A 70,947-nucleotide genomic window follows, 5' to 3' on the forward strand; every position below is an offset into this window, starting at 1 on the left:
TGTGTGGCATTCATCTCCATGCAGATTCTTATCGATTGCTTTTCGTCGGTTGATTCCCAGCCACAGGAATAAGGGGGTTTTTCACTGGGAAATTGTAACAGATGTGCTGAAGAAAATAGGTTTTCCTGTGGCAAGAGCGTATGCACTTTACTCCCAAATTGTTTATACTTTTATTGCGAATAGTCCAAGTGGGCTTTGAGATAATTGAATGGATATTTTGGGAAGCAGAACACTTAAGTAGTTTTTCCCGAGGAGTTTTTCTTTATGGGGATATCTTATTGGGCAAAAGGGGGGAGAAGCCCCAAGTTAAAAATAGCTCAGGAAAAACTTCTCCATGAAAGAGAATCTCTGGAGAGATGGCAAAAAAGAAGACTTTCTTTGCCCGAGACTGAGCGTTGGAGTTGGCATTTCAAGGAGGGGCCTCAAAGTATAAATATAAAATGATAATAACTCCGGACAAAGGCACAAGACGCCCAAACGCATCTTTCTTTATTTTTTTTTTCAAGAATCTGCATTTTAAATGTATATTTCTCCCAGCCCAAAAAGGTGTTTCCGTCTCGTGAGATTGTAATTTAGCATATATTAGAAGGGGACCCTCCCGCAGAGCACCTGGCTCTCGTCCAATTACCCCAAGAAGATAGGAGACATTCATACCTGCAAAAACTGTATCACTCAAATTGTATTTTCCGGCCGCCTTTGGGATATCCTTCAGTTTTCTTCCGCTCAATTTCAACTCTCCACTCAGGTGAGCATCCTCCAGGATGCGTTCCAGTGATCCCACAACAGCCATATTACCACATTTTATCACTTTTGCTATTGATTTTAGTTGATTTCACGGCAATTTAGTCACTTTTTCCTCATCGCACTACCACTTTCCACGACACCGCCATTCGAACTGAACAAAAATCGAGGGGAAAATGACAACAATTCACGAAAAAACTTAACGAAGCTTTGCCGAAGTTTGCCGAAGCTTGCGACTTCAGCGCCTCGCATCTGCTAGTAGCTAAAGTATAAGAGTGAAAAGCAAAAAACAGTGAGATTTGTAGAGAAAAATCCGTGAAAATACCAGGAAATGACAGCTAATGGGGCTCAATTTGATCCTGTGAGGGATAAGTCTCTCCAGGACTATCGCAAGAAGTTGCTGGAGCACAAAGAAGTGGAATCAAAGCTGAAAGAGAGTGAGTATGGGACAATTGAGGTTATGTTTTGTGCTTTTTTGACAAATCATCTCACAAAAATGGGGCGCTATTTCAGTGCGGGAACAACTGAAAGAGCGTACGAAGCAATTCGACAAGTCCGAGAATGATCTGAAAGCCTTGCAGAGTGTGGGGCAGATTGTGGGTGAAGTGCTGAAGCAGCTGACTGAGGACAAATGTAAGTTTCCGGATGGGGAGAGATTTGAGGCGACATTCTGGACAGTTTACTCTTCTTTTCAGTCATCGTCAAGGCTACCAATGGTCCTCGGTATGTTGTGGGATGCCGGAGGCAGCTGGACAAGACAAAATTGAAGTCAGGAACTCGTGTGGCACTGGACATGACCACCCTGACAATTATGCGATATCTGCCAAGGGAAGTGGATCCTCTGGTGTACAATATGTCCCATGAGGATCCAGGGGATGTCACCTATTCGGCTATTGGGGGGTTATCTGAGCAAATCCGGGAGTTGAGGGAGGTCATTGAACTGCCGCTTCTCAATCCGGAGCTGTTTCTGCGTGTGGGAATCACCCCGCCCAAAGGATGCTTGCTCTATGGACCACCAGGAACGGGAAAGACCCTTCTGGCTCGTGCTGTAGCCTCACAGTTGGATGCAAACTTCCTCAAGGTCGTCTCGAGCGCCATCGTGGACAAGTATATCGGTGAGAGTGCTCGCCTGATTCGTGAGATGTTCAACTATGCTCGAGATCATCAGCCGTGCATCATCTTCATGGATGAAATTGACGCTATTGGTGGCAGGAGATTCTCTGAGGGCACTTCGGCTGATCGTGAGATTCAGCGAACACTCATGGAACTCCTCAATCAAATGGATGGATTCGATTCCTTGGGTCAGGTAAAGATGATCATGGCCACAAATCGTCCGGACACTCTTGATCCTGCTCTGCTTCGTCCCGGACGTCTTGACCGGAAAATTGAGATTCCACTGCCCAATGAACAGGCTCGTCTGGAGATTCTCAAGATCCACGCACTGCCCATTGCCAAACACGGAGAGATTGACTATGAAGCAGTCGTGAAGCTCTCAGATAATTTCAATGGAGCCGATTTGAGGAATGTTTGCACTGAGGCTGGCCTCTTTGCCATCCGGGCTGAACGAGAGTATGTCATTCAGGAGGACTTCATGAAGGCGGTCAGGAAGGTGGCAGATAACAAGAAATTGGAGAGCAAACTGGACTATAAGCCAGTATAAAATGCTTCCAATTTGGGCATTTCTTCGAGAATCCTCGGAATTATTATTGTCTACTTTTCGAAATAAAATAATAAACAATTTTTATGCTAAAGATTTTTTTAAATTGTTCTTTAGGTTTCATTGTTACGACTTTTCCGATCATCTAAAATTCGTACGACGAGCGCTAAGGCCTGGTAAAATCGCTTTGCTGAATTTAGAAAATTGAATGTAGCATATGCTTCATGAAGCACATGAAGCAGACCAGAGGTAAACCTAGATTAGCTTATAATGGTGTGTGATTCCGTTAAGTCCCTTTTCGAGATTTTTTTTAGGAGACGAGAAAAACGACCAATCTTGAAATTTTTGATACGTGCTTATTCTTATCTAAATACAGTAGACTCTCGCTAATTCGGCTCTTTTAAGATCGGGCTACTTGGGCTACTTTTTAATTCGGGCGGCAGTTAAATTCGAAAAAAGTTTGTTTATGCTGACATTTTTCAAGTTTGATTATGATTACAGTAGACTCTTTCTCAATCGGCAAAATGTCATCCGGTTTAGCGATAGAATTAAGCGTCAAAGCATTTGTAAATTCCACAAAAAGCGCTCAATTATAAAGTATCACGATAAAATAGGAAGAACTTCAGCGAATTTGAGCGAATTAGCTTCATAATTAAACGTGAAAATTGTCAACAAAATTTGGCGCTAGATTGAAAAAGAGCCTATTGAGTGAGAGTCTCCTATATTAAATGAACCCAATATGCTCAAATTTGCCATGGTTTGTCTGAGTTTTGATGTATTTTTGCATTATTAAGTGATTTTCATGAAATTTACCATAAGTATAAGTATGTAAACTCAATCTGTTCTCTCAAATCCGGGTGACATTTCGTTCCCAAATGCCCGAATTTGAGAGAGTCTACTGTAGTTAAAATCGACCACTCAGAATATAAGTCGAACTCGATTTTTTACAAAAATCGTTTTTTATTCGCTTTTTAGATATTTTTTTATACCCTCTACCTTCCCTGCGAATATTATACTTGAAAGATAATTATTTTCAAAGTTATTATAGAGATTTTAAATCTCAAAAATCCTATACCCTGCATGTAGGTAGAATCTCAGCTTCAAATCGCTATTTTCAGTTTAAATAAAAAGCATTTAATTCTGATGAGAATAAGCCTTTATTCATTTTTTTCGGTCAATAAGTTTTTTTTTCTTAATCTTTACTGGCAATACGACAAAATAGTAAAAAATAAAGAAATCGAGAAAACACGCTTCAAAGTTTTCGATATTCGCCAGAGCGCTTTGATACAAATCTGGTTGACACATTCCTTTATGCTTGCGCGTGTCTGAATCTTATGCCCTAGAGACACTTACGACTTAAGCCGAGAGACGACTTAGTGGAAAATGATGGAAATGTAGTTTGACCATTATTTCTAATATAATCACGCTAAGCCATCTCTCGGCTTATCCTCTCTCAGGGGCATCTAAATGTCCTGGACATACTTACGACTAAAGTCCAGAGACGACTAAGCTAGTTCATAGCCAAGTCAGTTCCTGACTCACTACAAATGAGGCTTAGCACCACAAAACATAACTTTCCTGGGTTTTTATGCAGATATTTCTACTGAAATGCATTAATACTCCTCAGAAAATGAAACTATTTGTAATATCATATCTCAGTACACGTCCCATAATTATTGTTAATTACAATTATTTCTGAGGTGGAAGCAATCTCGCGACTTAAGCCAATTTTAGCTATTCTAGTGAATAATTCTTGTTGTTATACGTGAATTGTGAAGTAAATTTAAAAGTAGTTTCATTTTCAAAGGACTACTAGTGTATTTCAGTAGAAATATCTGCATAAAAACCCACGAAAGATATGTTTTGTGAGTGCCAGAAAATTTTAAGCCTCGTTTGTAGTGTGTCAGGAACTGACTTGGCTATGAACGAGCTTAGTCATAAGTGTGACCAGGACATTAGGAAATATTCGATTATGTACGGTCTAGTGGAGTGCAATATCTTTTGAAAACTAATTGAGACCTCTATTCGCTTCTTTCAATTTATATTCGCTACAACGTTTCAGAAATATGATGTCCCCTTTATGAGGTCTACAAAACGTTTTGAACAATTTGGTTACACTTAAAAAAATGGACATTTTCAAAGGAAACTTACTTAGAATAAGTAATGAAGTAACATGTAAGGTACGTTACACTAGACTTGCACTGGGATTGGTGGACAAGATTGGATCGTGGATAGAATTTATCAGTAGAGAGCACCGAGAGCACTAATGAAAATATTTAAGAATTTGTGCTTGTGGGTAAAATTTCAATTTTTTAGATTATAAGCTTTTAGGACTTATGGTGTCTACACACTAGAAACAATTTTAGTCAAAAATTTCCTTTTTAAAAAAATCTGACGTGTTTACAAGGATAGAAATTTTCTTTAAAAAGGCATTTTATAAAGAAATTGCTTTTAGTGAGATAATATTCTGAGTTGTCGACATTTGGTAATTAAGCATTTTAAGGTGTTATACTTTTCAGACATGTCATATTGATTAATCTCTTCTATCAAATGGAAACATCCCAGTCTCTATTCCACTTTTCACTTTTTGTCACCGGATGTTACTTTACTCCTCTTGCCCAAAGAATTCCCTTATCAAGTAACTTAATAAGTACTTATTAAGGACATATTTTATGCACTTGGACAAAAATATTATATAAAAGCATAGGCAATACCCTTTATAGAATTACGCTTCTTGTAACACATTACCTTGAAAAACTATAAAAGAGATAGACGTCTCAAACTTTACATGTACTTAGATTCCATTTTATGCTTCAGATGTGCAAAATTTCACTTCACAATGGATAAGAAATGCTAATAAAATACAGTCTTCAAAGATCCGCGAGAAATTTCGCGAGTTTTTCGAATTACATAAAAATCATTTTTTTATTAAATAAAAAATATAAAAACCAATGTTAAAGTTAAAATTTAGTGCCATCACGGGACCGGTTCCTCGACTCAACCGGTAGAATTATTTATTCAATTTATTTATATTTGCTATTACTTGCTATAATATTTAGCGTATGATCTAACATTATTAGGTCAATTTATTCCATATAAATAATACGAATCAGTGACCATTTCATAGAAATTGGCAATCAAAAATTCAAAAATCGACCAACCATCGGTCGAGTCGAGGACACCGGTCGAGTGAGGGCACTTTAGCTTATATCCAGAAATATTAATACCGTAATCTTGACCGTATTTTTTTTTTTAATTAGTCTACTCTAGCTCTACGACATGAACTTTAAATTTTCAAAATCACAAGCATATTTTGAAATTTTAGAAAATCCGGAAATGATTTGAAAAATCATTTTTTTCACACAAATTGTAATATCTCGAAAACTAAGGATCTGTCATTTTTTTTAAATTAATCTAATTCAAACAGCTCTACAAAAAGGGGCTAAAATGATCGTGACAAATTTAGCCAGATTATGAAATAGTCTTTAAAATTAAAAAAATATATGTATACATATTTTTCAAAATATTTCAGAAAATGGAAATTTGCGAAAATGTAACTACTCATTTTCGCATCAGGGAGGCGCAAAAAATATACCCTGTGAATATCAGGCCGGTCGGAGAAATTCGATGAACCGGGTTGATTACAATAGGTGTGATTATATAAAAGCACATCTAAAAGGAATGTCCGTTGATGCTTTTTTGGATTTAAATGCTTGGGGGTTCATACCGGTTCATACCAAAGGACTCCAAGGACTGAAATTAAAATATTTGGACTTAAGGTGTCTACACATTATAAGAAATTTCTATCAAAATGAGCTTCAAGAAGTGTTCTTCAAGAAAATTGCCTACACATTGGTGAGAATTTTTGACAAAAAGATGGATTCTTGAAGAAAATTTGTCTAATGTGTAGACAAATTTCTTCAAAAATCATATCCAATTGAAGGAAATTTCCATCAAGAATTTTTGAAAGAAATTATCGGCTACACATTGGAATAAAATTCATCAAAGTCATTCTTGACAGAATTCTTGAAGGAAACCATCACGATTCAAGATTGTTTTTCACGAAAATTTGTTATTTTCTGCTGGAAAAAGTGAGAAAAGCGTTTGGTGAAGTTCCTTGGGATAGTATTTAGTGAATTTGTGAAGAAAATCTTCTAAATATGCAAGGGAATAGTGTTTTTCTTGAGATGTCGTTCCTGGTGGAATCCAACCCAGCCTTGAAGGAACATTTCCTGTGATTTTCCTCCAGAAATTGCCGGAAGTTAATCCATCTGTGTATTCTTGAGGTGTTCCACAGTACAGTGGCCTCGTACTCCATGGATTGCAAGATGGATGGAAAGGAAAAAATTTACGGGCACTTTGGAATCTCTGCCTTGGTTACCAATCAAAACAAGAGCTAACCAGAGCCACCGAGGAGATCTCAATGCAAACGAGAGCTGTCCGGAGCTACCAGAAGCCATCACTTGAACCCCCAGAAGAACATCAGAATGATCTTTTATATCATTCACTTTCTCAACCACTAGGAACTCTGTGGGATTGCTTCCTTTCGAGAACATCAGAACTGGATAGCCACATGCCTTCAATTCCTCATGTCAATGGAACATGGAACCCAGTAAATAAATCAGTAGTGGAATTATTTTGGAACATCCATGGAATTTTCACAGGAATATTCTTCTATTATATTAATTTAAAAAAAACTACATTTTTTACATAATAGAGATCCTTTATGTAATTTTTTTTTATTTATTAAGGGGTCCATCTGGAAGATGTTTGCCCCGCCTTTATGTAATTTCTAATGATTATTTATTAAAAATTCCTACTTTTAATAACATAATGAAATGTAAAGGACTAGATTCAAAACTAGATTTTTTGGGAGTCTTAAAGTGTAATTTTTGGAAAATACTCTTAAGATCTCATAAAAAAATCCTCCTGATATTGATAAAATCCTTTCCACAAGCGTTAAAAACTTGAATGAAACTTTTTACTGATCAAAAAAGACAATAAATTTCAAAGGCTGTCTCTTATTTGAATTTTAATGCGAAATCAAAATTGAAATAAATTTTATTTAATTTTTGGGAAACTGCTCTTAACATATCGACCACCCAGAATAAGACCTGACTATTTCGTGAATGGCCAACTTTACAGGAGAGCGATTTAAAGCTGAGATTTGCATTATTTGCTAATAAATCAATTAATTTAACTTCACTTTCCTAATATTGTACATCAAACGAAAGGATTCGATAAAAGTTATCTTAATTCCATAAAATTTTCACAAAATAATGTGTATTTTAATAACTATTACAATATTTTCCGAGTTGTAACATATTTTTCCTGAGCTGTCATATCAAAAGCTCAGGATAAGACCCGAACAACTCGAGTTTCCCACGCTGCCAAGCGACCCGGCTGGTCACGCATCACTTGTCAAAATTGTTTCGATATCATTCCCCATACGCATCACTATCTATGTATATTAATTGTTCTAAGTAATTTTTTCAAGACATTTTACCACTTTAAAACCCGAGCCAAAAAATCACGTAAAACACTAAACTGGCATAAAATGCTAGAGCAGTTATTCTCCATAAAAAAGCAATTTTTCAATATTTTTCGTTTCGTAAAACTTCACAGCAGTTCTAGGACTCATAAATTATTTTTTCAATAAATATTTTCCCATTTTTCTAATCATTTTTATATAAATTTTGTGAAAATTGTCAACAAATGCCAAAGTGAATTTTTACAGATTTTCGTAGCAAAAAGGCAACTTCTGTTGAATTTCGTTATACTACAGTAGAGTCTCGCTATAGTCCATATTTGGTTTCAGATTTGACACTTGAGTCGCACTATAGTCCATGTAATTTTTTAAAATTATCAACGACTTTTAGTATTTAAATTGCTCAACGGCTTCCACTTTCTTTGCGATTGTGGTACTTGTCCTTACTTTCTTCATTGTGGATCACAATTATCACAACTACTCAATAAAGTTTGCCAAAAATATTAAAATACAGTAGAGTCTCTCAAATTGAAACGATTGGGGGATATTTTTGACATTTCTCACCTCTCAAATTCGAACGATATTTTTAAAACTAACTGAATTTATGTGAGATTAAATAGCACTTTGAATCAAATTCCCGTAATTTCTCACAAGTGTTAGTTGGTAACATACTTCCTTTTCATTTTATTCGCACATAATGTGTATAAATATTCAGAAAACAGCACAGAGATATGATTTTTAATCATCCACAATACGAATTTTTTAACATAACCCTACAATTGACATTTTAAATCCAACCGGCGCGCGGCGTTCGAATTTGAGAGATTCAGATTTGAGAGACTCTACTGTAATTATGCTTGTCGCGTACTAAAAAACATAACCTAACTTAAAATCAGTGTTTTGATATCAACGGTCGATAAATTGTGGACTATAGAGCGATGGCTTATAGCGAGACTCTACTGCATTTGTTTACATATTTAATTTCCTTTTTCCTAACAATTTGGAAAGAATCTTAGAACTTATATCTATATATTATCCTGTAAAATTTTAAAATTCTCATATATAGTTTAAAAAGAAAAGAAAAAGTAAAACAAAGCGAAAAGTGAATTTTCACCTTTTTTTACATTACCATTCTACATCAATTCTTGGTCTTATATTATTTAATTTTTAATAATTATTTTATTATTTTCACGTATTTTTTACGATTTTTTCGAATCGTGACAAAACTCAAAAATATTAACATTTTTTAGGTTATATAGTATAAGCCATTCAAATGTCCATTTCGGATGCCAACTACGTATAAAAAGGTAGCATTTTACGCCAATTTGGTATTTTACGCCCATTTTTTAGTTTTTTTTTTCAATTTTTAACATAATAAAAAAGTTATCAACTATTTTTTTCTACTAAACGAAAGGTCATTAAATTCTCTATTTTAGTAGAATTTATTTCTCAACTTTTTACAAAATGTGCTCACACTCTTGGGATACTCGATTAATTAAATTCTAGCGCCTCTCGCGTATATCTTTAAAACTACTATATTCAAAATTTAAAATTAACGGTTATAATAATTATACTACAGTTCGGCCAACACTGACCTATTAATTTAAATCTTATTTAAATTAAAATATCAAATATACTAATAAACAAATACACAAATCCAAACTGAATCAAATTCGAACTACCCCAATAGTGTTAATTCATTCTTGTTCAAAAAGCAAATCTATCCCTAATTCAGGAGATGAATGTTGCTCTGTGTCAGAACCTGGCTCACAATCATTAACACGCCACAATCGCATGTTTTTCGCTTCAATAATACCTTCATAGGGGATTTGAGTTACCTGGCATTCATCAATATCACGGATAACGTACCGATCATGAGGCAATACGCGTTCAACAACATAAGGCCCCTTGTATTTTGGCATTAATTTCTTATTAATGCCGGGCGTCGTGTCAACATTCTTAATGAGAATGAAATCGCCTACTTCATAGGTTCGTGGACTCTGGTGAAAACGAGAGAATTGCTTTTCATTGTACGCTTGAACCCTTTCAATATTCTGAGAAGCCCTGTCTCCTAGGTCTTTGAGATTTCGTTCAACCGGATCCGCCTTATCTTCTAAATATTCTGCGAGTTCATCCACGTCAGGCCCCTTCTGATCTACCCCAAACAACAATTGACTGGGAGTACAACCAATTGATCGATGAATAGTGTTATTCAGCGCAAATTCAGCACGTGAGATCTGCTTCACCCAATCAGCGTGCTGTGCAGGTTCACTTAATTTCGCTAATATTGGCAACAAGACGCGATTAACCCTTTCCACTTGACCATTGGCCTGAGGAGATGCAACTGCGACTTTTACATGCTCTACGTTTTTCTCATCCAAAAAGCTCTTGAACTCATGCGAGGTAAAGCAACTACCTCTGTCTGAAACAATCCTCACCGGTCTACTGTAATAATCAAAATACTTTGCCAGCGCACAACAGACCTCTTTAGTGCTCGTGGAAGCAACCGGGTACAAGCGAGTGTACTTTGTGAACGCATCAACGACTACTAGTACATGTTTCCTCTTTGATTGTAGTGAAGGCAAAGGACCCACATGATCAACGTGAAGCGTATGGAATGGTACAGCTTTCTTCGGAATACTATGCAAATCTTGACGATTATCTTTAGGCGGAGCAGAATAAAGCATACACTTTACGCAGTTTTGTATAAATGTTTCCACCTTCTTATTCATACTTGGGAACCAATAAAGTGTCTTCAGTTTATCATAGGTCTTATTCATACCGAGGTGCCCAACCTTCTCGTGAATCTTTTGAATTAAAGCTTGTTCCATTTCGCAAGGCACATAAAAATATGCATGGTTTCTACGATCGCGCCTGTACACCAATCCATCCCGCAAAACGTAAAGCTTATCTTCCTTAGTCTCTAACTTCTTTTTAATCTCCAAAATCAATGGGTCTCTGCTTTGTGTAGCTCGCAATTGGAAGTCCAAATCAACTTCTCCTGCATAATAGCAACGACTCAATGCATCAACATGCTGCATGAGTTCACCACGTCGGTGAACAATCGTATATGAATATCCCTGCAATTCTATAACCCAACGAGCAACCTGCCTATTCATGGGCGCTTTCTTGGTTGTTTGTTCAAAAGCAATACAATCCGTTACTATGAAAAAGTTAATCCCTTCCAAGTACACACGAAATCTTCTGAGAGCATAAATAACCGCAAGAGTTTCTAGCATGAAACTTGAATATTTAGCCTCGGATTCAGTCGTACATTTCGAGTAGTATGCAACTGGATGAAGCTTCTTGTCATCCTGCCTCTGTAAGAGCATTGCTCCAAATCCCATAGAACTGGCATCCGTATGGAGTTCTGTTTCCCGCTTAGGATCATAATATGCCAAGACTGGGGAACTAATCAATCGACTTTTCAACTTAATAAAAGCATCTTGGCATGCTTGATTGAAATCAAACGTGACGTCTTTCTTAAGCATATCAAAAAGAGGTCTCGCAATTTTTGAAAATCCCTCTACAAATCTACGCAGGTAGGCACACAGTCCCAAAAATGCCCGAACTGCTCTTACTGAGGTGGGAATTGGATAATTCTTAATCGCACGAAGATGTATATCACTTGGCTTTATTCCCTTCTCTGACACGACATAGCCCAAGTATTCCAATGAGGAGTATCCGAACTTACACTTAGACACTTGGATATCAAGTCCGTTCTTTGCCAAGCAATTCAAAACCCGTTTAAGCAAAACCTTGTGCTCTTCGAAACTTTCACTCGCAACCATTATATCGTCCATATAGACAATGATTGAGCCTTCTTCAATAAATTCTCTCAATATTTGTGAAATGAACCTTTGAAATACAGAAGGTGCATTTTTGAGACCGAAAGGCATCATTGTATACTCGTATTGTCCATCAGGCGTGACAAACGCTGTATACTTGATCGACTGCTCTGATACTTTAACCTGATGAAATCCACTCTTAAGGTCCAGTAAAGAAAATATCTTCTTATTTCGCAACTGTTCCAAGCAATCGTCAATCAGTGGCAAAGGATAATTATCGCGGACCGTCAAGTGATTTAAAGCGCGATAATCGATGCACATTCTTGTGCTACCATTTTTCTTTTGCACCAATACAATTGGTGAAGCGTATGGAGAATTACTAGGACGAATCACACCCTTACTACAAAGATCATTGACAATCTCACGTACTTGTCCCCTTTCTGCATAAGAAAGCCTCCTTGGTGGACTATAGAAAGGCGTATCATTGGTCAAACGAATCTCCATCTCACATTTAGAGCCATGTGCACCATTCGAAGAGAACTTCTCAAAATATTCCTTCTCAATTAAATAACGCAATTCAGTTGACTGTTCTTCTGACAACGAAGTACAGATATCAAGCTCATCATTGCTAACTGCCAAAATGGCATTCTCCAAAGGGCAGAAACCACTTTCCTCCAATATTTCGATATTTTCGATCATCAATTGGATGGAACGATCATTGAAAGCAACTTTATCCAAATCTTCTAAATCAGACTCAAAATCTTGATCATTTTCAACACAATCCTCGAACCCGCAACAAATAACCGGAAGTTCACTCATATCTATATCCGGCTGACTTTTTATTTCGCGCTCAATATTGACTGGACTTTTTGCCTCATCATCGTTACGATCCACTCTCAATCCCTGTACATCTACCGCGTTTGAGCCAGACTCTGTGATTGTGTAAAGGAATGCCTCGCGATTCTCTACCAAGCCCATTTCTTGATTTTCTTTTACTTTGTCGGTAAAATGCAAATGTATACCGAACTTCTTGAGAGCATCTCTTCCCAACAACAAATTCATAGGCATACAAGAATCTGGAACCACCAAAATCTTTATTTCAATCTCTTTTCCTAACAGTATTAAAGTACAGTTCAATTCATCAAGGAAAGTGATTGGTGTTCCGCCAAAACCTCTGAATCGTGAAATTATTTCATGTTGGGTATTTAAAAGATCTTTTGGAATTACTGATGCTCTTACCAAACTCACTGGGCTTCCTGTATCCAGAAGGGCAATAATTGTTTTAACCGCGACACCTTCCTTACAATGAATAGCAACACTCACCTGTACAGTAATTGGAATCTCTGACTCATCTGACTCTACAGCAGCAGCTACTGCTCCAGTAGTGCAATCCTTCACCGAATGTCCTAGTTGTCCACAAGTGAAGCAACTTCCTGGTGTTCTCTTTGGTTTAGGGCAATTTGCAGACAAATGCCCCATTTGGAAACAGTTGAAACACTTCCTCTGGCTTATCGGTCGACTGGATGATGAATTCTTAACTTCCCGTCCGTCACTCATGGGCTTCAGTGGTTGTCGTTCATATCTTGGTATTAAATCCTTCAATTCTTTCAGCGTTTTGGCTCCAGCAAGCACAGCAGCATTTGATGTTCCATCTCTCAAGCCTTTGAGAACAGCACTGATAATGTCCTCTTCAGTGATTCCTTCAGCCATGGCAGCAATCTCTTCCATTGCCACAACATAACGATGAAGAGATTCATCTTTGAGGCGCACACGTTTGTCCATCTTCTGGATAACCTCTCGAATTGACAGCTTTCTACCAAATTCTGACAAAAGCGCATCTTTCAATTGTCCCCAAGTGGTTGAATTGTGTGCCCTCAGTACCATTCTAGCTGTCCCTTTCAGCATACGTCTTGCGAACACCATCTCAGCCGGCCCTCTGATTCCAAAAGCAGCACAAACGTCTTCAAACGATTCTATCCATTTGCGCACCGGATAATCATCATCACCACTGAAGGATTCAAGAGCACCCTCGACGTCAGAAAATCTCAAGGACATGGAATTCATCGGTGGCAAGTCATCAGTTGCTCGTGCACGTGAGTCTGACAGCTCCAAAAGTCTTCGAATATCAACTGTGGCCAAAAGAGGTGGACACTGAATATCCGCATTTGTCTCATTACGTGCTGGGTCGCTTCTTTCCCCAGAAGCTGCGCCGTCTGCATTGGAATCTTTTGGAATAGCTCCACGTGTTTCAGCAATTTTCATCGTTGAAAGGCCAAGATTCACATTTTCCGCAAGTACATTGACGCCGTCTGCATCCTTTCCGCCGTATGCGTTCTCTCCACCGTCTGTGGAGTTCCATGAGTACCCCCTCGCGCCGTCTGCCTCGGGAAAACCCCGGAAACTTCTCTCACAGCTCCTAACCTCAACTGGGAGTCCGATGGCATGAGCAAATATTTCACGGATTTTCGCTTCATCTGCGTCATCCGGGAAGTTCACCCCCATCCTGGTCAACTCCTTCTTAATATCTTCCACTGTAGGAGTCATTTTTGCACCCCACACCTGAGTTTTAGTAGAATTTATTTCTCAACTTTTTACAAAATGTGCTCACACTCTTGGGATACTCGATTAATTAAATTCTAGCGCCTCTCGCGTATATCTTTAAAACTACTATATTCAAAATTTAAAATTAACGGTTATAATAATTATACTACACTATACATTAGTGTTATCACTTAAAATTAAAGTAAAATGTCAATTTGGGTTTTAAAAAGTGTGAAAAAATCAATTCATTCAATTTTCGAATCGAACAAATGTGATATGTCGATTGGCATTGACAGGTATCAAACGCAAGCGTGAAAATTCCACGGCAATTACAGTATTTACCCTGTGGGAACTGTAGTGATGGGAAAATGTCGATCAGTTGGTGTGTGTCTAGGATGGGGAACTGGAAGGGGAAGAAGAAGAAGAAGAAGAAGTGAAGTGTGGAATGACGGCTAATTATCCGAAAGAAAATGTAGAAAACTTTCATGTGAAAATTGATTAATAAAAAGATATAATTATCGAAATAAGAGGTAGTGTTTCAGTGAAGTAGGACGGGTAACCACACCCCCTATAGGTCTTATATTATTTAGTTTTTATTATTTTCACTTTTTCACATATTTCTTATTATTATTTCTAACCAATTATCAAGCAACAAAACCTCTTAAAAGTTAATAGGTTATGAGCTCTCGCGCCAAAGAGAAGTTTGATGCTGTTAAATATTCTACCTGTGAAATGTATGAAATCTTAATCTTATCCTTGGCGCCGATTGAAAGAGATATCTAGAGAATTCTTGTGTCTTTATTATTTCTGAATCACTTGACAAAAGCACACACACGAAGTTGGTCACATGTGTCTGACCGTGTGAAGTTGTATATGAAAACTTCTAAATCTTACAGTTTAAATGTAACAAATCCCCTTCCCCCTTCAATCTTGTAAGTATGATAATCCTTCAGATAACTTGGTGGTCGTCGTTCACGAACAGGTCTTTCGACACTTCTTGGTGAAACCGGATCCATCTGCATCTGACTGTTTTCTGACGTTAATGGAGCTGGTGTATCATCCGATATCAATATTTCTTGATTTTCTGTCTCGATGTCTTCCTCAGAAAAGTTTTCGGATGGAACCGGAATAACAATTTCTTCCTGTGGATTTTCTTGAATCACATTCGGCTGCGCTGAAGTACCTAATGTCCTTGAAATCAGCTGATTAATGTGCCGACGCCATAGTACTCCTGATTCCAATTGAACTTGATATGAAACTGGTCCAGTCTTTTCAACAATGGTGGCCGCAATCCATTTTGGACCAGATCCATAATTTCTGGCAAAAACGTGATCTCCAACAGCGAATTGTCTTGCTTGTCCATCTACTTTCCTTCCCTCCTCCAATTCGTCTGGAAGTACCTTGCTGAGCAATGTTTTCAAACGCCTTCCCATCAAAAGTTCTGCTGGACTTTTTCCCGTCGTTGCATGTGGGGTTGTGTGTTGATTCATCAGAAGCTCACGAACTCGACTCTCGATATCTCCATCCAATTTCTTTAACTTGTCTTTCACTGACTGAACCATTCGTTCTGCAAGTCCATTCGACGATGGATGGTAGGGCGCTACTGTGAAATGTTTAATTCCATGACTACACCAAAACTCCTTCATTTCCTCAGACACAAAAGCTCGTCCGTTGTCACTGCATACTTCAGCAGGAATTCCATGCGTTGCGAATAAATCTCGGAAAACCTTGATCACTTCAACTGATGACTGCGCCCGTACCACACGCACTTCCAACCATTTCGACATATCATCCACTACAACCAGAAAATTTTTATCCATAAACGGACCCGCGAAATCTACATGCAGCTTGTGCCAGGGTCTCTTGCTTTCCTTGTTGTCACAAAGTGGTGCCTTTGGCGGGTCATTCCTTAAAACTTGACATGTTTCGCACTGTCTAACTGTGTCCTCGATATCCTTATCCATTTTTGGCCACCAAAAATATGCTCTCGCCGACATCTTCATAGCCACAATGCCATTATGGGCTTGATGAAGTGTCTCCAATAATGATTTTCTAGCTCTCTCAGGGATAATAACACGGACTCCCCAAAGCAAAATGTCCTTTTCAATTGAAATCTCAGATCTTTTGTCAAAATAAGTTTTCAGCTCTATATCTGAGCAATGTTCAGGAAATCCATCCAGTACCCATCTTTTTACTCTGCTCAACGTTGAGTCCTTCCTTGTCCATTTCTGAATTTGTTTCGCGGTCACAGGTCCACTCTCGACTTCTAACATAGCAATGTGACCGCCATTATCAGGTTCCTCCACATCAATAATTGGCCAAGGAAGTGGCAGTCGACTCAATGCATCAGCATTTCCATGTAGTGTACCCTTCCTGTATTCAATCCGATATTTATAGGCCCCGACAATCAGTCTCCAACGAAGCATTCGGGGTGAAATTGCTTCCTGTATATTTCTAGTCGGATTGAATATTCCCAGCAATGGTTTGTGATCGGTTATAATAATGAATTCACGACCAGCCAAATATTGATGAAAATGACACACTCCAGACATCACTGCCAGTGCCTCTTTGTCAATCTGAGCATAATTTCTTTGACACTTCGACAATGTTCTTGAAAAAAATGCAATGGGTTTTTCCCCCTCCTCTGTGCGATGTGCCAAAACCGCTCCAATTCCATATGGTGAGCTGTCACACGACAACACTAAAGGTTTTTTCAGGTCGTAATGTGTCAAAACACTTGCAGATTCCAAAGCCTTCTTCAAATTTTCCATAGCATCATCGTGTTCCTTCGTCCAATTCCAAGTAGTGTTGTCATCCAGCAAACGAAAGAGACATTCTGCCATTGTAGCCCTATTGGGAATAAATCGGGCATAAAAGTTTATCATACCCAACCAAGCCTGCAATTCAGTTTTGTTTTTTGGAGTGGGTGCTCTCCTAATAGCAGTCACATGATCCTCCAGGGTATGTACACCATCCCCGGAAATGGAAAAACCCACAAATTGAACCTTGGGTGCCCCAAAAACGCATTTGTCCCTTTTTATAGTGAGGTTAGCACCCTTCAGCCTTCCAAGAACTTCAGCCAAACGATCATAATGCTCCTTGGGTGTATCACTCACAATGAGAATGTCATCCAAGTACACTTGCACACCGGGAATTCCCTGCAGTAGCGAATCCATGAATTTCTGAAACAATCCCGGAGCTGCTGAGATTCCGAATTGAAGCCTTTTGACTCTGTATAGACCTTGGTGAGTATTGATTGTGAGCAGATGAGCAGTTTCCTCGCTCACGGGCAGCTGCTGGTATGCCTGAGTTAAATCTAACTTTGAGAAAATCTTCCCTTTGCAATTGGCCAATAGCTCCCTGACAGTAGGTAAAGGATAATCGTTCGTCCGGGAGGCCTCATTGACAGTTGAACGATAATCTCCACAAATGCGAATTTCTCCGTTCTTTTTCCGAGCAATACAAATAGGTGTTGCCCACTCCGAGAAATTCACGGGCTCCAAGATTTCCTGTTCCACCAACCTGTCCAATTCCTGACCTACTTCTTCTTTAATTGCAAAAGGTACAGCCCGACTTTTGAAAAAACGTGGCTGTGCGTCCTCTTTTAATTCAATCTTAACTTCTCCCCTAACAGACTTGCCCAACTTATTCTCAAAAACACACTTGTAACGATCACATACCTCTTTAATAGTCTTCGAGTCCACAGTTTCTTCTACTGCGGCTATCCGAATTTCGATTCCCAGAGGTTTAAACCAATTGCGTCCCAATAGAGGTGATCCACCCTTTTCTGTGATCAGTAAAGGCAAAATTGCTTTTTTCTTGCCAAGAGTTACTTCCACATTCACCTCTCCAAGAATGACTACACCCTGACTAAGCCATGTCTTGAGATGAATTGATGATTTTTTTAACTCCGTACCAGGATTCGCAATTTTCTTCCAAATTTGTACTGGCATCACTGACACAGTCGCTCCAGAATCCACCTCCATTCCGGTCGTCACACCATTGATCTGCACATCGACGCACTCTTCCGGACAGATTTGCCCCAAAACATTTACGCCTCCTACTCTTCCAGACAGATGTTTCACCTTCTCTTCATCGCTATCTGACGCATCAGTAGTAGCATGAATGTTTTTTCCTTCCTTCATTGCAACACATTTTGATCTAATATGTCCCTTTTTCTTGCAAAAATGGCATTTCCTGTCCTTAGCCCAACACCTCTCTGGGTCATGAGGGTTTCCACAGCGAAAGCATAACCTCACTTTGTCTACAGTGGCTTCCCCTGCCACACAACTCTTGTGAACTTCAGACACTATTGCCTTTGTCATCTCCTTAGCTCCAGCATCCGCTGATTCTGAAGCCAATGCAATTTCCATTGCCTCATCGAACTTCAAAGCCGGATGCTCAAGCAATTTTTTTCTCAAAGACACATCTCGCACACCACAAACCATCCGATCAGTAATCATATCTTCCACGTCGTGAAATTTGCAATAACGAGCAAGGACATGGAGGGCCATAACAAATTGTTTGATGGTCTCCCCTTCTCTCTGCTCCCTCTGGAAGAAGTGAAATCTCTCTCTACGCATGTTTCTCTGAGCGTCCATATGCGTAGAAATCTTAGATACAATTTGTGTGTACGAATGACTTCTCACAGCGCCTCCAGTTAAGGCCTGAGCCAACTCAAGAATATCCTGTCCTGCAACAGCAAACAGATGCGCTCTCTTTTCACCTTCATCGGTGATTCCTCGAGTTTCAAACCAGAATTCCAAGCGCTCCTTGTAAATTTCCCAGGACATGTCTTTCTTAAATTCACCGCAAACGGGATTTCCTCTGTATTCTTGAGCAGTAGCCATCTTCTTTGTGTTCACCTCGATCGCCAGTTGTTAAATATTCTACCTGTGAAATGTATGAAATCTTAATCTTATCCTTGGCGCCAGTTGTTAAATATTCTACCTGTGAAATGTATGAAATCTTAATCTTATCCTTGGCGCCGATTGAAAGAGATATCTAGAGAATTCTTGTGTCTTTATTATTTCTGAATCACTTGACAAAAGCACACACACGAAGTTGGTCACATGTGTCTGACCGTGTGAAGTTGTATATGAAAACTTCTAAATCTTACAGTTTAAATGTAACAGATGCATAATAAATTAGCATTTTATTGCTTTTATCCAGGTTTTGCAACACTTGCAATACTAGAGAAGCTCAAAAAACTATCAAGATATCAGTAATATTTCATAAATAATTGCAATATTCTGGATTAAATCGTGAAATTTTCTTTGATCTTTATAAAATATAAGCCATTCAAATGTCCATTACAGCTGTCAAACTCCATATAAAAAATACTAGCACTTTACGCCTACTTCGTATTCAATATCCAATTTTTAGTTTTTGATCCATTTTTTTAATTTTATAGAAGAGTTATTAATTATTATTAACAATACTGGTTATTAACTAGATATTACCAAATTGAAAACTATACATATTTGCAGCCAAATAATAGCTTATCTATTATCGTGAAATCAGCCGGAATACTTTTGACATGCAAAATGATGACGTCACACGGTCGAATTATGCGGCTCTTATCCTGACTGAATTGAAAAATGAGTGAGATTTTGCTTTTTTAGAAAAAGCGCTATAAATTTGGAAATAATTTATATTCAGGTATAATATTCACAGGGAAGGTAGAGGGTTTCACGGAGTATCCGAAAAGCGAAAAAAACGAATTTTGCAAAAAATCGAGATAGTCGGATTATATTCTGAGTGGTCGATATTATACTAGATTTTTTTTAGTTCATTTATTTTAAACCGCTTGTATTATATTATAACATCCCCACATCAGATATATTTTCTACTATACTAAAAATAAGCAAACCTAAATATTTAAAAATCCACGTAATCTTCTAAATTAAAAGTCCTTTACATTGCATTATGTTATTAAAAGTAGGAATTTTTAATAAATAATCATTAGAAATTACATAAAGGCGGGGCAATCATCTTCCAGATGGACCCCTTAATAAATAAAAAAAAAATTACATAAAGGATCTCTATTATGTAAAAAATGTAGTTTTTTTTTAAATTAATATAATAGAAGAATATTCCTGTGAAAATTCCATGGATGTTCCAAAATAATTCCACTACTGATTTATTTACTGGGTTCCATGTTCCATTGACATGAGGAATTGAAGGCATGTGGCTATCCAGTTCTGATGTTCTCGAAAGGAAGCAATCCCACAGAGTTCCTAGTGGTTGAGAAAGTGAATGATATAAAAGATCATTCTGATGTTCTTCTGGGGGTTCAAGTGATGGCTTCTGGTAGCTCCGGACAGCTCTCGTTTGCATTGAGATCTCCTCGGTGGCTCTGGTTAGCTCTTGTTTTGATTGGTAACCAAGGCAGAGATTCCAAAGTGCCCGTAAATTTTCTCCTTTCCATTCATCTTGCAATCCATGGAGTACGAGGCCACTGTACTGTGGAACACCTCAAGAATACACAGATGGATTAACTTCCGGCAATTTCTGGAGGAAAATCACAGGAAATGTTCCTTCAAGGCTGGGTTGGATTCCACCAGGAACGACATCTCAAGAAAAACACTATTCCCTTGCATATTTAGAAGATTTTCTTCACAAATTCACTAAATACTATCCCAAGGAACTTCACCAAACGCTTTTCTCACTTTTTCCAGTAGTGAAACAACAAATTTTCGTGAAAAACAGTCAGAAGAGGTAGAGACTTGGAAATGATGGCAATCTGTCAAAAAAATTTTTGATGGAAAATAAAAAACCCAATGTGGAGGCATTTTTCTTCAAAAATTCCTTCAAAAATATGAATTTTTCTTTAAAAAATTCTTGAAATAATTCTTGATGAAATCAGCTCCAATGTGTAGACACCTTTATAAAAAAGGCAAAAGAAATATAAAATGGAAATATTTTAAATTCAATCATTTATTAGCTTTTTTGAGTTCAAGCCTTTTCCTTTTCCTCTCATGATACTCCTCAATGTTGGAGTATTTCTTTTTGAAGAGTCCTGAAATAGATTCTCCCGGATTGTTATTTCTAAAGCTTCCCAAACGGTCCTTGAGGCTTTCATTGACTCGGGACAAGTCAATGGGATCCCAGTTGCTTGCATCAAAAGCCCGAATTTCCGCATGATAATCATCTTTTTGGGACACTCCAAAAAGAAGAAGTTGGGAGTTAGAGAAATTCAGGGAATCCACAAAGAAATCTTCAGTAGAGATGGTCTTTACAATTTCATGTTGGAAGCTACTGGACCCGGAAATCCTTATGATGACCAGGGAATCGGTTTCGTTGATGTAGACAGCAAAAAGACTTAAAGATGATCCTTCGGCTCTGCAAACCATTTGGATGCCTGCTCCAGGAAGATCAATCCTGTAAATTTCCTTGCCTTTGAGATATTCCCAGAGGCGAATACTCGAATCTCCAGACAGGGACACCAAGAGAGATTCATCATGTGGCAGTAGGTCAATTTTAGAAACAAATTCCCTATGTCCCAGGCAATAGGTCTCAATCTCATGGCTCTCTGGGAATTTGGTTACACGGATTTTCTCATCCCGATCACTCGTTATGAAGAACTTCTCATCGGCCGTGAGGAGAATGTCAGTTACAATGCTGAGATGACCTCCCAGTTGCTGTTCAGGGAGGTCCTCTTGAGAGCAATTGTATTTTGTGCAGTCTCCACTCTTGTCAGCCACCAGAAGGCACTTACCGTCCCTGGAGAAGCAGGTGGCACTGGACACTCTTGGAATTTTTCTCTCTGTTATGAGATTTGCCTCCAGGGGATGCCAATTGGTTACGTTGAAGACGAATAGACACTTGTCATTTGTCGTTATAGCTAGGAATTTATTCCCAAAGACTGCACAGTTCTGGATATCCCTGTTAATCTCTCCAGATGACTTTGTTTTGCTGTCATCTTCATCATCAGCTTCAGCAGGATCCTTCCTTTCGGGCAGATTGAATGAATTTATCTCACTGGTTCCTACCTCTAGTGACAGGATGCACTTTCCTGCAGCCAATACTAGATAATTAACTGCTCCCGATGGTGAGAATATGAACATTTTTGCCGGAAACGACACGATTGGGGGAAGCGAGGAATAAAAAACGTGAGCTAATGAGAAATAAGTACATACTAAAGTACGTACGAGAAGTAGTACTTTTGTAAATACTTCCCATGGTCAGTCGGGATAACCTCACTTTCGAACAATAAAAAAGAAAAAAGAACTGTCAAGTGAAAAAAGTGCATCTCAGTGGAAAATATTGAGATAAACGGACAGTGACGACTAATTTTATTAATGGTGAATGGATCCCAGCAAAATAACAAGTTTGGCAAAGCTCCTGCGCGACAATGGGAACAAAATCATCACTGGAGAAGCCAAGCTAACGCTTTCAGGTGAGAAATCAAAATTTGGTTCCGCCCTTGGGCTGTCTCCGTCTTACCCAGACTTCCTTGTTTTTCTAGCTTCCCTCATCCGCGCCCTCAATGACTCATTCAGCCTGATAGTGGACGAGAATGCAGACAAATGCTCTCCACACACTTTCTACGTCTGCAAGCCCAACTACTCCAAATCTGACGTCTTCCGAGACTTGCAGTTTATCTTTGATTTTGTCCAGAAAACCATCCATCTGAGTGTCAATCAGTTGCACGGAGATGATCAGACGGATGATATTGTGGACCTGACAAATTTCCGTGCACTAGAGAAGCTGGAAATCAACAAGGTTAGTCTGAGGAAATTTCGCGGGATTCAGAGATTGAGGGCTCAACTCCAGGAGATTGTTTGTGTGAAGTGTCTGTGTTCGATCCGGGAAGTGATACGCGATTGCGGAGGAGACAGTTGCAATGGGTTTGTGTGGAATGAGTTGAAAAGTGCCAATTTCTCCGGGAATATCCTGAAATCCCTAGACAGATCCCTGGAACTAACACCATGGCTGCAAAATCTCACTCTCAGTCACAATCAATTGGAGAAAATCCCTGAAATCCGACTCCTTCCCAATCTCAAAATCCTCGATGTCAGCTACAACCTCCTGTCAGCCATGCCTGAGTTCCATCCCGAAGCCTCCAGGCGTCTACAAATCCTCAATATGAGCAACAATCTCTTGGAAAATGTCACAGGAGTCTCGTGCTTAGATGGCCTCTATGAATTGGATGTGGGTGGAAATTTTCTAATTGACCATTCAAGCCTTCTGCCACTCTGCACTCTGGCTGCTCTGAGATATCTCAATCTCAGAGGAAATCCCCTGGCTTTTCACCCGAAGCATCGTGAGGCCACTTCGAGGTATCTCCATGGGAATACAGCTTCTATCAAATTTGTCCTGGACAGCAGTCATCTCAATAAGTACGAGAAGGGCCTCACGGGCGCTTACAGCAGTTACCATCCCATCCTTATGAGATCAGCCGTGCCAGAGAGCTCCTGGACCATTCAATCCAGACGGAATCCCAATGAGGGCTCCTCCGTGGCCACAAGTCTCGGCTCAACCAGCAGCTTCCAGATCACAGTTGATGTGCCCCTGGACAGATCCATTGCAGAGTCCACGAGCAGTCACAGAAAACTGAGAGTCAGAAATGCACAAATATCAGACAATCCTGAACCCAAAAGCAATATTGCTGACATCGAGGCCACAATTGGTGAGTAATTTATGACCAAATCCTTTAGAAAATTTATTTTAGAATCTCTGGCTAAATAGTTTTACTTGAAACTATTTATTGGTCCTATAAAGCATATGCTTCATGCATATTTTCGAATTAACTCTTTCCGGATCGCAGCATATGCTGCAAGCCAATTTCACAATTTTTTAATCAAAAATATCTAAGCTCAGGAATTAATTGAGGTCCTACAAAAATATCTCACATTTGGACATTCTTATAGTTTGTAATCATCCACAAGAATCTGATTTTTATCAGTTCTGAATAATTAAAAACATTGTTTTTCATAGAATATTCATATGCTGCTTTGGGTACTCAGAGTCCCAAAAGAGACGAAAGAGTTAATAATAATTTTTTTGCGGCATCACCGATGATAAAATGAACTTTGAATATTCTTAAAAATTTTTCACTCTAAAATAATATTTTCATCGCATTTATAATGAAAGAAATCGACGAATAAAATAGCAGGATTAATTTATCAAAGGCTTTCCAAATTTATGATTTATTTTGTGAAAAGTAAAATTGATAAAAAAGACGGTTAATAAAACTCGGGAATACAATAATTTATCTCAATAAAAAACTAATAATGCTAAAAATCAAATGATAAGGTGATTAGAAAAATATTAAGGTATAATTCTCGCGATGATCTAAGACATTTATCATAAAAAAGGTATAAAACTTCTTATCACAACAATCTTTAACTCTTTCCGGACCGCAGTATATGCTGCAAGCCAATTTCACAATTTTTAATCAAAAATATTTAAGCTCAAGAATTAATTGAGATCCTACAAAAAATATCTTACATTTGGACATCCTTATAGTTTGTAATCATCCACAAGAATAGGATTTTTATCAGTTCTGAATAATTAAAAAATATTGTTTTTCATAGAAAATGCATATGCTTCTTTGGGTACTACAGTCCCAAAAGAGACGAAAGAGTTAAACTTATCTCAAAGAAATGGGTGCAGGTTAAAATCATGAAAGCCAAAATCCTAAGGAGTCAAATTTCCAAATAGCCAAAATTATAAATAGACCAAAATCCGGAATTAATCAAAATCTCAAATGGATGGAAATCTTGAATAGCCAAAATTCCGAATAGGCCAAAATCCAGAAAGGGTTGTAATTTCGAAAAGCCAAAATCCTTAACGCCAAAATCCCGAAAGACTAAATTCTGAATGGTTCACAATCCCGAATAGCCAATATTCCGAATAGCTAAAATATCGAATAGGTCGAAATCTTGTATAGTCAAAATCCTGAAAGTGTCAAAATCCCGAAGATCCAAAATCTCGAAAAGCCGAAATTCCAAATAAGGCCAAAATCTCGAATGAGTTTTAATCCCGAATAGCCAAATTTTTGAAGGAGCCAAAATCCCCAACGCCAAATTCCCGAAAGACTAGATTCTGAATGGTTCATAATCCCGAATATCCAAAATCCCAAAAAGCCAAAATTCCGAGTGGGTCATAATCCCGGAAAGCCAAAATCTCGAATAGCCAAAACATCGAAAAGCCGAAATTCTGAATTAGGCCAAAATCTCGAATGGGTTGTAATCCCGAAAAGCTAAATTCTTGAAAGAGCCAAAATCCCAACGCCAAACTTCTGAAAGACTAAATTCTGACTGGTTCAAAATCCCGAAAAGTCAAAATTCCGAATGAGTCGTAATACCGAAAAGCCAAAATAATGAAAAACTGAAATTTCGAATGGCCAAAATAACAAAAAGTTGAATGAATTCCGAATAAGGCCAAAATCTCGAATGGGTTGGAATCCCGAAAAGCCAAATTCTTTAAAGCCAAAATCAACAACGCTAAAATTCCGAAAGACTAAATTCTGTATGGTTCAAAAATCCAAAAAGCCAAAATTACGAATGGGTTGTAAGCCAGAAAACCCAAAATCCCGTATGCTCCAAAATCTCGAATGGATGATATCTTGAATAGCCAAAATCCCGAAAAGTCAAAATTCCGAATGGGTAAAATCCCGAAAAGCCGAAATCTCGAATAGCCAAAATATCGAAAAGCTGAAATTTCATATTAGGACAAAATTTCGAATGGGTTGTAATCCCGAAAAGCCAAATTTTTGAGCCAAAATTCCGAAAGAATAAATTCTGAATGGTTCATAATCCCGAAAAGCCGAAATCTCGAATAGCCAATATATCGAAAAGTTGAAATTCCGAATATGGCCAAAATATCGAATGGGTTAGAATCCCGAAAAAGCAAATTCTTGAAAGAGCCAAAATCCCCAATGCTAAAATTCCGAAAGACTTAATTCTGAATGGTTCATATTCATAATCCCGAAACGAAAAACCAAAATTCCGAATGGGTCGTAATCCCGAATAGCCAAAATACCGAAAAGCCGAAATCTCGAATAGCCAAAATCGAAAAGCCAAAATTCCGAATAGGCCAAAATCTCGAATGGGTTGTAATCCCGAATAGACAAATCCTTGAAAGAACCACAATCCCCAACGCAAAACTCCCGAAAGACTAAATTCTGTATGGTTCAAAATCCCAAAAAGCCAAAATTCCGATTGGATCGTAATCCCGAAAACCCAAAATTCCGAATGCGCCAAAATCTCGAATGGGTGAAATCTTGAACAGAAGAAATCCCAAATGTGTCAAAATCCCGAAAACCTAAAATCCCGAATGGAACAAAATCTCGAATGGGTCGTAAACCTCAAAAGTCAAAATCTCGCAAGGGAAAAAATCCAGAAGGCCAAAATTCAAAAAGAAGTAAAATCCTAAATTCTTAAAAGTGTTATGGCTACGCCTACGATTGTATTGTCAAAGGGAATTTTTCTGTGTTTTAGGAAATCATTCCACACATTGTCCTCCGTATAATTGCAGAATTTTGCTTTTTGGGATTTTGGCTTTCGGGATTTGGGTTCTTTCGGGATATCAATACATTTGGGAATTTTGCTTTCAAGACTGGCCGGAACCGGTTGAAATACTCTGTCATATTAATTTTATAGCTTTGACGACCTAAGTCCCGTTTAAATGGGTTTATTTTGAAATACACTCCATTTTTGTGGTTTGTTTCTCAGGTAAAATCTCCTAGCCGTCTGTTATAATATCTCCTTCAATATGTCTCGGCTAAAATAGAATAAATATTTTTGAAACTTGTGAAAAATTCAAATTGAATTTCAAATTTTCGAATTAAATTTTTACGCAAGGCTGTAAAAATGTATGAAAACACCACCCTAAGAAAAGTTAGTTGATATGAGACACCTTCGGATTATTCACACGATTCACACACTCCAGCAGTATAGCCCGATTAACATAATTTCAGAGAAGATATACTTCGAAAAGTGGGCAAAAATGAGTTTATTTAAAAAATCCTATGGTTGAAATCGATATAAAGCATAAGTACTGCATTCAATTTTCTCTGTCTTACCAAGTTTTCGTCACTATTTTTTTAGTTTATATTTTTGTTAATAAAATACTCCTGTATATTTTACAACGTTTTTTAATGAAAATAGAAAGTCTGCTGACTAAGTTCCTATTTTAGCCGAGACACACTAGAGGGGATTTTAACAAACAAAAGGGATATTTTATTGGAATGGTACGGTTAGTTAGTTATATTTGATGAAGATTTAAAACACGGATTATGACCTACGTTTGGACTTATTCACTTTTGACTTCACACGACGGGGATAAACATCTCCAAAACATCGTCGTGTGAAGTAAAAAGTGAATAAATCTAAACACAGGTCATAATCCGGGATATTTTATATCAGAAACGAACCACAAGGGGAAATTTCCTTTAGATGCACATTAAATTGGAGTGTATTTCGAAATATTTTCACTTAGAAGGGCCTGAAGATTTTAGTTTAGGCTATTAATAAAACTTTTTTAAGCTTTTTTCATTAATGTGAAAAGGAGACTATTTCGTTCAAAATTCAAAGATCTTCAACTTCAGGTGTTCAAATGATTCTGGAACTATAATCCTGCAGAGGGGAATATTTTGGTATTTCATGAGGAATAGTGCTTAACCCTCTAACGGTGTTTTCTTTAATATGCAAAAAAAGTTCTAAAACAATGTTTTCTAGGATAATTATGATCCAATAAAGTCGAAAATCCCATCCATTCTTCATTATCTCTTTTAGTTTAGGCGCTAGATGAGAAAATATAAAAAAAAATTTGAAACTTTTTTTTTGCTTCTAAAATTCACATTTTTAGTTTTTTCAATTTTTTTAAATAAAATATACAAAGTAGAATGACATATCTTTCAGTAAAAAATAAATTTATTTTAGTCAGATAACTTTAAATCGGTATTTTTATGGAAATTGGAAAGGAGTTTTTTTGCACAAATATTTTTTGTTGCTTTTTCTCTGTCACACAAAACTGGGAATAGCAACAAAACGAAGAGTCAAAATGAGTTCAAACTTTCAAGAGATGTTTATAAGACTATTACCGAGGACACTATAGCACTTTTAAATAAATAAAACCTTTATTGTCGCTATAAATGTGATTTTTGTGAAGACCGCCTTGGGGCGGTCTTACCCGTTAGAGGGTTAAAATATTGAAGATCCAGGATAAAAAGGGATTATTTATGATTTATTTATTTAATTCTCCAAAGTCCTAAATATAAAAATATTGATACAGACCAAACGATTGATGATAGCCAATAGGGTTTACAGAGAACCCCCATGAAGTTTTCTAAATTGCTGAAAACTAAATGTTTCCATTGCATCCTAAGTCCTTAAAAAACTTTTTTCTGAAGACTAGTTTCTTCTCATTTCCTTTGGCAGAAGGCCGAAATAAAGAACATTTGAAGACAAAAGAGCAAATTGAGAACTTGAGGAAGCAATTTGGAGATTCATGGCTTCATCGGGAAGGGGCTGATCTTGTAAAAAGTGTCATTGGTGGTTTTCCTGAAGATAGTCGTGCCCCTGAGAGTATATTGGAGAAAAATGCTCTTGTGGCTGAGTTATATTCTGAGCCATTGATTGCTGAACCAAGATTGGAGGTCAAAGAAGAAACGGCCAAGCAATCTACACCTAAAGATGAGAGTATTCTTTCTCGTCAGAGTCCTTCGGAATCGCCTATTCAGGTATTATTCGTGAGAAAAGGTTTAGACATTTTTTTGGGGGATTTTTAAGTGAATTTATTTGTAGAAAATGGAAAATGCTGAAGACAGCTCGACAAGAGATTCAGACAATCTTGAGACAATTTACAAATCAGCCAAAAGCAATCCCGGAATTGAGATTACAAGTGATTTTGCGTCTATGACTGAAGAAGAATCCGATCCTGAAGATAATGAAGTGGCCTACTTTGTCACTCGAGTGTCCAATGATCAGGAAGTTCTGCTGATTGTCTCGGATTTGAGCATCAAGGAAAAGAATCGGAAAACAAAACAGTTAGTTTGACTTTTTTTTTTAAATAAGTTGTTGAACAGTTTTTCAAGAATATTTTTCCAGGACTCTCTTCCGGTGGAGCTTAAAATCCGTGGAGAGTTGTGAGAGGACACGATCTGATGTCCTAAGGATAAATTTCAATACAATTAAAAAAGATCGCAAAGAGAGAAACTACAGAATGCCTCTGGATTCATGTCAGAAGCTCGAAGGCTATCTCAGAGACATCCTGGCCAGTAGACCACTCTCTGAAATGAATCAAATTGTGTACAAATGTGCCAATTGTACAACACAATTCTGCCAGGAAACTGGAATTCTTCAGAACATTAAACGTGGTAATAACATTGTTCTCTGTTCTAAAAATCTCAATTTCAGCTGCAAAAATGCTGCCTATTTCAGATATTTTCTGTCCAGAGTGCAAAAGTGAATTTGTGATTGAGATGCACGAGTCCCCACCTCAGAAAGAGCCTTCACTGGATTCTCAGGCAACTCCTGTCCAAGTGGCTAGTTCTGCAGAAGCTGCAACAGATCAAAATAGCAGCATTGGTGAGCTAACTATTTTCATTCTTTTTTTTTAATTTTAACATTTTGCATGTTTTAGTTGGGATTAATAGGATTAAAAATAGAAATTTTAGTTTTTGAAATTTATTGTCTTGTGAATTTGTATGTAACAGAGTTGGCAAAATTCTAGATAAAAGATCAATTTTTTTAAGTGCGGAAATTGACACCATAAAATAGTTTAATTCTACATAGAGTCTACGATAATTTTTTAAATTTTAATAATTTCGCATATAGTAAAATATAGCTTACTCAATTTTTTTGTGATGGTCTGATTCTTTATCGATACAAATAGAAACACTTTATTTGGTTGAAACTTTATACCATTCAAATTTATATCTTACAGAATAATTTTACTGATTTTTTTAGAGTCTGATGAATCATTCTTCAAAAAGATAAACTTCATGGATGCACCCTAATTAGCTACCCTTACTATAGCCAATTTCTGGCCTTTAACTTTGAGTTGTTAAAAGCCGGAACCCAGGTTCGGTTAAAAGTCAAAAATCTATTTAAAAAAAGAAAATTGTAATATTATTTGTGTCAATCAGACGCTCATCGTAAAACAAGTATTGAGAAATCGTGGACGTAAGGTCTTTAAAATATTGAGCCGTAAAAAGAGTCTGTACAAAATTAGACCGTAAAAAATTACAACACCCATTTTTAACTGTGTAATGTGATGGATAATCCTACCACTTAAGCCGCGAGACGGCTTATCTTAAATCAAACATAACGTATTTAACGTATTTTCGTCTAGATGTCTTCTACAGATCTAATGTAATTTATAAGATGACTTAGAATCTTGGAAACGTCCTTAATAGAGTGTTTTTTTTTTCGAAAATGTGATTCTGCGGGCGTGACATTGCCATTTCGACTCACGTGACAATGTTAGATGCCTATTTGACATCTCTGGAACTTCAATTAAAAATGAATGAAACTGACTTGATGAACAAATATCTATCTATCCAAGGCGGACCAGAGACGGAAAAGCTCGGTGGAAAACGTAAGGTGGAAATTAAAAGAAGAGATAAAATTCTGAATAGTTGCAATTGATAGTGAATCAACATATTTCTTCCACTTTTAAAACATTTATTCGCCATTGTTGATCGCTCTGTTCCTTATTTGAAGTCACTTCCTGACAACTAACCAGAATTTTTTACTGGATCGAAGATCAGGGGTAACACGATCTTATCTTATTTTCGATACTATCGACAGTCGATTCTGAAATATTTAAACAATAGCTGTACTTCCTGTGACTAATATAGATATTTATTAACAGCCACTTTCAAGAATGTCAGAATGAATTCCTCGACAATGCGCAAAAAGTCGACATTCACTTAATGTAACAGATTTAGATTTATCGATAGTATTGATTCGATAGTGTCGAAAAGTTATTATTCCACCCCAGGACAATTTGGGAGGGTTCATCCATTTTGATTTGAAATCGAGCATATTAGCCCTATATCAATTTTAAACCAATTTAAAGTAGGAACAAATAGGGAAATCGGGCCAAAACATAACTTTACCGATGTGTTGACGTGAGAACGATAATATCCGTTTCTCCAAGTAACCTTTCAGGTAAAGATTTGACGTGTTGTTCAAAAGTAACAAAATGTTGCGTTTTTTTGCCCACGTCTGCTTATCCCTTGCCAAATCATAACCTGCCTCGCCAATTTCTGAGTCGACACGAATTTATTCTAGACTAGGACCTTACCACGCCCATTCGCAATAAAACTTTTGACAGGGAAGTTGCTGAAAGTCCGTTTCCACATAGGTTTCATCGTCTATTACAATGATTACAATACATTTATTGAATTTCGTCTAAATTAAATTCGTACAGAAGTCTTTCTAGTCTTTGGTTACAAAATACTACTTCAAGTGTCGGTTTGAATGTTTACTACACAGTAAAGCCAAAAATAGACACAGGGATGGGCTCAGGGATCAGCCCAAAATTTGGGGAGTCAGACTGAGCTTCTAAATTCATGAGGTCAAGTGAAATTTACGAGGATTAGCAGCAAAAATATAAAACTTCATTTTTAGTGATCCCACTGGTAGAAATTCCCACTAGGGTCTTCGAGGGGCATCCAGATTTAGCCAGGTTTTAATTTCTTACCTATTTTTTTCAAATTTTTCAAATATCAAATTCCTCTAAAATTATTACTCATACCAAATGTATATAAGCTGCATCAAGGTAGTAAATCAAAGCATCCAAAACTTATTGTATTTTGATCTATTTGTTATGCCTATTATTCAAAATGACCGTCTTTCATTTCGTATTAATTCACGGGCAAAGCTGGGGCGCTTTGCCATTTTTTTTTCCCAGTTTTTTGTTTTAAATCTTGTTTGCCGATATTTAACAATTTTGTGGTTTTGAAAGTATTACAAGAAGTCGTACTTAAAAAAAAGGCAGATAATTACAATTTTAGATTTTACTTAAAAAATTTTATAGAGTGGTCAATTTCTGCAATTTGTAGTTATACAACTACAGGGGGCCCCGGGATTTTGCATATTTTCGGGACCGAAGAAAACCGCGCGAAATGATTTAATTTAATAAGTTACAAAACCGTTGTATGTACAAAAACGATATGAATTTTCGGGCTATTTCCAGAGCTTTCTCTCCATAAAAAAATAGGTTTTTCAAATTTTTACCGTCATAAAAATTTGCATACATTAGGGATATTTCAGAAATGATTTTCCAAATTAGCTATGGTAGGCAAACATGCATAAGAGTGTTTGCATAATCCAATTATATGCATAATTCTGGGATCCCGTTTTTTTTTGTAGTAATACAGTAAAGCATGTTCTTTTTACAATATACAATACAAAAACCGTTCAAATTCTGTTTTTTTAATCTCTTATCATAATCTATAAAAAAAATCTATTTCGATACTTTCAACTCTGATACATGACCAAACTCTTCTCCTAACATAAATACTCACACTATTTTCTCTTTTATGTGTATTTAAAAAAAAATTGTGGAGGAACTAAAACAGAATAATGTTATGCTTGATAGCACTGGCGAAGGATCTAAGGAGATCACCACTTAACACCAAATTAAGTAAGAATTATTCCATTGACTAAAACAGAAAGTATAAAATTTGAAGATTAATCTTGGGTGTTGGTTTTTGCATGATTCTTCTATGTGTTTTATGGGTTTTGTGTCACATATTTTGAGGGACATTTTGGAAATTGCGTCTGACCGTTGGATTGTGACATTTTTGGCAGGATCAGCAGGATCCATAAATGAGTCGTCTTCATGCTCAAAGATCTCCAATAATGGATCTTTCGATTCGAATCAAAGTGTTGCTGGGAGTTCAACGTCTGAACGTGATCGGGATCCAGATGTTCATCTCTCGTCCAGATTCAATGCTGAGAGTGATGTGGAGATTCTCAGCAATCCCAGTCAGAGTAGCATTGAAGTGTTGGACAGTAGCAAAAATTCCAGTCGAAAGCATTCTGAGGAGAGGAAGATTTCCCATGTGCCCAGCCTGGAGACAATTACTGATCACAACAGCTTTAAAGGGGAAACGGTTGTTGAGGCTGGAATTGCTTTGGGGGCAGAAGAGAAGCCTCGGGGGCATCTGGCCGAGAAGAAAGATCTAATAAGGCAGACATTTCTCAATTTGACTGAGAGTAGTTCGTCAGGATCAATCACAGACAGCATATGCACGGCTTATGAGCATAGTCAGGAAGCTGAAGAGCATAAGCATCTCTCACCTGTGGAAGTCATCTCAGAGGAGAACAACAGGACCCAAACATCCATCTTTGGTGAGTTTTTTCTGTGTGTTTTCTTCCAGGAAATTAGGGACGGTAGTGAATGAAGAAATCCTTCTCCAATTTTCATCTTTGCAGATTTTCTCACATCTTTCGCAACGACAAATAAGATTGACGGCATTGTGATGCCAATTACTGATCCTTTCAAGTTCACTTTTGATGATTTTGGCAATGTTGACCATCGGATTCAGGTTTATCTGTATCAACATATTTTCATGGAGAATTCAGAGAAGTTGCTGTGGGTTGTGCGTTGTCGCTTCTGGGATGAGAGGGCATCCACAGAATGGGCTGATGGGATTGTTGTCATGTCCACAGTCAGATTCTACACATTTCTCATCACAGCGGAGGAAAAGTAAGTCGAAATTTTCTGATATTTATTTTAAATATTGTTCTAGGGGAGACCGGGGAGATTTGGGACACTTTTTCACGTTTTGAGTTTGAGACACTATTCCAAAAAACCACGATAGTGTATTACAATTTTATGCGGTATATAGGATACTTATGGGTATTGACTTTATAAAAAGTACTCGATAGAACTTGGAAAACAAATTAGTTTTCTTGGAGAAGATAAAACATTTAACTTGATGCTTTGTCCCAAAGCTCCCCGATATCGGGCAATATGGGACGCATTTTTTTCTCGCATAATTTGCATTATTGGAGCACATTAATTAATTTTAAATACTAGATTAAAAATATTTCTGATAGAAATAAAAATGTTTCATCTTTTTTTTTCATACTTAGAAATTAATATTAATTTTAGTTGTACAGTAGAGTCATTTATTGTCAATCAATTATTTAAAGTATTTTCTTCTTATTTTCCATCTACATTACTTTGCTTTTTCTTATTCTAAAAAGGCACACGACATTAGCATTTAAAGGCTGCTGCAGGGTGATATTTGCAAATTTTTGCCACCCACAAAAATTGTGTCATCTGAACCAAAATGTATTAACAGAAATATTAAGCCTAATTAACTTTCTATGTGTCACAATGGAAGATTTATTTGTAAAATGATTTTTACTATGAAAAATCACATGATTTGTGGAACATTAAAATTACAGTTTAGAGCTCATTTTCATTTTTTTTTATCTAGCATCTAGGAAATAGGAGCTAGGCTCTCCATTTTTTGATGATTTGTGAGGATGATGGATAGCTACCTAATAGTTAATAGAATATAATTTATGCTTTTGAGAACAACGAAAAAATCGCAACATTTGAAGGCTGCTGCATTTAAAGGCAGACGACTTTCCCCTACCTATTTTTTCCTTATTTCTTTGAATTAGCTCACGCCTTGCCTTTTCTGGAGAACTTGTAAAAATTGTAGAGGATATTGTTCGAGATATTCTCGAATACACAATAAAACTGAGTATATTCATTTTTTTTAGTCAAGATACATCTTAATATTGCCTACGATTGAGTAGTGGTTAAATCCCATTTATTTAAAAAAAAAAAATAATGAAAAAATCGCCTTGTCCCACACTACCCCTGTCGCAAATCTCCGCGGTCTCCCCTACACTCGGACTCGTTCCGGAATTATGCACTTCTTTGGGAACGAAGAAAACTACCCGAAAGTGGTTTTATGAACCCTGAAAATTAGCATACGCTCAGGAGATTTCTTTTGATTAAATTACAGAAACGTAATAATATTAACTGTTTATTAGAAATGATTTCCAAATTTTAATTTACCTCTGAAACACATTGCATACATTTAGGGGTATTTCAAAAATTATTTCAGAAATTAATTCCCAATGGTAGGCAAATTACACAATTCTATCTGCATAATTCCAGGACCCCCGTTAAATATTTTACTGCTCGAACTCAAAGAGCGAGCAGTTATATAATCGACTTTTTTTCAACTTCTCACTGTTCTGGAGCTTAAACGGTAAGAGATATCAACTTCCGGTCTTCGAAGACCCCTCCTCAAAAGACATTATCTCGTATCCAACCTCTTTACTTCCTCCCCCCTCCCCTTTCGTACGTTCCCTATCTTACCTATTTGGATTTTTTGGAAAAGTACTGCAATTTCGAACTCGGCTGCTTCGGTCTTCATCGGTAATGAACCGGTTAAGTACCGATTTTTGAATAATTTTGCATCCCCAATAATTAATATTCCTTAAAAATAATGTTTTTCGATTTTTCTCAAAATTAGCCCAAGCTTTTTCAATGATTTTTGGATATGTTTTAGAGCTGGTCCAGGCGAATATTTCGCCCAAACATACCTATAACCGTAAAATTCGCCATTTTGAATTATTGAAGGTCAAAGGTCAAATACTTTGGAAGGCTCATTTTTCTTTTTGGTTAAATTTGGGTTGTTTAGAAAAGTATTGAAATTTCGAACCCGGCTGAATCGGTAATGAATCGGTTAAGTACCGATTTTTTGATTTTCAAATGCTTTTGTAATTGATTTATGAATAAATTTAATCTCTAGTAGATCAGTGATTCCAAAAGATTATGCAAAAAGCTAATTCACGGTGAGCTCTATCTCGTAAGTTCGAACATTCCGCAAAGCTGGGACGCTTTGCCATCTCGTCGGTTGCGGCTACCTCTGTCGTATCTGAATTTGTTTTGTATCTGCATTCGGAGCAACTACAATACAGACGTCCCCTCTTGCGTGAAATGCTGACACAAAAGAAATGTAGATACGACAGAGGTTGTAGTGCCGTGGTTTTTTAGGAAATTGAAAATTTTTCTCCAAGTACACGTCCACCTCAGGAAATCCTCCAGTCGGATCGGTCCAGCAGATAGTGAATAATAAAATGTATTGGCACCAATAGTATTTATTTCACTTCTTGAATTACAACCAGTGCTCTCAAAAGAAGTCACTGGCAACTGAACAATTATACTAATTTCGGCAGCCCTTTTATACCATAATCTCAGCTATATAAGACACTGTTCTCCAATCATTGAACCCTATTTTTCTTACTGTTGTTTGCGATATGCCCTTTTTTATTTTACTATTGGTTGTGTGCTATTTTTGGCTCCATTTTTTGTACTGCACCTGCACCCACGAAATGTGGACATCTCATAAATTATGATCGTAAATTATCTCTGCGCGATGGTCTCTTATTTTTTTTGTCATTCTCCAAGTGAGAATTCCTCCATCGAACTCTTTTTATTTCTCTTTGGGTTTGATCTTCGTCAACTCCCATAAATTATCTTCGCAGAGTGATCCATAGAATATGGATCATTACAAATCATCTTAAATTCCACCAAATAATTTTACAGAGTGATCCATGAGATTTGGATCACTACAAGGTAGCCGCAACCGACGATCTCTTTTTGATCAAAAGCAAAAGAAAGAACATAGGCCAGAGGTTTGGTGCTTCATTTATCCTTTTTTTTTAAATTAAAATTTTCACCAAAAATATCTTGCACAATATTAAGGCGTTATAGTGTTATTCTAATGAAAAATTAATATTTTTTTGCCCTTTACTGTTCTCAAAAGCTCCTGCATTATCGATATTTTCCTAGTGTTGGTTCGTGTCACACCTGTTTCGTGGTTTTAGAACACGACAAGGACTTGAGACAGGAATAGTCGAGACAAGAACTATCACAATGAAGAGTCGATAATGTAGAAGTACACGGTAAAAACTTTTGGACACTGACCAAAATATTGGAACAAGTTTTCCTTGGAACAAATTTTTTTGGAATAAATTTGTACCTAGAGAAGATATTTGTTTGTTCCAAAAAGTTTTCTTTACAGTTTCGTTACAAAATACAGTTACAATTTTGTTAGAGTTTTCTTTTGGAACCGTTTTGATACAGTGGAATGTCTACAAATTTGAGTTGATTTCGTTTTATACAAATTTGTTCCCGATATTTTGAACAGAATTTGTTGCATTCGGCTGCTTTGTTCCCACTGTCAGGAACAAATTGATACATATTTTTATAACAATTTTACTCCTGTAAAATATTTCTGTAAAATATTTGTTCAAAAAATTTTCGGTGTCCGTGGACGAGGTAATTTTTGGAACGAAATTGTTACTCATATGGAGAATCTTTTTGTTCCCATTGTCAGGAACATATTCGTGTAAAAGATTTCGTCTTACAGTTAAGCCCTATACTTCAGTCGAGATGGATTTCGGTGGCGAAAGTTCATAAGTAACATCAAATAAGAATTAACTTAAGAGTGTTTTATACAGACGCGTTCATGGCGAAATGATATGCGAGTTCTGGCAGCAGGAGGGGAACGGAATCTCGAATTAAAAAAGTGAAACCATGTAGCACAAAAATTGCTATAGATTTGGCGTCCTCCTCGCTTCGTTGGTGACAGGTTGAGTGTGAAAGGAGGGATACAATTTTATACTAGACGACATATTTTTTGGAACAAATTCGTTACAAATATTGGGTATCTTTTTGTTTCTCCTAGAAGGTAGAAGTTTATTCCAAAAATTTACGGTGTCCGTGGACGAGCTACTTCTTGGAACAAATTCGTTACTAATATTGATTATCTTTTTGAGTCTCGTAAAATGAACAAAATTGTGCCAAAAATTATGGTGTCCGTGGACGAGCTAATTTTTGGAACAAATATGTGCCAAATTTTTTTTTACCGTGTGGCTAAGAAATGAGCTAACTTTGCAAACCAAGAGAAACTTCGCTTCGCTTGAAGGTTCACTGTGTGCGAACCATGCCTACTTTCCCCTAGTTTGTAATTATTCACAATAATTGAATTTTTATCGGTTCTAAATACTTGAGAAAAAAATTTCACAGAGTATCTATATATATTTGGGTATTTACGGCCCCAAAAAATGCAAAAAAGTTCCACTTTTAGTATACTTTTAGTTCACATAAAAAATTATCTTTAATTCAAAAACTTTTCAGAACATCACAATTTTGGCTAACCAACACCAGAGGGAGTTGGATTAAATAGAAAACGACTTACCTCAAATTTTCCTGTTTTATTTACAGCGATGATCCCTCCAAGTGGCTCAAGAAAAATGCTCATGTGCCCGTTGAGGAGATGAAGTCTATCAGAAGTCTTCCCTGGAGCGTTGGAGTGACTTTTAGTACTCGCAATTTGTCCAATGTGCATATTCTGCTGCGGGATTCACGTCGAACGCAGTCCTTCTTCAAATTCCTTCAGACTGCCAGCAATTGTCGTCCCGTGGGATGCTCAGTTGTGGCTGAGAACAGGGAAGACTTGTTGCAGAGCTATCAGAATGAATCTATTCGTACTTTTGCAATCTTTGAGGCATGTGAGAGGCGCGTGGATGAGACAAAGACGATGATGACACTGGGAGGTCTTCTGATCACTGAGAAGACTTTTCATTTGACATCAGCGGGACACAAGTGGATGACAGAAAAGGGGGATTCGGCTGTGGGAGTGATTCATACGCAACTTCTCCAGGATATGGTGGAACTGGAGCCAAAGGGAGAGATGGAATTCATCCTGAATTTTCTGGATGAACGCGAAAATAAGTGTGAGCAATGGTTCCTGCGATTTGCCACTCCGGCCGTCGTTCAGGATGTTCTGGAAGCCATCCGGGAGCCCTGGGAGAGACTCTTCGAAGTGCCTCTCGTGTGACATTCGTAGCATCATTTAATTCATTTTAACACACACAAAATATATATTTTCTGTTATTTCATACACTGTCTTTTTTTCTTTGTTTTTCTTGTTTCTACTAAACTACAGAGATCTTCAAGGTTTTATTGCAAATCTATATATTTCGGGGGATATTGGTGAGAAGGTAAAAGGACATTACATTATTTTTTCTGTGGACACTGGAAGATTTTCTCTAGCTGGGATAGTCCTAAGGACTTGTACTACGACTAGAATTCTTTGGTAACATGGTCAGATTTGATATGAATTTTCATAATTTTTAGCTGGAAAGCCGTTTTGTCTTTTATTTGATGGCCATTTGCTCGGAGATCCAGTCGAGATTCTCGTAGAAACGAGGATCACTCACTCGCAGGGACGCTCTTTTGCAGGAATAGTAGTAAAATGGGGAAACTGCAGGAAGAAATGACAAAAAAATCATTTGAATGTCATACGAAAAAGGAATTTTAAAAAAATTGAATGTTTTTTTTTACAAAAAAGGATTGAAAAAAAAAAACAAAAAGGTGGTTTTTCACAAAGCCTTCTTTATTATTCTCTTAACCTGCCTCATTTTCAGTATTTATCTCTTGTATAATGTTGTTGACTTTGGAGATAAATTTATGTTGCTTTTCCTGATTCCACAGGTTCATCTGACTGGCCAGGTATTCTGCGTAGGCAATACAAATATTTTTTGGTTTCCTCGCATCTAAGAAACGATTCATAAAATTGGATATCATCTCTTCTGATTCAGATGTACCTTTTTTGCGTCTTTTGGACCCTGGTTCAGTATTTTCCAAGGGATCCATGGTTTCATTCTTATCCTCCGCCCTTGAAGAGGAAAATGAAGTTTCTGGCAAGGAGTCATTAGTCTCTCTTTTGAATCTCAATCGAGGTTCCTGAGTTGGAATGTAGACAGAAGCCACTGATGCTGACGAACCTGACGAATGTTTGATTCCTGCCTTAATTTGTGATCTAGGAACGGAGGATTTATCGTCATTTCCCACAATCATTGGTCGCACCAGAGCCTTTTCTGCCACATTGAAGACTTCCTCGAAGTAAGACTTATCATTAACTTGCACAGAAAGACTTCCAACAATTGCTTGATGCTGTTCATCCATTCCCAAGTGAACAAATGCCAAACAATCAAAGAACTCCCAACGTCTAGTACTGTTCCAGTGTCTTCCTGTATTCTCATTGAGTTTTATCTTCTCCCTGATGTACTTCTCCCTCAGTGCTTGCCAGACTTTTGAGACATCTGAACCACTTCTATTGATTTCTTTCCCAATACTTATGAACACATTGATCCGAGTGGAATTGTTATCGTAGTTTGGATCATTCTTGTCCCAGAGACAGGGATTTGCATACACTTTGCGAATTATCTCCAGTAGTTGGAGATTTGTGCAGGAATTCATAGTTATTTCACGAAAAGATTCAAACAAAATACTGACATGTAAACAAAATTGACCAATAAACGATTAATATGGAATTCAAGTAGGGACTTCCCAAGAAAAGTCTAACGACCTTTCTGCATACCCTTCAAATCATCATTCTCGGTTTTTTTCTCGAGGGGCTACTCATTAGGAGAAATTGTGTTAATCTGAACGGAAACCTCGGGGAACCCACAGGGAAAACGAGGAACTCGTCATACATTTTCCAGAGAATTCGGGGAATCCAATCCACTTTTTCCAAAAAGTTCTCCGAAAATCATGCCCAAACGGCTAAATTTTTAGGATTTTTTAATGATAATTTCATAAAATTTAGTTTAAATATTGTAAACTCAGTCCCGGGATTATGCACATTTTCGGGACCGAAAAAACGCGCGAAATGGCATTATGCATCGAGAAAATTTGCATACCCGCTGGGGCTTTCTTTTGAATAAATCGACCATAGTACGAATTTCGCGAGGAGTTAAAGTAGTTCAAACAAAAAGATTCAATTGTTTAATAGAAATGCATTAACAAACAGTACTTTTTGGCCAGAGTTCTTCAATAAATGGTTAGAATATTTAAAAAAAAAAAAATACCTTAATAAAAGAAATTAAAGTTTTGTTCTGAAAAAGTAGCAAAATGTTTTCAAATTTTACGCGTCGCAACATAGTATACATTCAGGCATATTTCAAAAATGACTTCATAAATTAACTCCCAATGGTAGGCAAACTTGCATAATTGTATGTGCATAATTCCGTCAGGTGCATAATCCCGAAGGACTTAATGCCGGGACTGAGTGTACTCTTAAATGCTTAAGAATTTGAAATCAGTTAAAGATTTATTATGATGAAGATAAGAAAAGATTTTGCCAGGGGTCAATTCTCCATTTTGGATATTCCGATGCATCCAAGCCACCAATTGGGCCCCTTATGCTTCTCCACTCCTATTCTATCTTATCCCCCGATACGGGTAGCCGCTCTATGTCACAGCTCTGTGGGCAATCAGTGCCGTTACTATACCACAGCATCCCTTCTCGGTGTGTGTTTGGGATCAGTGACAGCGAATAATTGTATCGACAAGTACCCCTTTCATGTCGAAACTCGTTTTCGTACCAGCCTCTTCTATTGTTTGCGGTTCACTTTTTTGCCAATATGTACCATTGACATTACTATTCAGACATTCACTGGACGAATTCAAAGCCGATATGGCATGAGAAATCTTTTTCTGCTGCTGCTCCGCTTTGAACCCGAGACCTCGCAATCATAGAGCTACTACTTTATCCACTGACCCACTCTAGCTTTGGAATTTCCAAAATAAATTTCAATTTTTAATGCATTTTAAAGCTATTTATTTTATTTCCCTTCTATCCATTATAAAGGCTTTAGGATTCGATTGTCCCTCGGAATAACTTGTCGAGCATTCATATTTCCATCTAGCGGAACTATAGAACTTCGCCCGGAACGGGCTTTCAAAATTTGCAAGGAGCTTATTTTTATGAAAATTTTGAGATTGTAATGCCCAACGCACAATAACTTTTGTTTGTAAGCATGTTTTCAAAATTTTCTATCAGAGAGAGCGAGATGACTAGATCTAGATTTCATTCACTCTCACTGAAATGTCAAAAACATGTTTACAAAACAAAAGTGATTGTGCGTTGGGCATAACGCAAAATCAATAAATTTTTAGACAATAAAACTCAGTAAATTTCGATATTAGAAATATTTTTCAAAATTAGGTGAGATTCTTAACAATCTCACCTACTATAATCCTAACAAAATTTCATGTCCTCCGATCGCGCTCAAACTTGGCCAAAATGTGTTTCGCCACTTCTTGATCACGAATATATGGGGGGCTAAGTTACGTTCCCGGCCGGCCGGCCGGCCGGCCGCTCTTTGGAGCTTAATAGCTCCTAAACTAAAAAAGATATCGACTTGCGGTTTTCGGCAAAGGTTAAATATCGTATGAAAATTGCAACATGGTGCATTGACCCCCCACCCCTCCTTCCGCCATTTTGAAGACCCCCCTTTTTTTGTTTTCTCAATATCTCCGGCCCTATGGCATCGAGCGGGCTCAAATTTTAGTATGTTATAGCTGGGCCTTAGAGCTTTCCATCAATACCAAACTTAAGGCCCCCCGACCCCCCTGACACGAGCTATAAGGGTCCAAAAAAAAATTTTTTAAAATGGCCATAACTCCGGTTCTAATCATCAGAATTTAAAAAATGAGGGCTTTTTGGAAAGCTCTCGTGAAATGCCACTTCCACTTCTAACAACACAAGTTCATAAAACCACCGCTAGGGGCGCTATTATTAAAAAGAAAATTTTTAAATCTTAAAAGTTAAATAACTCAAAAATTCCTTATGCAATCGGGCTGAAATTTTAGTATGTTGTGGCCGTTGATTATACCTATCAAACAAAAAAAAACCTTAAGTCGATCCATAACCCCTGACCCGAGCTATAAGGGGTCAAAGTTCGAACATTGACCGGCCTCTATCTCCGGTTCTAATTAACATAGCGACCTAAATTTTACCTTTTTGGTTTCGTCTCGATGAGCACTTTTAGATGGAAGTTCAAAAAGTCACCACAGGTGGCGCTGTGATAGCATCAAAATTCATCGAAATTCAAAGACATTTTTCTCAAAAACGGCATTGTGCAAGTTAATGAAATTTTAGTATGTTGTAGTCCAGTCTAGGACGTTTCCAAAATGGTGCAATTGTGCGCTGTGGTTAAAACAGAACCGGAGATATGAGGGGTCAAAGTTCACAAAATTCAAAAAATCATATCTCCGGTTCTATGCGGCCGATTTTGATGAATGAGGGCTTATACGAAAGGTCTCACCAAATGCTACAACTTTCTAGAATATTTGAACTTCGTGGGACCAACACCAGGGGCGCTACAGTCGAAAAACCAATTTCAATATCACATAACCTCAATTATCTCCACTCTCGCTGAACCGATTTTGATGATTACTTTGACATAATTGTAGAGGACATTTGTCTCTACATTTCGTCCATACATCATTTTCTGCTCAGACTACGCTAACACTCCGATTTTGCCGTTTAAGTGTGAAAAAATTGATTTTTCCCATAATAACGCTTTGAAATCACTGAGATGCCAATTTGACTGCCTCTACTCCACCAAGACACTTAAAATAGGGTTTTAAATGGAAAGTCCCACAAAATACAACAATTCTTTGATATAGTTGAAGTTCAACAAATGACTACTTGGGGAACTCTGGATGAAAAAACGAGTTAAGAAACAAAAAACCTCGATTATCTTGGCTTCTGAGTAATCGTTGAGATCATGTTCTATGGGAAAATTATAGAGAACATTCTGGTCTACATTTCACCCATATATCACTTTTCTGTCAGTTCATCCAAATCCTTGATATTTTGGTTTAAATACAAAATTTGTATAATTTCACGAATTTTATTCAAGATAACTGAATGGCGTCTCCCAACTTCAGCTCTAAATCGAATTTGCATGCACTCCGAGTTAGCTCACGTTAAGAATCTCACCTACATAAGCCGGTTAGGATTATCTGTCCCTTTATTACTATAATTGCTTGGGCGATTTGCTGGGGCACAAAACAGGAGACTAACTAAAGCAAGTTGACCCCTTATCTTGTTCATTCCAGGAAGATTTGACCATTATTTATTTAGAACTACAGTGAGCCAAATTACAAAAAAAACACATTCTGAAAAAAATATAAAAGTTTCGATGCATATTAATGCTCAGATAAATATTAAAAAAAAACGTTTTTGTCTAGACTAGATTCTAGATATTAAATTGAGTTTATGTAATTATTTAGGCAAAATTCAAATTATGTTTTTTCATTTCTTGAAAATTTGTTTAAAATGAGTTGAACCATGAATAACTTACCTGAATAATAGAAAAGTAGTTTTATTTATTAAAGATTTTAATTAATAATATTTTAAATAAGTTCTTCATGGTAAACTAAAATTGTTTTTTTTTTAAATTAAGTTAGGGATGTTATCTAAGTTTGCAAAAAAAAGGGTGTCCGAAATTCCAAATATATTACTTTTTTTTGAATAAAATATACTCCATGGATTTTTCTGCTAGTGAAACTTTGCGGAAGATTTCTTTATAGGGATTTTCTATGCAAGGCCAAGGCAAGGATGAAAATATATTGAGGAGTTCTAAATAAAATACTTACAGAGGCGCTGGATGATATACAAAGCTGTGATAGTTTTTGGCCAGGGCAGGGAATAGAATGCAATCTGGGTGAGAAGACAGAGCAGGAAGTAGACGACAAGGATGCAAAAAACACTTCTAAACTTTGTGTAAAGCAGTTCACTCAGTCCAGCTTGATAAACATAAGTTGAATAGAGGCTGTAGAAGAGTGCACAGAAAGAAATCAACAGACACACATCCTGGGCCCTAGAAAACATCCGAAATATTAGTCTCCTTCAGAAATTTCAATTCCTAGAACAAGAAATACTCACACGTAGATGGAAATTAGATGGGATTTGTTGCCACGAGCCAGGAAGGAAAACGTATTAACGGACAAATCAAACAGTAGTAGTGCGATTTGAACGAACAAAAACGCAGAATACTTTCTCAGCGATAATTTGAACATTTTCAACGCACGTCTATTGTGATTTAATACAGGAAAATATCAGTTTTACTTTATTTTCTTCACAATGTTATTATTATCCTTCCATGTTTTTTTCCACCCCCACAGAAAATCCTTCTAAAAGAATCTTTGACTAACTTCAGACTGTTCTCAAATGTCGAACACTTTGCCTTTAGCGACATCTAGACGACTTCCGGTTCTTTTACATGTGGAAAATCGACAATGAAGTACGTGTTTGCGTTTTTCTCAATTTTCATACAATTTCCTGCATGTTTTGTGGAATTTTCTCAATGGAATTTGTTCTCTAGAGTGTCTTGTAGTGGAAACTAATCAAATGTTTGTGTTTTCAGGATCGGACTGTGCGCTTTTAGTGGCTACAAAATCTACCCCGGCCACGGGAAAACAATGGTCAAAGTCGACGGAAAGGTGAGTTTTCCGGAGGTTTTCTTCTTGGATTCTTATTAAATATTGTGCAGAGATGCTTGCCGGTGATAATCCAAGAGATGCAGATGGAATTTAGTGTGTTTACCATAAAAATTGCAAACATAACCTCAAATTTTACTTCCAGACATTCACATTCCTCGACAAAAAATGCGAAAGATCCTATTTGATGAAGAGGAACCCGCGCAAGGTGACCTGGACGGTGCTTTACAGGCGGAAGCACAAGAAGGGTATTGAGGAGGAGGCTGTAAAGAAGCGTTCTCGTCGTACCCAAAAGTTTCAGCGAGCCATCGTTGGTGCTTCTCTTACTGAGATCCTGGCCAAGAGGAACATGAAACCTGAGGTGCGAAAGGCTCAGCGTGAGCAGGCAATCAAGGCGGCCAAGGAACAAAAGAAGAGCACGAAAGCTGCCAAGAAAATTGAGAAAGCCCCGCCAGTTAAGAAGGCTCAGCAGAAGCAGAAGGCAGCCAAAATTAGCCAGAAGGCTGCTCCTCGTGTCGGTGGCAAGCGCTAAATTGTCCCTCAGGCTTAAAATAAAGAGAATCCTCTGAAAATCTTGTTTTTATTTTATTTTTCCATCCCGGAAGATTCTTATCGACATGTCGTTCAGTTGACATAACCTCACATTTTGCAGAGGGAGAGAAACGTCATCAAAGACCGGGCAGAAAATTCCGTGGGAGGAAAAGGTGTGAAATGCTCTGTAAATAAGTGCTGAAAAATTAGTTTTACTGCTGAAAATGAAGTTTTATCTCATATTTTCTCTGGTAAGAAATGTCAAAATCAAGTAGTCCAAGAAGTTTAATGAATAAAATCACATTTTTTCACCAGCTTCTGCTTTCGACTCTCTCATCTGGAAAGATTGGCTCTAAATCTGCTGTTGTGGATGATATCGCGGACATCAAGGACTTCAAGAAGCTTCTGAGGACAAAGAATAACGTCCTGGTACTGTTTTTGGCCTCCACAAAGGACAATCAGCCGACTATTAAGGTGTTCCGGGAGGCTGCTGAAGTCATCAAAGGTCAAGGAACTTTGGCGCTCTTCGACTGCTCAAACAGGTTTGTCGGGAACCCACAATTTGCATATTAATGGGACAAGACACCCGAATATCAATCTAATCTGGACCCTCTCAAATTCCAGTGAAGTGAAAAAGATTTGTAAAAAATTCAAAGTCAGCCCCGATCCATTTGTGCTCAAGCACTTCAAAGATGGGGAATTCCACAAAGATTATGACCGAAAGCTGGCGGTCAATAGCTTTGTGAATTTCATGAGAGATCCAGCTGGAGATCTTCCCTGGGAAGAGGATCCTGTGGGAGCTGATGTTCTTCACGTTCCGGATGCAAATGTAAGGCTTTTGATTTCAGCAGATTTTTTTCTTCAATTTTTAAGTTGCTAAATTTTGCCCTCAGAATCTCGAAAAGTTCCTCAGGAAGGAGACAAAACCCGTCCTTGTCATGTTCTATGCTCCGTGGTGCGGCTATTGCAAATCTCTGAAGCCTGAGTATTCTGCAGCTGCCACGGAGCTCAAAGACAGGTTCGTCCTTGCGGCAATTGATGTCAATCGTCCGGAGAATTCTGTCATCCGGAAGCTATACAACATTACGGGATTCCCGACGCTTTTGTACTACGAGTAAGTAAAAGTTTGATTTTTAACATAAAAAATGTAAATTTATTTTTTTTTGCAAAAATCGGAAGCTTTCTTATTGATTTTTATTGGGGGAGGGGTCACTGAAAACCCCAAGTTGATATCTCTTATCGTTTCGTCTCTAAATCGAAAAACCAAATTTGATTATTATTACTTATGGCGCTGGCACACCTTTTCGATTGAGTGAAATTCAAAAGATTGAAATTCTACCTCTTACTCTTTCAAACTGAAATCAGATATAGCTGTCTATTTCCATCAAATGAAATTTCAAATTGAAATTGAAAATAAAATTGAAATTGAAATTTTCATTTGACAGAAAGAGACAAAGATATCTTAGGGCAAGTGTGCCAAATTCCGGCCAGCTTGCAATTTCGGCCACCTTTTTTGTTCCTCTAATTACCATAAGCTTTTAGATTTTGACGTACTCTAGAGATTATACAATGCAAAAGAATAACAAAAAATGAAGCTTCGACAAACGAGATGACGTGAAAAAGATATTGGAAGAATTTCCGAAGGGCAAGGAACTATGAGAATGAAGGTGGCCGAAATAGGGCACCAAAGCTACTATGTCTATATTTTTATTCATTTTAAAATGTATTAAGAATGAGTTTATAGTAAATAAAGACGGTAAACTCTTTACAAGGTTCCATGCAACACTCTTTCAGAAGAAAGAATAAAGAAAATCAATTTGAATTTAAAATATTACATTTCAAACTTGAGACTTTGACACTTGGATGGCTTGGATGCAACTTATGCCGAAATTTGGCACATTTACCTCATTTCAGTTTGAAAGAGTAAAAGGTAAAATTTCAATCGATTGAATTTCATTAAATTGAAAAGGTGTGCCAGCGCCATTCATTTTTTTTATTTTATTTTTTTTATTATTTAAATTTTATTTTTTTTTAATTTTTTGTTTTATTTAAAAATAATTATTTAAAAGATCGGTCAAAGATGCTTTACCAATTGAGACCGATGACTTCGAGTTTAATATTTTAGGATCTTTAAAAAAAAACACTAAATCAAACCAAATGAGAAATAAATCTTATGCTTTGAAGTGATATTTGACCACCAAAATGTTTGCTCGAAAAATATTTTTAAAATCCAAAGTAATTTAAAATTAAAAATATTTTTGTATTTGAAAATAAAAACGGATTACCGGTTTGTAACCGGTAGAGATCGATTCGTACGTTGTCAATGATTTCAAGACCTTGCAAATGAATCCATATTTTACACAATCGATTGAAAAATGCGTTTTTTATGGCTGTTTATTTTGTTAAAATTTTGTTTTTTTTTCAAGGTTAAAAGATAGAATTCTGGCTATGATTTTCTCAATATGAGAAGTAATCGAAAACGAATCGGGATATGATTACACTGTGCAACGATGATTTTGTCCCTGGGTTCTCATGCTATTTTTTCTATTGCTAGGGTCAAATGATTTACGAAAATACTTATCATTTTAATTTCATTTAGATTTTGCGCCTGAAATCTAGGCAAAACCGTTTTTGCCGTTTTTTGATACTTGGGTGCCTATATCTCCGATTCTGCTGAACCGATTTATTTCTCACTATGGAATAATTTGGTCTCCTTTACATGCCCGATAAATCCTCTGAACAGATGAAGCTCGTACAACTGACACCAGGGGCGCTGTAGTCTCAAATATGTCAGAAAACATGGGAAAATCGAACTTTTTAGCAACTTTGATCAAAAATATCTCGAAAACTAGGACTGTCCCTAACAATCTGTTTTGTAGGTTTGATAGAGAATTTAATCAGCTACATTTTCGTCCATGTACAACTTTTCTCTCAGATTATTTTTTAACCTCGATATAGAGGTTCAAACGAAAAACAAGCACTCAGCCAACTAAAGAAAAACTTAACTATTTCGAGTGTTATTGTCTTTTTCCTCGCAATTAGGCAGTAACTACAAGCTTTTGTTTTTGTTCTATACCTTGTGTTACTTTTTACCCCAAGTAGCCATTTTTAATAAAAGAATTTCTGGAGAAAAGAACTTTTGTGAAATTCTAAAATAGATAGCGGATTCGTATTCAAAGTATCCAAATTATTTAGAAAATATTCACCAGTGCATCAAATTTGGAAAATGAGTAGGTAATAATTGTTATCTTCTTCAAGGAAAATATTTCAAAAATAAGGCTAAAATTTCGATATTTTTTTATTTTCTAAATTCCTTGTTAGAATTCTAAGAAACTTGCGACATTGAAGAAAGTCTATAGAGGCTATCTATAGAAAAAAAATTGAGCCGCTATCTTTTTTACCTTGGAAGATATTGAATTTTGAATTTTTCGATTTGTGACTTTTTGCCCCAGTCTGCCCTACTTTGCAAAATATCCTTGAAATCCAAAGTTTCCTCTATTAGTAGAGTTTACTATTGCAATTTTCAGGGGAGGAAAAATGCGTCATACTTTCGAGGGGGATAACAACAAAGCAGGAATAATTTCTTTCATGGAGAATCCCATGAAGAAGACAGTCCAGAAAGTGGCAGAACCCGATTGGGCCAGTGAAACTAGCTCAGAAATTGTCCATCTAACGGCAAAATCCTTCGAACCGGCTCTTAAGGATGAAAAATCCGTAATGGTGATGTTCTATGCCAGTTGGTGTGGACATTGCAAGAAGATGAAGCCTGAGTACGAGAAGGCAGCAGAGATTATGAAGGATGAGAACATTGCGGGTGTTCTGGCGGCTGTGGATGCTCCAAAGGAGGGAGCTCTGGCCTCTAAATACGGAATTAATGGCTATCCTACTGTGAAATTCTTTGAATTCGGAGAATTTAAATATGATCTCAAAGTACGTCAGGCTAATGAGATTGTGGCCTTTATGCGAGATCCCAAGGAACCACCTCCACCTCCGCCCCCGGAAGCTCCGTGGGAAGATCAGCCCTCAGAAGTTATTCATCTCACTGACGACACCTTCAAGACTGTGCTGAAGAAGAAAAAGAATGTCCTGGTGATGTTCTATGCTCCTTGGTAAGGGGAAATCTAATGCTCTTCAACAGGAATACCAATTTATTTATTTTTGTTGTTGTTGTTTTAGGTGTGGTCATTGCAAAGCTGCCAAACCGGAATTTGTAAAGGCTGCTGAACAGTTCAAGGATGATCCTAAATATGAACTTGCAGCTATTGACTGTACGAAGCACAAAGAGACTTGTTCAGCCCACAATGTCAAGGGATATCCTACGATCAAGTATTTCAGTTACCTCAAGACTGTCAAGGAGTACATGGGACTATCGAGGAAGGAGAAGGACTTTGTAAATTTCCTCAAAGCCGGTGGAGAATCGGAGAAGAAGAAGGAGGAGTCTCCGGAAGAAGCATTTGAGAAATTCCCAGGATCTCAGCATATTATTCATCTAAATGATGATAATTTCGACAAAATCATTGCGGAGCACAAGAAAGTCTTTGTCTTCTTCTATGCTTCATGTGAGTACTTTTTTTTATGGCTAAAATATTTTTGGTAAGTATTTTGGTAAAAACGGTAAGTAAAAAAATCACTTGGTAAGAAAAACATCAAAATTGATAAGTAAAAAAGAGAAATTTGGTAAGTAAAAAAAATCCAAAATGGTAAGTAAAAAATCAAAATAGATAAGTAAAAAAATCCAAAATCGTAAGTAAAAAAATCAAAAATAATAAGTAAAAAAATAAAAAAAATTGTAAGTATAGAAATCAATCATGGTAAGTAAAAAAAATCAAAAATAGTAAGTAAAAAAACCAGAAATGATAAAATGGTACAAGCGGTACAAGTAATATTTTATAACTTTCCAAAAAAAAATCCCTTTGCCCAGAAAATTTGCTTTTCTCCCCACAAGGTGAAACTAATAAAATGTCTAAAAACACAGAAAATTTCCCGTATAATTTCCGAAAACAAAATATTTTCCTTTGCCTCAACAAGCAACACTGATAACTTCCCAAATTTTCCTTTGCCCCAAAGAGCGAAACTCATAAATTCCCAAAACATAGAAAATGTCCCTTTGCCCCAAAGGACAGAACTAATAACTTCCCAAAACACAGAAAATTCCCATTTGCCCCAACAGGTGTTATTGGTAAATTCCTAAACAGAAAATTGACAATAGTCCTAACAGTGAAACATTTTAACTTTTTGATTGTTTTATCCACCATTTTTTTTACTTACCATTTTAGATTTTCTTACTTACCATTGTAGATATGATTACTGACCATTTTAGTTTTTTTTACATACCAGTTTTGATTTTTTTCTCACTATTTTCGATTTTTTTACTTACCAAATTTGATTTATTTACTTACCATTTTTGATTATTTTACTTACCAATTTTAATGTTTTACTTACCAATCTTGTATTTTACTTACCAATTTTGATGTTTTATTTACCAATTTGTAATTTTTACATACCAATTTTTATGTTCTACTTACCAATCTTGGTTTTTACTTAGCAATTTTGATATTTTACTTATCAATTTTGACGTTTTACTTACCAATTTTGAATTTTTACTTACCAATTCCAATGTTTTACTTACCAATTTTAATGTTTTACTTACCAATCTTGTATTTTACTTACCAATTTTGAGTTTTTACTTACCGATTTTGAATTTTTACTTACCAATTTTAATATTTTACTTACCAATCTTGATTTTTACTTACCAATTCCGATGTTTTACTTACCGATTTTGAATTTTTACTTACCAATTTTAATGTTTTACTTACCAATCTTGATTTTTACTTACCAATTCCGATGTTTTACTTACCAATTTTAATGTTTTACTTACCAATTTTGAGTTTTGACTTACCAATTTTGAATTTTTACTTACCAATTTTAATGTTTTACTTACCAAATTTTGATGTTTTACTTACCAATCTTGAGTTTTTACTTACCAATTTTGATGTTTTACTTACCAATTTTGAATTTTTACTTACCAATTTTAATGATTTACTTACCAATCTTGAGTTTTTACTTACCAATTTTGATTTTTTACTTACCAATTTTGAATTTTACTTACCAATTTTGATGTTTTACTTACCAATTTTGAATTTTTACTTACCAATTTTAATAATTTACTTACCAATCTTGAGTTTTGACTTACCAATCTTGAGTTTTTACTTACCAATTTTGATGTTTTACTTACCAATCTTGAGTTTTTACTTACCAATTTTGATGTTTTACTTACCAATCTTGATTTTTACTTACCAATTTTGATTTTTTACTTACCAATCTTGAGTTTTTACTTACCAATTTTGATTTTTTCCTTACCAATTTTGAATTTTTACTTACCATTTTTGATTATTTTACTTACCAATTGTTAATTTTTACTTACCAATTTTAATGATTTACTTACCAATCTTGAGTTTTTACTTACCAATTTTGATGTTTTACTTACCAATCTTGATTTTTACTTACCAATTTTAATGTTTTACTTACCAATTTTGAATTTTTACTTACCAATTTTAATGTTTTACTTACCAATCTTGAGTTTTTACTTACCAATTTTGATGTTTTATTTACCAATCTTGAGTTTTTACTTACCAATTTTGATGTTTTACTTACCAATTTTGAATTTTTACTTACCAATTTTAATGATTTACTTACCAATCTTGAGTTTTTACTTTCCAATTTTGATGTTTTACTTACCAATCTTGAGTTTTTACTTACCAATTTTGATTTTTTACTTACCAATTTTGAATTTTTACTTACCAATTTTGATGTTTTACTTACCAATTTTGAATTTTTACTTACCAATTTTAATGATTTACTTACCAATCTTGAGTTTTTACTTTCCAATTTTGATGTTTTACTTACCAATCTTGAGTTTTTACTTACCAATTTTGATTTTTTACTTACCAATTTTGAATTTTTACTTACCATTTTTGATTATTTTACTTACCACTTTTTAATTTTTACTTACCAATTTTTATGTTTTACTTACCAATCTTGATTTTTACTTATCAATTTTAATGTTTTACTTACCAATTTTGAATTTTTACTTACCAATTTTAATGTTTTACTTACCAATCTTGATTTTTACTTACCAATTTTGATGTTTTATTTACCAATCTTGAGTTTTTACTTACCAATTTTGATGTTTTACTTACCAATCTTGAGTTTTTACTTACCAATTTTGAATTTTTACTTACCAATTTTAATGATTTACTTACCAATCTTGAGTTTTTACTTACCAATTTTGATTTTTTCGTCGTTGATAATTTTAAAAAAATGACATAGACTATAATATGCGACCCAAGTGTCAAATCTGGAACCAAATATGGACTATAGCGGGTCTCTTCTCTACTGTAGTTGGATCTAAGAGCTTTCAATTGAAAAGGGACAGCAAAGCATCCCAGGCTTTGCGATATGCTAGAACTGGTGACTTAGGGCCTTGACAGACCTGAGGATTAGCTGACAGACGGCTTAGCGTAATTATAAAGCGTGTCCGCGATAAAATTGTTCAAAATGATTTGATATTTTTATGACAGATCTCACTAGCTCCGTATTTTCGCTGTATGTAAACATTTTAATTAAGTTTTAATTTAGGGTAAAATTAACTTGAAAAAGGGTAACTTTAACCCCTAATACACCTAAAAAGCATAATATTTACACCGATTTCGGTTCAATACTGCAGGGTAAAATAAACATTTCCGGAATGTTATTTTAACTTTTTCGGATTTCTCTCAGTGAAGGTAAAATGGATTAATTCGGAATTTTGAAATTTTCAAAGTTTGTTTTGTTAAGTTTAAGTTTTAATTTAGGGTAAAATTAACATGAAAAAGGGTAACTTTAACCCATAATACACCTGAAAAGCACAATATTTACACCGAAGTTCCAAAATAAAAAAAATGGGTAAATTTATTAAGAAAAAAAAATCATTTTCAGAGTGATTTGAAATTTGAAATACTTTTTTTTTTTGACTAAAAAATTAAAGTTTCTTGCTGCAAGACTGTCAATTAAAAAGAAAGTGTTGTCTCAGTTGGTTCTTAAATTACCAACTGCCATTGATTTTCCTTTTGTATTTCAGGGTGTGGACACTGCAAAGTGGTGAAGCCGGTAATTTCAGAAATTGCTGAAGACATGTCCAGGAAGGAGGATGGAGCGAAAGTGGCTGCAATTGAAGCCTCTGTGAATGCCAATGTTGCCAAAAGGTTTAAGATTGAAGGATTCCCCAGATTCAATATGTTCATCGATGGACAGGTTGTGAGTGAGTACAAGGGGGAGAGATCTCGAACGGGCTTCACGGAATACATCATGAGGGATGGCCAAAGTGCAAAGGAAGAGCTTTAATAGCATTTTATTTGTAAAAAAACAAAACCAATATTTTTGTTGACTCTCAATTCTCAATCTTATTTACCAACTCCGTGTTCTGTAAAGTATTTTTTTTCCTTTTTCTTCTGCAATTTCCTTTGGCATTCCACGAGGAGGTGTTATTTCTTCCATGAAGTGAACAAAATTTCTAAAATACTCTCGGAAAAATAGAAGAAAAGATGTATTTTTTGTAATAAAGATGAATTTTGCAAGAAAACAGCTGTTTTTTTTCTTTTTCAGAAAATATAGGTCAAATCTGCGACATAGACCTAATAATACCTTTGACGAAAATCTCCTCTTCCAACGTGATAGAATTTTTCCATTTTCACCTTTCATGAGATTTTTTTTCTTTCTCACTTTGTGTGGGAAAAATTAAAAATTTAAGCGAAAACTTGTAGTTTATTCAGCAAGGATAAACATATATCGCATCCCCTGCTCGTGCCTTTTTGCGCATATGGCTGGGGAAATCCCTGCTGGAGTGTGTAAGATTTCTATTACATTTTAGATTTAGATTATTTTAGAAGTTTCTGAATGGCTAGATGGAGCTGGCCAGTGGTATCTCAATCAACAAGTGCATTAATGAAAAATTCAAAAACGTACCCACATTCCTTCAGAATTTGAGAGCAAGGGCCACTCTTCACTTAAACGTGGTTTAAGTAAATAAATATTCTAATAGGATTATATTTATTTATATATTCATTCAATTCTGAATGTCATGGAAAATGATTTTACATTATTTATTATCGTTTGAACTTTTTACTTCTCGAACTCAAAGAGAGAGCAGAATCGTCTTTTTCCAACTTGTCAGTGTTCTGAAGCTTAAACGGTAAGAGATATCGACTTCCAATCTTCGATGACCCCTAATAAAAAAAACAATATCTCGACTTTTTCCCCTCTCCACCCCCCCCCCTCTATCACCACCAAAACTATATTTTTTCGGTTTTTCTCAAAATTGGCCCAAGATTTTTCAATGATTTTCGGATATGTTTTAGAGGTTAGTCCAGGCAAACATTTCGCCCAAACATACCTATGACCGGAAAATTCGCCATTGTAAATTATTGAAGGTCAAAATTCAACCACTTTGTAGGGCCCATTTTTCAACCGATTTGGTTAAATTTGGATTTTATGGAAAGGTATTGAAATTCTGAACTCGGCTGTATCTGTCTTCATCGATAATGAACCGATTAAGTACCGATTTTGTATAATTTTTTTCGGAAAATTTTTTTACTTGACCATAAATTTGTTCTCGAGCTATAGGTCAAACGGATATCGACTTCCGGTCTTCGATGACGTCGATGACCCACAATAAAAAAAAACAATATCTCTAGACGTTATTCCGCTTTTTCCCCTCCGCTTTCCTAAAAATAATGTTTTTTCGGTTCTTCTCAAAATTGGCTCAAGCTTTTTCAATCATTTTTGAATATGTTTTAGAGATAGCCCAAGTGAACATTTCGCCCAAACATATCTATGACCGAAAAGAGCCCATTTTTTAACCGATTTGGATAAATTTGAATTTTTAGGAAATAGGTATCAAAATTTCGAACCTGGCTGCAGCGGTCTTCATCGGTAATGAATCGGTTAAGTACAGATTTTTGAATAATTTTACATAACCTATAAGTGAAATTCCCTAAAAACAATGTTTTTTTCGGTTTTTCTCAAAATTAGCCCAAGCTTTTTCAATCATTTTTGGATAAGTTTTAAAGCTTGTTCAGGCGAACATTTCCCATAAACATACCTATGACCGAAAAATTCGCCATTTTGTATTATCGATGGTCAAAAGTCAACCACTTTGGAAGGCTCATTTTTCAGCCGATTTGGTTAAATTTGGATTTTTGGAAAGGTATTGAAATTTCGAACCTGGCTGCATCAGTCTTCATCGGTAATGAATCGTTTAAGTAACAATTTTTTGATTTTCAAATGCTTTTGTGATTGAAAATTGAGCAAAAGATTTTTATTCACACTATTCACAAAATATAATAAATTTGCCAGAATATTTGCAGTAGATACATCTATAAAATAAAATATTCTCATATTTGACATATTTCCAGAATATTAAGGATATAGGAGAGACTGGGGCAGAACTAGCCTGCAAATGAAATTTTTCTTTCCTCAGAACCGTTTTAGTTTTATTGGAAGTTCCAAGACCTTTCCAACGAGCCCAAATATGATACCATTCCGATGAGAAGTACGCTATCTAGAGATTTTCCAAGCTTTGTCTTCGAAAAACCGTTATTAGGGATAAATAAATGATTTGAAGGATTCTTTGTATATTTTAAAGGAAGAGTTAGTACTTAACTATAGTTATGCTAAAAGATGTTGCTATTCGAATGAGATTTTCTTTAGTATTTTTTTTTTATTTTTATTATCATAAGAAAAATTATTTATGTGCATTCGTTATTAAAATGCAAAAAATAAATGGGAAATATAAATCTTTTGTTCAATCATTAAGATTTTGCACATTCCGTCAATTTTTTTAAGGGTAGTGTACTATATCTTAAATTGTGAATAAGAACATCAGGAATAATAGGTACGTTTGTCATTGGGTTCATATGTGACCGTATTATAATTAATTTAAAAAAAAATCATGTGAAAATTTGTGATTATTTTCGTGCGTATTAACAATAAGGACGTAATATCAAAAACAAAAACCTAAATAATTAGAATATCCTTTTTATAAAATTTATACAATTACACCACTTGTTGATCCAAACAGCGAAAAGTGCTGATCGTTGCAAAACAGAGATGGCAAAGCGTTCCAGCTTTGCGAAGTGCTCGAACTCACGAGAAAGACCTATCCGTGCACTGAGAAAAAAAGAGGCTGCGATTTTTTTTTCCTCATAACTTTAACACTTTTTAGGTGTAAAAATATATCAATATTTTTAATGTTAATTTTACACCTTTTTTAGGGTAAATTTAACATGAAAAAGGGTAACTTTAACCCATAATGCACCTAAAAAGGGTAATATTTACACTGATTTCGGATCAATACTGCAGGGTAAAATAACTTTTCCGGAATGTTATTTTGACTTTTTCGGATTTCTCTCAGTGTGTATTATCTTTTCGCATGCTTTTGGGGTACATACCGCTTTACTATCGATTAAATTGATTGATGAATTAAAAAAAAAACATTCCAAAATAAGAAATTGTTTAAGAAAAGTAGGTTTTAAAAAATTTTAGAATGAGTAACAAGCATACGAACAAATAAAAGAAAAAATGAGAATGGCAAATCATTACGGGTCCTACGGATACTATACCGACTCATGACCGATTATAGTAAGGTGCAATAACTGGATCGTTTTCCGTAAAGTGCTACTTAAACGCTTGTTTTTGGACTGATGAAATTCTTTTTTTACTTCTTCTAAATCGATAGAATTATTCACTGTTTCATTCAGAAACATAAAATTAAAAAAAAGTTATCAAAAATATTAAAGAAAATTTATAAAATAATGATAATACTGAAATAAGTTAGCGTTTACTAAGTGGATTGCCTTTTCGCTAATAGGGTCAAATGGTCTTTTAATTGGATCACTCAATTTACAAAAATATTCTCGACAATTCTGAAACCATTCCGTGAGATTTTCAGCAGTAACCACAGGCCTTTCCAATTTATGTGCTCTGGATGACGCTTGAGAAAATTCCTGAACCAAGCATATCCAGGCCTAACATCTGTAAAATAATTCAGAATTCTGAAGGTCTCGCAGATGATTTTGACGTTTTCCAGTATTTGTTCCTTGCCGATGGGATGTCAACCATCTAAACATCCCAGGATCCACATGACAAGTTCTTCTTCTTGTTCTTTTGTAAGCGTCGTTAGCCTGCTATTGAGGCACTCTTCCGGGTATCTGCCAGACAATTTGTTTTACAGTGTCGCCCTTGGTACATCAAATGTTTTGGATGCTTAGGTTATGGTAGAACCGTCTCGTACACACTTCAAGGCATTCTTTAGATCTTCCTTTGAATTAAGTTTGTTCTTTTCCTTTGTTCCTTTCGGCATCTGAAATAGTAAAGCACTGCTGAATAATGCGATTCCCGGAAAGAAATATTTTTTTGCGAAGCGCCCATTTTAGAGCAAAATGTAAACAGCCACAAATTCACTAATTTCTTTATAAAATATTATTATTTCATGAAAATCTATTCATTCAATTTGTAGGCGAATGATTACGCTTCACTTTTAATTAAACCTTTGGATTTAAAATAATATTATTCACAAGGAAAAAAAAATAATGTTTTCAATCAATCAGGTGTCATTAGCGAAAATGTCTCTGCAAGAAAGTTTTTATTACAGAAACTAGCTGGCACAAGTTTGAAATGAGTCGATTACACTCACTTATTTAATGCATAAAAATATAATTTTTGCTTTTTCTCAAAATTAAATAGGGGAAACAAGGGCACCACCAAACACGGGGTACCACCGAACACTGCGATTTTTTAATCGGATATTGAATATCAGAGGATAAGACCGATAGGAATTTATAGGCACTATAGCGATGCTTGTCCACTGAAGAAATGATCGAGATAGTCCAAGTAGTTTATAAATAAAAATTACTGTTTGGTGGTAATCTGGTGCCCCAGTTTTCCCTAGTTATATTATGTTACTGTAGTGACTATATTACCAAAATAAAAATATTATTTTAAGTGGATTTTATCTAGATAGCGTAGTCATAACGATCCACATAGCGAAGCGCCCGGATTAGCGCACTTGACAGTAAGCCCGGTGATGCAGTCGGGTTAGAAATTTCAAGATTTTTCAAAATAAATCAAAATTTAAGCAAATTGTTTGAAAATAGGCCCTACAAAGTGGTTAAACTTTATCTCCGAAAATACAATATCGAAATGTTTTTTGAACATAGGTGTGCAAGTACGAAATAATCGCCTTGATTACCTCCAAAACGTATTCGAAAATGAAAAAATTCTAGTAGCCGTTTTCCCAATAATCAAAAAAAACATGGTTTTGCTGGGGAAGATGGAAGGTGGAAGGTATGGGGAAAAGGTGGAAGGTGTGAGTGCCTCTTTTTGGCTCTCCGAATAAGATCACAAGCCTTATTCCTAAGACGACAATAGATAGCCCTATCGGCAGATGAGCCAGATCGCTTCCATTTTTTAAAGGCTGCATTTGTAAGAGGGATACACCCTAATTTGTGTTGTTTTCAATAAATTGAATTGAAAAAGAAAAGAGACTGTCCTCGATAATGTTGACTTACTGGGGGGGTCGTCGAAGACCGGAAGTCGATATCTCTTACCGTTTGACCTCTAGCCGTATTACAAATTGAAAAAAGTGGATTAAATAACTGCTCTCTCTTTGAGTTCGAGCAGCAAAACGGGGAAAGGCACATAAAGTGAAAATTTTTATCTCGGCTAATTGGGAGCTTTTTTTTACCTATTAATTTCACACCTTCATGCTATTTTAGATAAAATTTATTGAGTCGTCATTTTCTAGCCAATGAGCTTTTATACCTCACACCCTGGCGATGTTTCCCTTGAGAATATCCATCCGTGAAAGGGAACACCACAAAAGGTGAAAGAAAAAGAAGCAACATTGAATTTGTATTAATTGTCGGTTAAAATTACCCCAAACTCTCTTTTGCATGGCGAAGTAATTTGCAGAGGGTGGAGTATTTTGGAGTGAAAAATGAGGGTGAATAGGGAGGAAAATTTATGTTGGAAAATGTGTTAATCGTGCTTGAGGCTAGACATACCCCAAAAATGTTCATCTAACCTATGAAAGCCACACTAATAAAGTGTCAACCAACAACCACTAAATTTTATTTCTTAATTCATGTGTTTCATGGAGCATTTTTTTTAATGAAAATACTTGGGAAATGGGAGAAGGTCTCATCTTAAGAAACATTAATATTATTAACACCTCAAACACTTGCAAGAATATGCCCAATTAGCCCATGGAACATTTTGCGACGACCACACAGAAGTGAAAGATAGAGAAAGCTTTTTGAAAGCCTAAGGTCAAATTCAAGAAGATTCTCAGGGATGATATTTGCACTTTCAAAGTCTTTGAGAAAGCTTTCACGGGGCTTCAGAGAATGAACAGGTGAAAATTAAATCCTGTGTGGAAATTCCATTCATAACTCCTTGTAAATTACAAACTAATATTTATGTTAATCAATTGAGATAAATATAATACAAGAACATAAATTGTCCATCAGCCCACCTTCTCATGTCTCATCGGTATAAATCTTTGTGAAATTTTGCAATGTGCAAATATAAATTCTCGTTTAGGCAGAAATGCCCATCGCAATGCCTTAAATCAATTTATGCGATTTCATACAATTTTTCAATAAAAAAAACCGCGTCTGAAGAGAATGGTGTTTGGTGAGAAAGAGTGGAAAATTGAATTAATTTATTACAGCAGTTTCCTTTTTTTTTCAACACGAACCACCACTAAAAGTATGTGAGCTTTTTATGAGCTTTTATCTAGTTCAGTGTTCGTAGACCTTCCACTTGGAACTTTTATTTTCGACCCAAAAAAACTATCGCGTAAATACCATTTCCTGCTGCTTAATGAAATTTAACTTATAATATAATTACTGAAAAATCTGCTTTGAGCTTTTAACTTTAATTTTGTCACTTTTCAGCTTTTTTCTCTGAGGATTTGTGGTGATGAAAAGTTTGCTGACGAATCTCATATGTATTTTTATATAACTGCAAATAATTTTATGTTAAATTGAGTTTTAGATAAATATTTGCAAAAAGCAACAGGTAAACTTTAGGCTGAGATATTTCGGCTGAGATAATTGGAAAAATGTCTATTTATTTGATGGAAATTTGTGAGACGATTCAACACTGAATCTGTAGCTTTCTGGGTTGTAAAATTGTTTATTTGAGCAGACTCTATTGGGATTAATTCCTAATGGAAAATGCTTCGAATGGTTCATTTGCATACAACAGCAGTGATGTTAAATTACGCAATTTTTATTTAGTCTTCCTAATATAGGGGAGCGCAATAAGTTAAGTGATTTGATGGACAGTATTCTAGATTTGAAGCACCTTAAGGTCGCCAGAATCTTTCTAGATTAGAATTTTCTAAGAAATTCAGGCAGAGGGTAAAAAGGTCTGACAATTTATCATGATTGTTAATTATCCGATAAAGTAGACTAATTGGCGCCGATTACTCAATCAGAGTGACAGATCGGCGCTGATCACCCGATCAGCCACTTACAATTTGCAAGCTGACATATTTATTCATTTCTTCTTGGTTTGATAGGATGTGGCAGCAGTGGACAAAAAATTAGACCGTTCTTGATCTTGAAGATCTTCTTTGAGAATCTAACAAGAACACCGGTAAAAATAATCCCAGTCTTTTGAAAAGAAGTATATTTCCTTTGGAAGGTTCATCAGCATCTCTTGAAATTTTCTGTCTGTTTATTACATTAAAAAATATGTTATCATAAACTTATTATTCATAACGTATTTCTCTTTAAAGATAACATTAATTGTTCTTATTGATTCATTCTGTACACTGAGAAAAAAAAGAGGCTACGATTAACCTTTTTTCGTCATAACTTTAACACTTTTCGGGTGTAAAAATATATCAACATTTTTTAATGTTAATTTTACACCTTTTGAGGGTAAAATCAACATGAAAAAAGGGTAACTTTAACCCATAATACACCTAAAAAGGGTAATATTTACACCGATTTTGTATCAATACTGCAGGGTAAAATTAATATTTCCGGAATGTTATTTTAACTTTTTCGGATTTCTCTCAGTGTAGTACTAACATTAACGTCAAAGATCGACACTTTGCAAAGGATCCCAGATGATCCTTCTATTTTTACCAAGTGAGAAATAAAAACGGAAAAGTTAAAAAGGGTCTAAATAAAATTTCCATTCTTCACCGTTAGAATAAATTTCTTAGAATTTTATTCAATAATCTTATATGGTTTTACTGCGTATTTTATTCCATACGGGCCATGAAATTCATAGCCTCAAAATAAAAAAAAAAAATAAGTAAGAAAAATTAATATGCTTGTCAACTACGTAGGTTGACAATTTGTGGTTTTCGGCTGTCTCTTCGTTATTAAATTGGCTTTTATTTTGTATTAGTATTATTTGCTAATTTATTCTACAATGACAGAAAACAGCTATTAAACTCAAAAGTTTTTTAGGCTCGCTAGAATCATATGGGAAACATAGGAAATGTCATGCCCCTGTCTAGAAATATATCTTAAGATAATAAGGCCAGTTCTTATATATATGGGATGATATTCCGGCACTATCCTTAATTTTTTTTTGCAGGTGAAGAACATGCGAGACATGCTACTAAAATAAGTAAAGTGAATATTTTTGATGACCTCTCAAAAGAAAAGAATTCGAATTAGCACAGTATTATTAAAAATTTATAGTTTTACATCGTAGGTAAAGACTATTTTCCTATCTTCCGAAAGGAAATTTGCTTTTCGAAACACTTTCTATCAAACAGTTGCTTTTATAGAACTTTTCAACAAAAAAAACTGACGAAAATATTACCAGTAATAAAAGGCATTAACTCTTTCGCGTCCCACTTTTATTCAGCAGATGAATTCATTCAAAATAGAGTTTTTCCTAATGCTTTATGATCAAATATAATAGTTCAGAGAGGAAAAAAAATTTCCATTGCGTGAAAACTCGGAAAAACCCCGGGTCATATATGACCCTGTTGTCCTCAAGGGAAGTGTATTTACCATTTTCAAAATCTATATCACGGGCTTTTTAAGAGTTTTTTTTGCTTGAAGTTATTAATTTGACCAAAACCATGGCAAACTGGATTGTTGTGATGAACACTGTACTCTTGGTGTTCAAGGAATCTTCCTGGTAGTCCCTTGAACAGTCACTGTCACAATATTTTGAGTGGTATTTGGCAAAAATAAACTTATCCACATATTTATTTACACACAATACAATTGCACAATATGAGACGCTTGCAGAATACTCTAAAATATTGCAAAATATGTTATAATTCATCAGATATAAGATGAAATGTCCAGGAGCAAGATGTCCCACCTGCATTTCACAAAGAAAAACAATGTCCCAACTACATTTCGCTGCAGGTTTGGGACGAAAACACTGTTACCCTTGGGGACTATAGGGTCATATATGACCCGGAAAATTCCACACGCTTTTCTGGAAAATTGAGAGTAATTTATTATATCAAAATATGCAATATACAATCTTTGGATATTCTATTTTGTATTTCTAAAGAACTTTTTGCTGAAAAAAATAAAAGAATATAAAAAATTTTGAAAAAGAAAAGTCATTTCACAAAGTTCGAAATTCGTGATTTTTGATCTCAAATATTTTCTTTTCCTGAATATCTGGAGTCTTGAGAAAATTAGCCAAGAATCTTACATCCTTCTATTATGATGTCGTGCACAAACCGATAGATTTCAATTAATGTAAATAGTCAAAAGAAATTGTTTTTCCCCGGGTCATATATGACCCTAATGACGCGAAAGAGTTAATATCCATAAATGTTGTAAAAAGAATGAATTTTTGAAATCTAATACCGCCAAATAATAGTAAACTATTTTTTTCATTAAAAAATAATAATTGATCAGTTTTATAATATAGAAATGTGAAACACCTAGCTAGGTGAAATGTGAAATTTCAGAAAGAAAACTTGCTCCATAGGTTAACCCTTTAAGGACGATTGGAACACCGGTGTCCCATAAAGAAAATAATTTTACCTGACTACCTAAAGTTATTTTTTTCTTATGTTAGTACATAATTATAGAGTAGAAGGTTGAATAAATATAGAATATTTTTTGCAAGTCTCTAGCTATTTGATATGTAGTATGTATTTGAGCTCAAAAATGGCGAATTTTTAAATTTTCAAATTCACAATTGATTTTATTTATTTTTTATATATACTTCTAATTTTTTTTAATCAAAACCCATTTGGCAATAAAAACTACAATACTCATACGTAATATTTTTCATTGGTATTGGCATTGTCAGAAAAATTACTTAAAATTTTTGGCTATTTTTGTCCCTATCGTTCATAGAAGCACGAAATACACCGAATCAGACTCTGTTGGACTTTCCAAGGTTAGATGTAAGACTTATCATTGATTATGTTTCTCAGTTTAATTTTTATTGTTGATTTTCAGTCCGTAAAAAGTGTCTCGTCGTTAAAGGGTTAATTTAAGGCCTCTACACATTGCGACCAATTTTTGTCAGAAATTTCATTTTTGACAGAAATTTGACGTTTCTACCTACAGCACTGTAGGTAATTTCCTTCGAAAAAGCAATTCTTGATGAAACTTACTCCCTTATGATGATGAAACTTGATGAAACTTAGGGTAATGGACCGGGGTTGAACAAGCATGGTCAGCGAGTGAACCATGAGTAGCAGGACGACTGACTGATGTCGGTTAGTCATTCTGATGAGCTGAGCGCGCCGATTAGTCCTTAAGATCGAATAATCGGCACCCAAAGTGATCCGATAGTGACAGACTTATTTACTATCTGAAATCGGGGCATTACTTCGGAAAGTATGCAAATATCGGCCACTTTGAGTACAATGTCGGACGCTGTAGCTAAATAGAATAAATTATGGAATTATCCACGAAATTTTAAATTACTTAAAAATAAATTCATATAGCTTAGGTGTCTTTTAGTCCAAGTTTAATAACACTGTACTGTATACATGAGTTCATTGGCGAGTCGCACAGTGTCTGCGGTCAAAGCCAGTCGCGCTTGCTTGTGTTCTTATTTTGCATAATTTGTCATCGTGGCTTTTAACCTGTTGAAAGGTAAAAGTTCTGTTAAAAAATCCCCAGTGCCTTTGCCCCCGGATCCCAAAGGAGCTTGTGTTAAAAGTGATCCTTCAACACTCCCTCCCTCGACCCCAAAGAGGGCGAGGAGCTCGGATGAGGAGTGCGGCCCTAGAACTAGAAAAGTTTCTCGTGAGGAAGTGCCATTTACACCATCCCCTCTTGGGTCCAGTGATAGTGACAGTGAGATAAGAGACTCAATAATCATGCCCAATATTTTTGAGCATCTAAAAGATGATGACAGTGGGGACGCTCTCGGTGCATCCAATGTTCAGAGGAGGTCATTACCTCCTCCACTCATTATAAATCATGCTGACGCAAAAAATCATGCAGTTTTGGAATGTCTGCGCAAGTTGATTCCGAGCAAATTCCACACGAAGTATATGAGCATTGGGCTCAAATTACAACTTCTTGATAACAGTGCATATAAAGATATTAAAGACACTTTGATTAAAATGAACATCAAGTTCTACACCCACGATATGAAGAGTGAGAGTATGAAGAAGTACATCTTAACAGGCCTCCCTGAGATCAGCAGCTTGGAGTCTGAGGTCATCTCAGAAATGAAAGATGTCTATGGACTTACACCGAAGGAAGTGAGAAAAATCCCGCCAAAAAATAGGCGATATTCAGATGATTGCATCTTAATAGTTATTTTTGACAAAAATGGTCCAAGTCTTAATGACCTACTTAAGATCCAATACATCTACAATGTAAGAGTTAAATGGAGCCACTTTAAGCCAAAACCCAGAGGTCCCACCCTCTGTGATAAATGTTATCTCTTTGGCCACGGAGCCAAAAATTGCTTCATGGAGGTTTGCTGCAAACGGTGCAGTGGCCCACATGGTGTGGATAAATGTCCTTTTAAAGCAAAGTTTAAGTGCCGAAACTGCGAAGGACCTCATGCTGCTGATGATCCCGATTGTCCGGCGAAAACGAAATTTCTAGCTATGCGACAACGGTTGAGCCAAAACAAGCGTAACCCCCGCTCCCGTAGATTTTCTTCTACCTATGAAAGACAACCAACATCGCGTAGGAGCTCCATAGTTCAGGATAGACGTCCACCACCACCCACCGCAAGAGACTTTCCTCGCCCAGACTTTTTGACTGAACAACCTGCTAGAAAACCAGAAGGCGCTTGGGGCGGCAGAGACTTTGATCGACCATTCAACAAGTCTGACAGCAACCTATTTACTGCACAGGAGATCCTTGCTATCTCCAAAGAGCTCATCAGTGGCCTGAGAAAGTGCAGGAGCAAGAGCGAACAACTGGACTTAATGTTCACCATTACTGTCAAATACCTGAATGACTAATCAGGAACCATGTCTAAGTATCATGTTCTGGAATGCCCAGAGCATCTCGAATAAGATATCTGAATTTTCTCAATTTTTATATCATAATAATATTGATATTGCTCTTGTTTCAGAGACCTGGTGGAGTCCAAAACACTCAGCGACCTTGCAAGGATACTCTATTTATAGGAATGATAGAGATTTGAAGATTGGTGGTGGCGTTGCTGCCATTCTTAAAGAAGACATAAGACATAAAGTATTACCTGTGCCTAACACTAAAGTTATAGAGGTACTTGGAATTCAAATTTTTGGGCATAAGATATTTACAATTTATGTTGCATATTTTCCTGGGACTCAGTTGTCTCCTCAGAAATTGACAGATTTTAAAAGAGATATTCAATTACTGACCTCGACTCGGGGGGATTATATTATATGCGGAGACTTTAATTCTAAGCATCGCTATTGGAATTGTTTTCGAGCTAATAACGCTGGTAATATTTTGTACAAGGAGATGATTGACCGGAACTTCTTTATTTTATTTCCATCAACCCCTACCTTTTTTCCTCACCAGGCTAACAAAAATACTAATTCTACGTTGGATCTATGTCTAACAAATAATCCAGAGCTTGTCCAAAATATTCAAACAGCTCAAGATTTATCATCTGATCACCGTCCTGTAATATTTCTAAACTCCTACGGACTAAACCCTAATCCAACTACCAGCACTAGCAGCTTCAATTTCGATAAAGCCAATTGGCGTAAATTTCGTAAAATTATATGTTCTGAAGTTCAAAAGAAGTTTCCTTCTAAGATTGGTCTTATCTCTACGCAAAATGATATAAACCTTAAAATTAATTCGTTCACTGATATAGTCCTGTCAGCTTCTAAAGAAACCATTCCTTTTGTTAATAATAGTAAATCATTTCATTCACCCTTGCCGAATCATATTTTAAATTACATTTCTTACAAAAATTCTTTGCGTGTTCGTTGGCAAAGAACTCGTGATCCTTTACTTAAACAACAATTAAATCAATGGAATTGTTTTATCAAAAATGAAGTTAAAGAACATAGAAATAAGCAATGGAACCACCGATTGTTCAAACTTAAAAACAACAGCAAAGATTTCTGGAAAATTACCAAATCTCTTAAGAACCGGAACTCTCAAATTGCGCCATTAAAAGTTGACGACACCTGCATTTTAGATGATGCAGATAAAGCCAAAATTTTAGGTAAACAGTTCGCCAGTGCACACAATTTAACATCAAATACCAAAACTGATCCTGGTCTCGAAAATATGGTCCAAGCGAATGCTAAAATGATAGATTTTATAAAATCTGATCCATCTGAAATTGACTTACCTACCACCAATGAGCTCCGTGAACTTATAAAGGAACTTAAACCCAGAAAAGCTCCAGGTCCAGACAATATTTTTCCCAAAATGATCAAAAATCTACCTTTGAATGCCATAAATTTCCTAACTTCAATTTTTTGTTCCTGCATTTTATTGGGATATTTTCCAGTAGCATGGAAAGAAGCCCGGGTTGTACCTATCCCAAAGCCTGGAAAGGATCTTTCAAATCCAACTAGTTATAGACCAATCAGTTTGTTAAGTTCTTTAGGTAAACTCTTTGAAAAAGTCTTACTAAATCGCCTAAGGCTAATTCTTGATAGCAAAGATATTATTCCCAAGGAGCAATTTGGATTTAGGCCCAATCATTCCACTGTTCACCAGTTAACTCGAGTGAAAAATATAATTTCGAAATCTTTCCGAGATAAGAAGTCTACAGGAATGTTGTCATTCGATTTGGAAAAGTGTTTCGACACGATATGGCACGAAGGCCTGATCTATAAAATGTCTAAGCTCAAAATTCCTTTTTATTTAATCAAAATTATCCATTCTTTTCTTATTGATCGTTCTTTTCAAGTTAAAGTTCGAGATTCCCTATCGTCTAAGCAACTGATTCCAGCAGGTGTTCCTCAAGGGAGTACCCTCAGTCCTACCTTATTCAACATTTTTGTACATGATTTACCATCTATATTCAAAAATTGCCATGTTTCTCTTTTCGCAGATGATACGGCAATTTTATACTCTTCGAAGAATCCAAACAAAATCATAAATTTGCTAACCCTTAATGCTGAGAAATTTGCTGATTATTGCGGCAAGTGGAAACTAAAGTTAAATGCAGACAAAACGCAGTCAATCTTCTTTACAAAAAGGAAATCTGCCAAATTTAAGCCAGAACGCCCAATAACTTTTCAAAATAAAAATATCCAATGGTCCTGTAGTTTAAAATATCTTGGCCTTGTTTTTGATCCAACTTTAACTTGGAAAGAGCATATCCATCATTCCCAGGAAAAAGCGATAAAATGCATCAAAATTTTTTATCCTTTAATTCATAGAAAATCTAAACTTTCAGAGAAAAATAAAATGCTTGTTCTAACAGCCATTGTCAGAGCATTCCTTTTATATGGTTGCCCAGTTTGGGGAAATTGTGCTAAGACACACATCTCTAAACTTCAAATTGTACAAAACAAATTTTTGAGGTTAATACTAAATTTACCTATTTTCACTCCTACACATTGGCTACACGAAATAGCAAAAATCGAAACTATTGATCATCTCGTTGTCAAAATTTCAACGACTTTTCAGGAAAAATGTCACAGTAGTGCGCACCCTATTATACAAGATCTTATGGTTATGGACTCCACCTCGTCTTAATTCTTATAAGAATACAATTTATGAAGTTTTTATTCCTAATTTTCTTCTTCACTATTTTATAAACCAAACCTTGTAAAATTCATGTTAAAACTTTTGAATATTGTATAAAGTTGAAAAGTGTAGTAACACTGAACACTAATTTTATTGTTAAAAATTTTGTAATGTTATCAATATAATTTAGAAATAAATCGTTGTTGAAAAAAAAAAAAAAAAAAAAAAAAAAATTGGCGTCAGAAAATCTCACGTAGGATTTTGCTTATGCAAATGATATGCAAAGCAATTAATGGTGTTTGAAAAGTGACTGACTTTTTCACCTTAATCATACTCAGATTTGAGGGAAAAGCGATTTGGTCACGTGAATGAATTTAACAATCATGTCAATTTTTATTTTCTGCCTGATATCTTCCTAAAATGCTTCAATTTCAGTTGATAAAATTTTCAAATAAAATGATGGAATGCTTCTCAGTGCTGTATTAAGGATAGTATTCCAAGTACTTGTCTTGGAGGATTATTTGGTTTATAAATGACGCTATAACATGGTACTTTGTGGGGGATGCAACTCGTGAAATACATTAAAAGTTTAAAGATATTCCATGAAAGGATTTCAGTGTTCTTCACATGTGTGACAAATTTTCACGAATTCTTCCATGTGAAGTGACTTTGTTACACAAGTTCTTCATTTATTATTTTCTGTGTATACTTTTTTTTGGGGGTAGGACAAATGGACAAATTTTCGATTAAAAGTTTCTCTTAATTTGCGAGAGGAAAGACTTATTTTATCATTTGCAATCAATCAAGGAAATTAATGCCAAAAAAGACTTTTATCAAATAAATGATTCAACTTTCCCTAATCAAATTTCTCCCATCGCCTCATAGGAGCATTTCTCAAGATAGATAGAATTTGTTATCATTTTCTTAGTATCATAAATTTCGGTTGAATAACGCAAACTTTTCCATCCTTTCTCATGTTTATTTTTTGCACACAGCCCCATCGAAGTTCTTAAAAATTTAATGGGTGTCACTCGTGGGTGGTTTTACTGTCGATTTTCCACCCATCATCCCCAATTTACGATCACACCATGTGTCTTCTCTGGTGGTGGTGTAAAAATAACAATTTGATAAATGAAGATATAAGCAAATAAAGAACTCTTTATTGCAGCCAATGTGTGAAATTTTCAGCATTGAAGCTTTTCTCATGCAATCTTTGGAAGATCGTTGTAATTTCCATTATCGCTATACCGGAAAATTTTTCCTCGCGCACTCTGCATCAATTTCTATATACTCCTGGTTTTCCCTTCAGGAATAAGACCAATAATTTTTGGGGCCAGTGGAATATGCCTCTGGGGGAATGGGGTGTGACATAAAATGATGAAAAGCGGCAGATGTTGGTGCGAATTGGGAGGCTTGGAGTCGCCCACGAGTGAAAATTTTCCTATTTTTCATCATTCACCCATTTTTCATCTTCAATGGAAAATTCTCTGTGATTTTTTTTGGCCTAGTTCTGGGTAGAAGGTGATTAATATGCAGTCTAAATTGATTGGTGAAATTGCATTGTGAAATAATGGGCTTAAAGTCAGATAAATTTAGTAACTTCGCCCTCGCAAAATCCACAGGTTTTTACCCACAAATCCCATTGTAAGATTTTCTAAGTACGTTCCTGTCTTCGGAATTTTTGATACACGCATAATTGTACACTGGTAAAAATAAAAGGGTCAA

The 70,947-nt window shown here is 35.9% G+C and overlaps 8 protein-coding genes across 10 annotated transcripts in view; 4 read left to right on the plus strand and 4 right to left on the minus strand.

The window, feature by feature from the left end:
• Positions 1-790, minus strand: part of LOC129805538 (leucine-rich repeat and calponin homology domain-containing protein) — a 51,151-nt gene extending 50,361 nt beyond the window's left edge. For both annotated transcript variants that reach the window (XM_055853520.1, XM_055853519.1), the window contains exon 1: positions 655-790. In XM_055853520.1, the coding sequence (XP_055709495.1) occupies positions 655-790 (136 nt within the window). The remainder of the gene's footprint in view (positions 1-654) is intronic.
• Positions 791-831: 41 nt separating this feature from the next.
• LOC129805553 (26S proteasome regulatory subunit 10B) lies at positions 832-2,492 on the plus strand. Its single transcript, XM_055853541.1, has 3 exons — positions 832-1,178; positions 1,255-1,374; positions 1,437-2,492. The coding sequence occupies exons 1-3, from the start codon at positions 1,073-1,075 to the stop codon at positions 2,399-2,401; spliced, it is 1,191 nt and encodes a 396-aa protein (XP_055709516.1). The 5' UTR covers positions 832-1,072; the 3' UTR covers positions 2,402-2,492.
• A 12,613-nt stretch (positions 2,493-15,105) lies between these two features.
• Positions 15,106-19,065, minus strand: LOC129806688 (uncharacterized protein K02A2.6-like). The gene has a single exon (XM_055855458.1). It carries the CDS (start codon positions 19,063-19,065, stop codon positions 15,106-15,108), a length of 3,960 nt encoding a protein of 1,319 aa, XP_055711433.1.
• A 2,071-nt stretch (positions 19,066-21,136) lies between these two features.
• Positions 21,137-22,375, minus strand: LOC129805556 (tRNA (guanine-N(7)-)-methyltransferase non-catalytic subunit wuho). The gene has a single exon (XM_055853547.1). It carries the CDS (start codon positions 22,282-22,284, stop codon positions 21,151-21,153), a length of 1,134 nt encoding a protein of 377 aa, XP_055709522.1. The 5' UTR covers positions 22,285-22,375; the 3' UTR covers positions 21,137-21,150.
• A 33-nt stretch (positions 22,376-22,408) lies between these two features.
• Positions 22,409-39,120, plus strand: LOC129805537 (serine/threonine-protein kinase 11-interacting protein). 2 transcript variants are annotated; one of them, XM_055853517.1, is made up of 10 exons: positions 22,409-22,616; positions 22,686-23,849; positions 28,606-28,907; positions 28,972-29,213; positions 29,275-29,543; positions 29,608-29,754; positions 32,777-32,821; positions 32,989-33,531; positions 33,616-33,889; positions 38,444-39,120. In XM_055853517.1, exons 1-10 carry the CDS (start codon positions 22,526-22,528, stop codon positions 39,057-39,059), a joined length of 3,693 nt encoding a protein of 1,230 aa, XP_055709492.1. In that variant the 5' UTR covers positions 22,409-22,525; the 3' UTR covers positions 39,060-39,120. The 2 variants fall into 2 exon arrangements, with proteins under 2 accessions (XP_055709492.1, XP_055709493.1); XM_055853518.1 differs by lacking the exon at positions 32,777-32,821.
• LOC129805567 (transmembrane protein 138) lies at positions 39,079-45,228 on the minus strand. Its single transcript, XM_055853564.1, has 3 exons — positions 44,964-45,228; positions 44,675-44,898; positions 39,079-39,485 (listed from the first exon to the last, which is right to left on the minus strand). Exons 1-3 carry the CDS (start codon positions 45,095-45,097, stop codon positions 39,379-39,381), a joined length of 465 nt encoding a protein of 154 aa, XP_055709539.1. The 5' UTR covers positions 45,098-45,228; the 3' UTR covers positions 39,079-39,378.
• A 24-nt stretch (positions 45,229-45,252) lies between these two features.
• Positions 45,253-46,089, plus strand: LOC129805566 (60S ribosomal protein L24). The gene is made up of 3 exons (XM_055853563.1): positions 45,253-45,321; positions 45,445-45,520; positions 45,663-46,089. Exons 1-3 carry the CDS (start codon positions 45,317-45,319, stop codon positions 46,047-46,049), a joined length of 468 nt encoding a protein of 155 aa, XP_055709538.1. The 5' UTR covers positions 45,253-45,316; the 3' UTR covers positions 46,050-46,089.
• A 59-nt stretch (positions 46,090-46,148) lies between these two features.
• LOC129805542 (protein disulfide-isomerase A5) lies at positions 46,149-54,668 on the plus strand. The gene is made up of 7 exons (XM_055853524.1): positions 46,149-46,299; positions 46,364-46,590; positions 46,673-46,877; positions 46,942-47,162; positions 49,576-50,157; positions 50,225-50,607; positions 54,168-54,668. Exons 1-7 carry the CDS (start codon positions 46,273-46,275, stop codon positions 54,428-54,430), a joined length of 1,908 nt encoding a protein of 635 aa, XP_055709499.1. The 5' UTR covers positions 46,149-46,272; the 3' UTR covers positions 54,431-54,668.
• The last annotated feature ends 16,279 nt before the right edge of the window (positions 54,669-70,947 follow it).

This window comes from Phlebotomus papatasi, chromosome 3 (genome assembly GCF_024763615.1).
Source record: "Phlebotomus papatasi isolate M1 chromosome 3, Ppap_2.1, whole genome shotgun sequence".
NCBI classification, from domain to species: Eukaryota; Metazoa; Arthropoda; class Insecta; order Diptera; family Psychodidae; genus Phlebotomus; species Phlebotomus papatasi.

Coding starts and splice junctions, on each gene's coding strand:
- LOC129805553 (XM_055853541.1), top strand. CDS start 1,073: ATGACAGCTAATGGGGCTCAATTTGATCCTGTGAGGGATAAGTCTCTC. Junction 1,179..1,254: donor GGAATCAAAGCTGAAAGAGA/GTGAGTATGGGA, acceptor GCGCTATTTCAG/TGCGGGAACAACTGAAAGAG. Junction 1,375..1,436: donor GCAGCTGACTGAGGACAAAT/GTAAGTTTCCGG, acceptor TCTTCTTTTCAG/TCATCGTCAAGGCTACCAAT.
- LOC129806688 (XM_055855458.1), bottom strand. CDS start 19,065: ATGGCTACTGCTCAAGAATACAGAGGAAATCCCGTTTGCGGTGAATTT.
- LOC129805556 (XM_055853547.1), bottom strand. CDS start 22,284: ATGTTCATATTCTCACCATCGGGAGCAGTTAATTATCTAGTATTGGCT.
- LOC129805537 (XM_055853517.1), top strand. CDS start 22,526: ATGGATCCCAGCAAAATAACAAGTTTGGCAAAGCTCCTGCGCGACAAT. Junction 28,908..28,971: donor CTTCGGAATCGCCTATTCAG/GTATTATTCGTG, acceptor ATTTATTTGTAG/AAAATGGAAAATGCTGAAGA. Junction 29,755..32,776: donor AGATCAAAATAGCAGCATTG/GTGAGCTAACTA, acceptor TATGCTTGATAG/CACTGGCGAAGGATCTAAGG.
- LOC129805567 (XM_055853564.1), bottom strand. CDS start 45,097: ATGTTCAAATTATCGCTGAGAAAGTATTCTGCGTTTTTGTTCGTTCAA. Junction 44,899..44,963: donor CATCTAATTTCCATCTACGT/GTGAGTATTTCT, acceptor GATGTTTTCTAG/GGCCCAGGATGTGTGTCTGT. Junction 39,486..44,674: donor GTATATCATCCAGCGCCTCT/GTAAGTATTTTA, acceptor TTCTTCCTGCAG/TTTCCCCATTTTACTACTAT.
- LOC129805566 (XM_055853563.1), top strand. Junction 45,521..45,662: donor TGGTCAAAGTCGACGGAAAG/GTGAGTTTTCCG, acceptor TTTTACTTCCAG/ACATTCACATTCCTCGACAA.
- LOC129805542 (XM_055853524.1), top strand. CDS start 46,273: ATGAAGTTTTATCTCATATTTTCTCTG. Junction 46,591..46,672: donor CTCTTCGACTGCTCAAACAG/GTTTGTCGGGAA, acceptor CTCAAATTCCAG/TGAAGTGAAAAAGATTTGTA. Junction 47,163..49,575: donor CCGACGCTTTTGTACTACGA/GTAAGTAAAAGT, acceptor TGCAATTTTCAG/GGGAGGAAAAATGCGTCATA.